This window comes from Rhodamnia argentea, chromosome 4 (genome assembly GCF_020921035.1).
Source record: "Rhodamnia argentea isolate NSW1041297 chromosome 4, ASM2092103v1, whole genome shotgun sequence".
In the NCBI taxonomy this organism is placed as follows: domain Eukaryota; kingdom Viridiplantae; phylum Streptophyta; class Magnoliopsida; order Myrtales; family Myrtaceae; genus Rhodamnia; species Rhodamnia argentea.
In genome coordinates, this window is record NC_063153.1 from 17,509,822 (window position 1) to 17,565,277 (window position 55,456).

Here is a 55,456-nt window from a genome sequence, read left to right on the forward strand (position 1 = left end):
CGACGTCATCGTCAAGACGGACCAGGTAAGTCATCCGGACCACCTAGAGCAAGCTTTTGAGAGAATGCGCAAATTTAAATTAAAAATGAATCCTTTAAAATGCGCTTTCGGGATAAAAGTTGGCAATTTCCTTGATTTTTTGGTTCATCAAAGAGGTATAGAGGTAGACATGAATAAAGCTAAGGCTATTTCAGAATTGCCATCTCCCGATAATAAAAAACAGGTGCAAATGTTAATCGGGAAATTAAATTTCTTGCGGCATTTTATAGCTAACCTCTCGGAAAAAATCGAAGTTTTCTCCCCGTTGCTCAAATTGAAGAATGAGCGAGAGTTTGTGTGGGAAGAGAAACATCGGGTGGCTTTCGACGGGTTAAAAGAGTATCTCATCAAGCCACCGGTGTTGACGCCGCCAAAGGTGGGACGGCCATTGAAGTTGTATTTATCCGCCGCCGATACAACGATCGGGAGTATGCTGGCTCAAGAAAACGACGAAGGGAAAGAGCAGGCCGTGTATTACCTAAGTAGGATGCTCAACGATGCCGAGACGAGATACACGTCCATCGAAAAACTATGTTTATCACTGTACTACTCCTGTACAAAATTACGACATTATATGTTGCCGACTACGGTACATGTAATTTGTAAAACAAACGTGATTAAGTACATGTTGTCTAGTCCAATCATTAGGGGCCGGATTGCAAAATGGGCGTTCACTCTAATAGAAATCGATCTGATTTATGTGCCGCTCAAAGCGGTGAAAGGGTAGGCAATATCCGATTTCATTACCGAATACCCTTCAAGTTTAAAAGTCGAGGATGATGAAAATTATCTGGGTATTGCGCCTTGGATATTATATTTCGATGGGTCGGTGGCATCCGGTTCAGCAGGTGCATGAATCATGGTTATATCACCTTTTCGACAGAAAACAAAACTCATATTCGGGCTCGACTTTGAATGCTCAAATAACCAAGCCGAGTATGAAGCCCCGATCGTGGGATCGAATGTTTTAATTGACATGGGGATCAGGTCAATTAAAGTGAAGGGCGATTCTCACCTGGTGATCAAACAGCTAAATGGTGAGTATCAATGTTTGAATGAAAACATTATTAGGCATCACCACCTGGCATAAGAATTGGTGTCGAAGTTCGTCGAATACGAGCTAATCCATGTCAAGAGGAGTGAAAATTCAGAAGCTAATGAGTTGGCCAAGATGGCGTCGGGATATCGTATATCGAAGGAACTAGCGGACCACATCATTACTCGGGTAAGGACCTTACCATCAATAGATGCTCGGGTAATGATGATTGAGCGATCCGAAAGCTCGGGAGAAACCAGCGGCCAACAAGATTGGAGAACCCCTTTGGTAAACTACTTGAAAAACCCGGGTTCTGGCAGTAGGGACTTCAAAAGAAAAGCCTTAAAATATCTGCCGATCGACAATGAGTTATATCGAAAGACCATCGACGGATTGCTTCTCAAATGCTTGGGGCAAGAGGAAGCAATGCTAGTCTTGACGAAAGTCCATGAAGGGATCTGTGGTGCGCATCGAGCCGGATTGAAGACAAAGTGGTTGTTAAGGCGACATGGGTATTTTTGGCCAACAATCACCCAAGATCGCATCGATTACGCGAAGGGGTGTCAATCGTGCCAAAGGCATGGACCAATCCAGCAAGTACCAGCCGCACCGATGAACCCAATTATCAAGCCGTGGCCTTTTCGGGGTTGGGCAATGGACATAATAGGGAAAATTTATCCTCCCTCGTCGAAGAAGCACGGTTTCATTTTAGTGGCCACAGATTACTTCACAAAATGGGTTGAAACGGCGTCATACAAAAGTGTGACACAAAAAACGGTTAGGGAGTTCATCGAAGAGCGAATTATTCATCGATTTGGAATTCCGGAGACTATCACTGTTGACCAAGGGACAGTCTTCACAGGCCAAGAAATACGAGATTTTGCTAAGTCGAGGGGTATCAAGATGATTCATTCGACGCCCTATTACGCTCAGGCTAATGGCCAAGCAGAAGCTTCCAACAAAAGAATCATCGGATTGATTAAAAAGCATTTGGAGGACAACCCAAGGGAATGAGACTCATTGTTGTCGACGGTGTTATGGGCTTATCGAACTTCCAAAAGATCAAGCACTGGAGTCACTCCTTACATGCTAACATATGGACAAGAGGCCGTGTTACCCCTGGAGATTACGGTGCAATCATTAAGAGTAAAACTCCAGGATGGTATGGCTAAAGAGCAATACGATGAAATGATGTACACCAATATTGATGAATTGGGAGAGAACCGAGCCACAAGACTGGAAAAATTGATGGCTCAGAAGCGAAGGGTTGCCAAGGCTTACAACAAACACGTGAAAGCTAAGCGTTTCGATGTAGGAGACTTGGTATAGAAGACTATTTTGCCTATGAACCTCGACAGCGAAAAGTTTGGCAAATGGTCGTCGAAGTGGGAAGGACCATACTTGGTAATAGACGCCCTCCCGGGGAATGCATATCGAGTAATAGAGATCGATGGAAGAGAACTACAACGCTCGATCAACGGGAAGTATTTGAAAAAATTCTATCCATCGATGTGGGAAATGCAAGGAGAATCAGAAAGCGAAGAGTAAGAAAGATCAATTCCATTCATTCAGTAAAAACTTTTTACAATCTTCCTCCCTTTCCCTCTCTTTCTCTCTTTCTCTTTCCTTCTTTCCCTTTCTCTCTCTCTTCCTCTTGCTCGCTCGCCCCAACAGGCCCTTACCGGAAGTGCTCCCTAAAACGGACCACGAAGCCTCGCATCGGCACTCCAACTTGGCATTCTCTTCTCTCGCGCGGTGATGAGCTTCAGCCAACTCTTCCAGCACCGCCTCTAGCTTGTCCTTCTCACTCTCCAGCCGCTGAAGGTGCTCCTTCCGACCCCGCAGAAGACCATTGGTAGAGTCCAACATGGCCTTGAGACCCTCCAAAGGGGCCCCAATGGAAGCCAAGGAACGGGTCTCGCAGGCCTCGGCCGGTTCATGTTCCCGCTGCTCGGTTTCCTTCCGAGGCCTTCGCAGGTGTCGTTGGCGGGCAATCGGGCGGTCGGAAACAATGTTCTGAAGTTGGAGGACGCCGGCATGAGAGGCATGGAGGGCTTCCTGGACGTTGCAGAGTTCCTTGTGCACCACTTCCCCGTTCTCAATCTCTTTGATCTTACACCAAACTTCATGTTCGGTGAGATCATCTTGAGACATGGTCGCGTGATTCCGGCGAAACTTATCCAGCCCGTAGTCGAAGAGCGTGACAAACTCTTCGTAGTTCGACCGGAACGGGTGGTCGGAAGGAAGATTTTGGGGCGCAGAGCGGCTGAGTAGGGCATGCGGTTTCTCGAGGGCCCGCGGTTTCACCACCAGCATGGTATAGGTGTAACTCGGAAGGGAGATAATCTCCCTCCGGATAGCCGAGAACTCACGGCTGAAGTATATAGGAGGAGATGAAGCCGTAGAAGAAGACGCACGCTCCATTAGGGCTTTAAGAAGTTTTTCTCTAAGGATCAAAGGCAGAAGGGTTTGGATGAAGACGCACTCCAGGCAAGTGATCCTATTTATAGATAAAGGCCAAGGAACGGTTCGTCCCACGATGCCGAGTATCCGCCCACGACCTTCCGACGATCGAGGCAGTAAAAGTTAGTGGACGGTTATCGAGGCGAGAAGGTATATCGCGATTGGTGAAACACGTAAGTAACCATAATGATGCGAGTAGCGGGTTTCCCGCTGGCTATTAACCACGACGAACCGTCATGACGATTTGAATTTAGAGGGAGAATCGGAAACGACGTCTTTCATTAAATGCCGCATGGAAAAAGGATGATCCCGAGAATATCATGTCATGTGAACTTTGGAGAATTAACACTAAGACCGGCAGTTCAATGATAGAATAAGACGATAAGGACATGTGGCATTAATGTGGAACTAGCAACAACGGACTACAATACGTGCTGTTCAAGACTCAAGACGAAACTATGAAGTTGCATTTCATCGTTGCGGTTGGCGTCAACAATTGCCTCCTTTCGATGACCGGCTTGCATCATATCAAGGTGCAGTGATTCGCAAATTGCCTCTTGCTGTTTGATTGCCTTCAATTGTGCAGATAGTACTTGCAGGGTGGTACAACCGTCACTTTCCAGGGTATCAAGAACACTATGTTGATAAGCCGGCTCATTGTCGGCAAGAAGGGAATCTGTTTCCAACTTGTCGATAATCGCTAGTTCACGCCGCCTTGTCCTGAAGGACCTTAGAGTCGAGCCAAATGTGAGGAAGAGTTCATTAACGGCGAATCCAAGGGCACGACATTGGACCGGATAGGGCAAATGGGCCAGAAAAGCAAGGAGAGCTTTGATCTCGTCCTCAACAGATGCTTGGTTACATATGTAGGCATATCCTCCTCCTAGTAAGTCATGCAAGTGTGACCACTTGCCGCGAAGGTATAGATAGTCGCAGCGAAGAGTATTCGATGGGCCAACCGAGGCACTCGCCATGTTCATATGAACAACCCACGATTTGTCGGGTAAGTCGTCCGTGCGGCCATCAGAAGCCAGTGAATCATCCGGGAAGAAAGTCAGATCAATAATTACATCAAGCAAGAATGCGGGGAAGTACCCACTTTCATTATCAGATTGTTTATATCAACAAAGAGTTTACCTTCATTGACTGGTTGCTCAAGTATAATGCTCGGAATAACGAAAGAAGCGGGTCTTCTTAGAGGATGCAATAAGCCCAATGAGTGTCGACGGACTTTCGAGAGAACGTCTATTGCACCGGTTGAGAACAAAGAGGAGCGATAGGAGAGCCACCACTTGTCGAAAAATGAGGTGCTACAAGGATGGTCAGAGAAGCCGACAAATACAAAGCGCCCGAGAACGGCATGAACAACTTCGATATGGCCCATCATGTCGGTTACCTCTTTCTTGCGACCAGAGAAAGGGAAATTCATGGAATACACCACCGGCATTGGAATCCCCCGAGTAAGCCCGAATTGGCGAGCACAATAATGAGGATTATAAATCTCAAATCCCGATGAGAATTTGCCGCCACCGGACAAATTCATGGCTAAGTCATTTGGGGCTAACACGCTCATCCGTAAAAGACAAGAATCGGGATCTGCACCGGAGGAGCTATAGATATCATTATCGACGGGCAGCCTTGAGAAATCAAAGCTGGTGAGAGACAACAGTTCAATAAGGAAGTCGTCGAAAGCGGTAAGATTGTCAGGGGCACAGCGAAGGGTCCGATTGAACACCATGGGTACATCATCCCTTTTAATTTTCGATGATTCGGTTGTCGAAGTGAGCGCTTGATCAAAAAACATATGAGGAAAGTACACTCGGACCCAATAGTGCAGAATCCATAAAGGACCCGAAAAGGGGGCGGGATGATTGTCCATCGGCGAAGATTGAGCATCCGATAATCCCCGATATAATGCAGCCAGGAACATCCGGCCTAGGCCAATATCAACACCACATGCCAGTTCATATGCCATATCAAGGAATTCTCAAGAAATTCGACATGTGGGGAGACAAAAGACATATTTGTAAAGCCAACATAAAAGGAAGGCTGTATGTTCCCCGAGAAGGATGGGTCCTGAAGATTTAGCATGGCGATCCATGAATTCACCATATGGCGGGTCAAGGCGGTAAGACATATCAAGGAAAACCGGGTCGTCTGGAGGCCGAGAGTCACCGTCGATAAATGGAGAAAGACCGGTCAGAAACCAAATATCAAGAAGGGTAGGGGTCACTGGACCAATAGGCAAAAAGAAACAGTTCGATGACGGTGACCAAAAGCAACACAAACTACCGACGAGGCCATACTCCGAGGAGTCAATAGATGTACCACAAAAGGACAGTAGGACATCTATCCCGGCTTGTGCCCATATGGTAGCTGTTTTTCCTTCTAGTCGTTTGTACCGGTTGTAAAACTGGTGGTCGAAGGATGGGTATGAAGAAAATCTATAGTTACTCGACGACCAAGCAGAGGTACAAATAATAGATTGCTAAAAGGGTAAGACTTCTTCAGAGCAGCGGGGAAAGCAAGTAATCAGTGAAGAAGGGGGTGGCAAACTTGTGAGATGTGGACCCAAAATTGTGTGACCATTGCTGGGTTGGTGATCCATGAAGGATAAGGAAAGTTTCCTTTTGGCATCGTTGTGAGAAAAAGCGTCGAAGCGCGACAAGCAGGGAGTTGCGCGAGTACTCATGTGAACTCGATAGCAAAGTTCGTATGAAATTGGCGTTTGGAGGCAATCATTATTTATAAAGGATTTTGAAGTAACCGACTCGGAATTGAGATGGCAGTTACTCGGACGTGGGCAATTACATGGATCGTGGCAGAATGCAATACGGAAAATAAGGAGAAAGAAATGGAGATTTTATTGACGAAAATCGGGATACTGAGCCGTCTTGATCCCCTCAAGCGGTTCACAGAGTAAACGTTCAAACTTCTTATTTTTATCTATGTACATATTCCTAGTATGACGTCGGTCTACTTCTGCCCGCATAACCCGAGTGCAATCGGCTCGTTTCCTCTCTTCTAAGGAAGTCGCGAGCGTTTTCGGTTGATCTTCTATAGAGGATCGACGAGAAAGTACTGTCGATCGCCGACTTCGAGTCTCCTCTAGTTCTCTCTCTATCGCCAGCCTTTATTGCTCCGGGGTAGCCTCCTTCTTATCTAAAGCAGCAAGCTCGTCGACAGCGGATTGAAGGGACTGTTCTCCTTGAGTTACAAGTTGCCTCGCCTTTTGGGTCTCGGAGCTAGGAGAAAAGAGCTTACCGGGAAAATTCGACAGAGCAAGCACCTTGTCCCGACACCGTCGAAAATGCATAAAGGGAGTAGGAAAGTGCTCCAAGAATGCTTTCAGGCGGCGGACTAAGCCTTCAGGAAGCTTCGCTCCGATTTCCTCTTTGACCGACCATTCCATCACGGATTGGATGTTTCGAATAGTCGATGGGTTGTCAACAAAAGAGGCTACCCCCGAATGAACAAGGTCGAGGGAGCAAGATAGCATGATTCCCGGCTTGCTGAAAATCTCTGAGTCGGGTGAGCTGTTTGATTCGTGCATACTCGGGTGATCCGAAGAGCGAGAAGATCCAGCGGGATGAGCTTGAACGTCTTCGATGGACGACGTAAGAAGAGAAGCAGCAGGAAGATCCCGGATAATATCCGCAGATGAAGGGTCTTCGGGTGTTGAGAGACCTTTAGCTATTAAAGGAGCTTCGACCATCGGGGTCGGGACAATGGCAAGGGTCATCGAAGAAGGTTCCCCTTGAGGTTCAGTAGGCGAAGGAGCCGCGGGTTCGGACGGATCCTCAGCAATGGCAATATTGCTAGACCCTCCAATGGGTGGATCAAGATCTACCAAAGAATCTTCAGGACAAACGGTTGGAGACGCTTCGACAAGCCGAGGGACTATTGGAGATTCCACCGGAGATTTGCTCTTCTTCGCTATCATCTTTCGCCGTTTAAGAGAAGTGAGCGTCTCCTCATCGGCTCCGTCGTCAGAATCATCACCTAACAGCGAACATAAAGCAAAAATCACCTCGGGCTGGTAATACTGCGAAAATCGGGAAGAAAGAGACCCACCTAAAACGGTCGTCGGACGTTTGCAACCACCAATCGAGAGGGCTCCGGTGGCACCCTTTTTCCCAGTTTTCTTCAAAGCGGGACCAAAGGGTCAGATCCGGCTACTCTGGAGGATGGAGGAGATGGCATCTTCGAAAGGGCTTTCAAAGGCAAAGGACGTCCACCAGGTCGTAAACTCGGAAGTCACGCCTGGGCTAGAATGAAGTATTGTTGGGATATCTCCCGAAAATCGCTGGTACATCATGGTGGTAATCTCGGCACAAGAGGTGAACGGTTCGTCAATCTTGATATTATACATCTTCTTGTCCATCGATGGGAAATCCATGAGATAAGGGATAGGCATAGGCACCGCCCGTCGAAGACCGAATTGCCTGGCGCAAGAATGAGGAGAATATGGTTCGAAGCCTGGATAGAACCTACCCTTAAGACATAGCCGGATTGGAAGGTCTCTAGGGAATAGGACAAAGGTCCAAAAATCACGGTGGTTGAACCGTTTCAAGGTTCGAGAGTTGAAACAAGAATTGAACTCGCCTGAGCGGTAAGGAAAGAAATCTATTCGATCAGCCTCGTGAGATAGAAGCTGTCGAAGGAAGAACCGAAAAGGCTGAACATCACCGGGGACCTTTGAGGGGACGGTTTGGAGTAGTCGTATACCAAGCTTCAAAGGAACCATGTTGGGATTGAAGGAAGGGACGCTCTCAAACATGAAAAAGAAGTACAATGCAATCTAAGATTGAAGAATCCAGAGCGGCCCCGACAGTACACCATCCTCTTCGGAATTTGACATTAGCCGAGCGGCATAAGAAACACTCCCGTACGCAGACGCAAGAGCAAGAGGGCCAAGGGCAACAAGATTCCCTTTTGCTAGAAGTAGGGCGAGATCGTAATAGTCCTTGGACACTTTGAGTGTTGGGCTAAAGAATAGATATTTCGACAGCCAAAAAAGAAGGAAGGCTGTTCGTTCCTCGAGGGAAACATCCCCGGACGTTTTACTATGGGCATCGATGAACTTCCCATAAGCAAGAGAATCGTCAGAAATGGGGCAATCCTTAGTTTTTCCTAGATTTTTGACCGAGGCCCCATAAGGAGAGAGACCAGCTATGGCGAAAGTATCTAGAAGGGTTACAGACATGGGACCCCACGGGAAGAAAAAGCAATTAGTGGAGGAGGACCAAAAGCTTGTAAATGACCCCAGCAGACCTCTATTCAAATCATGGGACAACATGCCGACCTCAAGTGCTGTCCCGATTTGCGCTGTTTCCCAGAGGCCAACCGTTGGAGTATCCTCTTGAAGCCTTTGGAACCAAGTATAAGCCCTGTCGTTAAATGACGGAAAACTCCTAAATCGCTGAGCCGGCATGGACCAAATGTCCTTTAGCGAAGAAGCTTGAATGGGAAGCTGCTCATCGGCCCGCATTGGAAAGCAAGACCGAAGAGATGATGGAATGTGGTGGTGATCATGGAGACTAGGCCCGAGAATGAGACCGGCGTGCTCTCGTCGAGAGTTCAACAACTTGAGGAAACAGTGATCAGCGTCATCACTATTGATGATCCCATCGAAGCGGGCGATGAATTGGTGAAGAAGGAACTCGGGAGTTTCGGTCGCCATGAAAGCTTGGAATGCTTAGAGAAAAGGGTTTAGGGTTTAAGGGAAAACCGCTGATGAAGAAAGACGACAATTTGGAGCTTTTTTAAGATCCTTAAAAAGCAAGATGAAAAAAGGCCGGTGCACGGTACGAAGTCGAAAAGGTTGCGCTTTGGAAAAAGAGATCAAAGGGAAAACGTAATCATCATTTGTACAGCTGGAGATCACCAAACCAGAGGAAGATATTTTAAAAGAGGTAAATCTTCGATTTACATCTTTTAAGGGGGCATATGTTGACACTTAAAATAATCCAAGAGAGACTCGTGACAAGCACGTGAGGAAGCGATAATCAGCTACGAAAAGGGACACTGAAGCAAGGAACGTATCAATCGGAAAGATGCCACGTGTCGGGATAAATTCTGGCGCCATTTCCTTCTAGAGCAAGAAAAGCGCGCGGAGGGAGGCCACGATCGAAGCGGTTGGCGGTAATCCCCACGAGGTAAAAAGAAAAGGCGCGAAGACTGGGAAACCGTCATCCACGTGGCTTATGAAAAAGAGCAAAGCGTGGGGCCAAAGGAAGAAACCGCTCGGCGGTTACTAAAGAGCTTGCCTATAAATACCTCGCAATAGCAAGATACAAACACACAACAACAAATCCAAAACACTTGCATTTTCAAACTAGCTCTTAGCTCTTAATCTTTAGCCTTTAGCCTAGCCTAGCTGTAGTTTTCGGATCCCCGTTGTCGATTCAATTCCGGCGAGTATCATATCCAGAGTTAGGTGTCGTCGATTAGATTCCGGTGTCTACTCGTTAGGTTCAGCATCGTCGATTAAATTCCGGTGTTGCACCCTTCACCCATCTTGTCCAAGACCGTCGATTCAATTCCGGTATTGTGTCCTATAATTCCCCGTCCAGTCTTGTCGATTGAATTCTAGCATTGTGTCCTACGTTATCTCCCGATCCCGTCGATTCAATTCCAGGGTCACGTCGAAGTCTGTCACATACTGTTACTATTGCACATTGGGCCGTCGAAGTTGTCGAAAACCCGTTTGTAATGTGCCCTTTTGTGTAGATCTATTGCATTTGACACTCTCTGTCCAAAACCGACCCAAAACCCCTTTTCGGAAAACGAACGGATTAAGTTCGATAAAAGATTCTCGCGTAAGCAACCTTCTTTGGGCTATAGTTAATCCGGGCTTAGAACCCATAACCAGCAAAGCCTTGTCGAGGGATTTTAACGCGCAACACAGTCTAAGGGGTATTTTGGTCTTTTCGAGTCTAGCATTGCTTGGGTGATTTTCGTGAAAAATGATCTTCTTGGTTCTAGCCAGCCCGGCCTCGGCCGGGGACCTATCGAGCCATGCCCGAAAACCGGCCTTGTTGGCGGGCCCACGACCGGGTCATGTTTACGCAATGACAAGGGCATGATGAGGCCATAGCCCCTCCATGACGAGGGCCTATCCCTACCACGTCTTGGCTATGGCCAGATTTGGGCGTAACCATGATATGATGAGCAATGACGATGAACATTGCCTTTATGAAATCAGCTGCAATGTTTACGAGGATTTTTTTGTCGAAAGAGATGATGTCGGCCTTTTAAAAAAATGCAAGAGCTATGGAGTAGAATGATGATGATGCTAGAGGCCTGTTGGACGAAGTTGGATGCCAACAGAGCACATGAGTATGTGGCGGACGAATGGGGTTGGGTGGAGGAGGAGATCTCCCTACATGCCCTCCCCCGTGTTTTCCTTGGTGTTAATCTCCTCCTCCTTCGTATAGACGTAGTATGATCTTCTTGTAACTTTCATTTTCGCCAAACGACGCTTAATAATGGTCATTTTAGTTTCATGGTCATCGTTGTACTCTTCTTCCGTTAGTTCTTTGCTAGAAGTCTTTCGTGTATAGGACATGCACAACACGAGCACGACGCATGCACGGCGTTACCGGAAGAATTGCACCACCGGTAGCCCCAAATCTGCCCAAAAAAGATGCCTCGACAAGAAGCTCTCCAAGGCGTGATCACCTTATACACCGATAAGTGTGTCATCGATAACACAACTCACCAAGTATTTCATAGCAATGCTGATTGCGTAACCTTGGGCATGCAAACTCAGCGGGTAGAATGCCATGTAGGAAAACACAAAGGCCATCGCCTACATGAGCTTCGTGTGGATGTGGTAGGAGGATAGCGAGAAGATCATCTCGTCAACGCTCCTCAACAGGAATGGCTGTCGTCCCACCCCGTTAAGGAGGAAGGCGGCGACGAGGATGAACACGGTATTTAAATTCGTGTGACGAGTTCTTCTCTTCGCCACATGCTCATTTGCGCCGTTGAGATGCACTTCGTCTAATAGGCCTCTAGAGTCGGCATCATACTACTCTATAGTCCTCACATTTTCGAGAAGGCTAGCATAATCTCCTCCAATAAAAAGCTCCTCGCGAGCATCGCGGTCAACTTCATAAAGACAGTTTTCATCCTCGTTGTCGCCTTCCTCCTTGATCGGGTCAAACGGCGGCCATTGCTATTAAGTAGCATCGACGGGATGATCTTCCCATTTGTCTCCCTTAGACTATATCTCAACATCATATGCCATAGTCACACGAAGCTCATGTGGGCAATGGGCTCTATGTTTTCCTACGTGGTCTCCAGGATGGGGCCGAATGCATCGGTGTGCAGTTTAGGGGTGTCAATAGTTCGGTTCGGTTTAGTTTTTCCAAAAACTAAACCGAACTGAACCATTAAGGTGAAAAGTTTGAACCGAATCGAACTCGCCCCGAACTGAATATGAACCGAACCAAATATCCAATTCGGTTCGGTTCGGTTCAAGACGGTTTTCGGTTTTTCTTTTTTGATTTTTGGTTTTAATTTTCCCCTTTTTTTTTGCACAATTGATTCGCTGGCCCATCACCACCGCCCCCAAAATTCAGAGCCCCCACAGCCTCGGGCTTGGTTCAGAGCAAAGAAAACCACTCCACCAGTTCTACCCCGACGCGCCTCCCCACGGTGTTCGCAGCCTCACCGGACGCGAGCAGCGACCGGCACTGCGGGCAGTTGAAGTTCAAGTGCTGGAGCCACCCGTTGAGGCACTCGAGCTCTCGCAACTGCTCACCCTCCTCCCTCGGCGTAGAGAGGCACACCACGCAGTCGGGCACCTCGAAGCCCCTCGCGGACGAAGGCGAAGGCGTCGCAAGCCCTCGCGGCCCCGACCCACCCTTGCGGAAGCGGGACTCGAGGTTAGAGGGCAAGAGGGAGTCGTCGGCGGCGAAGGAGGAGCAGTTGATGGCAGCGATCTGCTCGAGCACGCACAGCTCCTTCTCGCTGGGAAATGAGGTCTTCCACGGCGGAGTCGTCGGTGTCGGACAAGTACGAGAAATCGGCCATGCCTTCCTCCTCCTCCTCCTCCTCCTCCTCCTCCGTCTTCTTTTTCTGGGTATGTGATGTTTCCTCGTGATTTCTGAATTTGCCACTCTGGTTGTGATGATTTTGTTTGGGTTTCTTTGCACAGTTTCTACTCACCACCGACCCTGTTTTTGCTCTGTTTAGACGGAGCGTGCTCTTCTCTACCCAACGGCTACTTCTATGTCAACAGGCGACGGCGGCGGCGGCGTCGTGGTGGAGGCGGCGAGGAAACGCGGGCGATGGGTAGGATGGGGGCGGGGACGATGGCAGTGGTGGCATTGGTCGTGGTGGCACGGGTGGCCGTGGGTAGGAGTGTGAGGAGCAGGAGGAGGTGGAGGTTTTTGGCGTGTTGAGGGAGCTCGAGGCTTGCGAAGCGCCGGTGGGGAGGCTGAATTAAAAGAAAAAAAAAAGATTTTCGGTTCAGTTCGGTTAACCGAACCAAACCAAAATAAACCGAACCAAAAGAAATAAATGGTTATATTTCAATTAATCGAACCAAAACTGAACCGAACCAAAAATGCACAAATTTTTGGTTCGGTTTAGTTCGGTTAATAGATCGAGTCAGTTTTTTGGTTAGTTTTGATACCCCTAGTGCAGTTCAATGATCTTCTCACAAAGGCTGCAAGCGCAAGGGTATGCAATCCACGTCGTCATGAAATAGGTGGTAAGTATGATGCTATCGATGACATACTTATCGATATGCAAGACGATCGTTCTTTGAGTGGATTTTCAAACACTCTGCATGCAAAAGCTCAGTACACGTGTTGTGCATGTTCCATACACATTTTCTAGAAAAAACTTATGGTAAAGGACTAAGAGAAGAAAAGTACAAGGACGATCATGAAACCTAGGGGTGTCAAAATCGAACCGAAAAATCAAATCAAACCGCTAACCGAACTGAATCAAACCGAAAATTTCGCACATTTCGGTTTGGTTCGATTTTCGGTTCGGATAATGAAAAATAACCATTCTTTCTTTTCAGTTTGGATTATTTAGGTTTGGTTCGGTTAACCGAACCGCGAACCGAAATATCTTCTTTCTTGTTAAAAGTTAACATTAGCGATTCGAAAGAAATAACCATTTTTTTTTTAATTTTTCCTTTATTTTTCCATCTTTTGGTGCAAAGGGCCAGGTTCCGCCGGCCACACTGGCTGAAATTTCAAATTTCGTGATTTTTGTGATATCATTGAGATGTCAGTATTTAATGCCCATCTGATTCCAATTTCGTGCTCATGCAAATGCTAGTAGTATCCTCAATTTTGTGCATCTCGGAACTGACCGCGCATTTCCCGTCAACCTTTCCATCATGTATCCAATGTAAGGACCAATAACGAATGAAATTAAGCAGGGGCTTGATTAAATGAAAAAAGTTCAAAGATGATACTAAATAACAATAAGAAAAGCTCAGAGATTTTTGAAATAAGAAGGAAAGTGATTTGCAGAGAGACCAGGTCTCCGCCGAGCAGTAGAACTTGGAAAGCGCAGCGCTCATATCGGAGCTCGCGGTTCCGTCGTCCGTCGACCTCAAATGGGGACAACGATGGAGGCGCAGAGTACGAGTGGAACGGGGCGATCCCGTGGCAAATCCATCTCCACGAATCCGAAGTCAACACAAAAAAAAAAAAATCATTTTTGTGCCCATTTTCGAAAATCAAGATCTTGCTTTGGGATGTGTGAAGATGAATTGGACTTGGGGGCAACGAAGGGCTTTTCGAAGGATTTAGCATATGCAACTCGGACCTCCACAGGCGACGACGCCGGATCTGAAACGGAAAAGGAAAAAAAAAAATAGAAAGGAAAACCGAAAAATCGAACCGGACAGAACTGAATTTTCAGTTCGGTTTGTATTCGGTTTGGTTTGGGATTCGGTTCGATTTTGCTGCTCATCCTAATGGTTCGGTTCAGATTTTCTGAAAAATCCAACCAAACCGAACCGAACCGTTGACGCCCCTAATGAAACCAAAATGACGATTGTCAAGTGTCGTTTGGCAAAAATGAAAGTTTTTGCTGTGTCTATACAAAGAAGGGGGAGAAGAACACTAAGTAGAGCGCTTTTGTTTCTTATCCTCTTCTCCTTTCTTGGCTCAAGAGACACCGTGTTTGCTCATACTATCTATACTTTTTAGACCCAAAAAAAAAAAAAAATCAGTCCTTTTTCGATACACATTCAATCCCTTTCGTTTATATCTTGGTGAGGGAGTCACACAGGAATACATAAAAAAAAAATTGAGTTTTTATCTGTTAGGACGAGTTACACAAAAGCTTTTGGAGGTTTGTCTTAACCAAGAACACAATGTCGTAAAACCAATTTGTTTTTCTTAAGAAGATTTACGAAGGATTATGACAATATGTTGTGTCTAAGAATAAAAACGTCAATACTATTTTTTTTTTTGTAACACTTTGCAAAGATTTGAGACGGTACGTTGTTGCTATGAGTAAATCGGCATAACATTAATGTTCTATCTCTTGTGGCAATTTATGAATGTTTATGTTAGTCCCTCATAAATTTGAACAAAATCTCTTAAAATCGAATTCTTTTTTCTACCTTATGATAAATTACTATAAAAGTTTTCGATGGTTCGTCGTACCAAGGACAACATAATATGGTAATGGAAACTTTTTTCTTATAACGGTTTACAATGGTATGGTTTTTCGTACTCATAAACAAAAAGAAAAGGAATGAACTCATGAACTTGTTATGGTTTAACAAGGAAAAAGTGTCCAAAAAGTTCTAAATTTATTGCATTAGTTCTAATTTTGTCCTAAATTTTTTTGTGCTAATTCAGTTCTAAACTTTTTACATTGATGCCAATTCAATCCTAAATTTTTTATTGGTTCTAATTGAGTCATAAACCTTTAGGATTGGTGCCAATTTAGTCCTACGACTTTTTATATTTGTACAAATTGAGTCAATCAGGTCAATTTTGACCCAAAATCGCTAACATGGACGTCAATTATCCTACATGGCACGGTCGGCGCCGACGTGGATATTTTTTAATTTATTTTTACTAATTTAAAATAATTTTTAATTAAAAAATTATATAAGATATTTTAAAATATTAAAAAAATATCCATGTTAGCGCCGGCCGTTTCACGTAAGACTACCGGCCTCCACGTCAGCGATTTTCGATCAAAATTGACCGAATTGACTCAATTTGTACAAATGCAAAAAGTCTTAGGACTGAATTGACATCATTCCGAAAGGTTGAAAACTTAATTGATACCAATAAAAAGTTTAGAACTGAATTGACACCGATGTAAAAAGTTTAAGATTAAATTGACACTAAAGCAATAGGTTTAGGACTTTTTTGATACTTTTCCCCGTTTAACAATATTTGCGACAATACTTACTTAAAATATTGTCACAAATAGAAAGAAGTGAAAACAAATAAAGCTAGTATAAATTAAATAGGCCGATTTATGATAGTTTGTTAATAAGGCCGACATGACACATGTGATAGAAATGGGTTAGACAACATCCATTTCGGGTTACATAATATGAAATTTGAGACTACGGTCCATGTATTAATCATGTCGAACGTATTGGAGACGTTTATTACACCAACCTCTCAATATAAACCATAATCACAAAAATCGTCCCGTCTCATTTTACACATGTTTACCTGCGGCGTGCTATTTAATTCGCTCTATAAATATACGATGGTCGATTTGATTTGGATTTTTCATAGCAAATCGCGGCACAAAAGATATGACAAAAGCTAATGACATTCCGTCGTAATTACGAAGCTGCCCCCACTAGTTATTATGACGCCGCTTTCTTCTCTCTTTTATAAGGTAACAAAAAGGAAAAAAACAAAGGCGGTTTCGAGTCGCCGCGCGAGGCGGACAAACCTACTGCAGACGTTTTACACGTGGCTCTGGATAAAGAGGCGTCCACAACACAACCACAGTCTCCGGCGGCGGAATCTCGCCGGCAAGCACCGCCGGTGGAGAATGCGAGGTGGGGCGAATACGTGATCCATCAACTTCTCTGCTTTATTCTCCACTCAGAACTGAATTAACAATGTCTCGTTTGCGCAATAAAGGTCACGCGCACTAATCCAGCTTCTTACTCCTGCTTTGATTCTGCCTCTACTTTTCTTTCCCTTTTCAATCTGCGAGCAACAAGAACAATTCCTCCTCTTTAATTTGCGTTTTGATTAGGTCTGATGGTGGTTCAAGGCTTGGTGGTGATTAATCAATTTTATCTGGGGATGAAGAGAACCCGTTCTCATCTCAATTCCTCTCCAAAAAAGATATACATTTCCCGATTAGCCAAGACATAAAAAAAAAGAGTGGGGGAAAAAGGAAGAAACTTCAAAGCCAAAATCGAAACAAAACTTCGTTTTTCTCGCTCTCCTCGGAAGCAATCAGAGACTGCTCGCTAATTCTGTTGCTGGGTTTGATCTTCTGCGGCTGCTCTGTTTTCTTCAGCAGCTGCTGAATGAAGACCAGGAACAACGTGACCTCCAACGTCATCATCGTTAACGTTATTAGGCTCCTTGGTCTTGTCGAAATTCTCATCCTTCTCCTCCTTCTTCGCATCGAAGCTCTCGCCATCGTCGCCATTGCTTTTGCCTAGGGAATCGCCAAAAGAAGGGCCTCTGCTGCCCACAGGCGTGGCGAGGAAAGTCGGCTGCTCGTCCCCGGCCATTATCACCACTATCTTCTCTTCGTACACCGTCACGGCCTTGTTGCACCCTTCTCCGTCGACCGTCTTTGCTTCGCCCCCGTTCTCTTCGTCTCCACGGGGGTTGCTCGAGCTGCCGGAGAGCTTCCAGTAGGAACAGGCCAGGATCAAGAGAGCGAACCCTATGAGCCCCAGCATAGCCGCCAGGCCTCCGAACAGGTACGGCACAGGAGAGTGCCACGGCGACCGCTGAGACGCCGTCGGCCCTGCAGGCGGGGTCGAGACCGTCGCCGCCGATGGGGGTGTGACGGCGTATGTTGTGTCCACGAGGATTCTCATATCTCTCGCGTTTTTTGTCCTTTTTTCAGGTTGAAAGTTTAGGTTTTGCAGTGGGTGTGTGAGGTAGGAGAAGAAGAGGTAAAGAACGTGAAGTTGGAGGAATGCAGAGCGCCGACAGTGCGCCCCTTGTATAAATAGCAGGGGAAGAGAGAGAGAGAGAGAGAGAAGTGGAGAGGTTGTGACACGATGACGACATCAGCACTGAGAGCTTTGATCCTTTGCACTGCATGCCCTGGTGGGCTATGCACTGCGGACATGTATCCTCAAGGTTTAGGAATTTATCCTGAAATTCTCAAAATCATAGCGTTGACAATTAGGAGCTCCAAATCTTTGTCCTTCTCATAACGATGGAGGCATCTAATTGTATTTCCAATAGATGTGATAGTCCAATCCCCTATCTCGTGCAAATTACGTCAAAACTAGAGGACTCAAGTGGGCAGTTCTTTGAGTGGTTTGAGAAAATTCACCAACGAGGTGATTCAAAACGAGGTTTTCAATGACATACACGAATGTGCCTAGATAGTTTTGCGGTATTTCTGACGAGTTTTTACATTTGAGATCATGATTGAACATGTCAACGGATTCAAAATGAGCAAAGCTTAGGCTAACCCTAATGAAATTTTAGGCAAAAACGATTTGGGAATGCACGAGCTTTAAGAGGCCATTAGTAGCTTGTCTATCCCATAAAGAACCTAGAGAATTCACAAGTGAAAGTATCGCAATCTAATAGATTGAGCAGATCATTTTGTCCTAGCTCGTTTGTCGAAACACCAACCAACTAGGGATGGCCAATTAGACGAGCTTGGGTCGAGCTCAGATTATAGTCTACCTAACTTTGCTACCAAAATAACAGCTAGGGATAAAATCCTAAACACGCCAGGTACAAGCAAAGCAATGACGAGTCAAGTTTTTCTATGCAACATACTTATCCAAACCCCACCAATTTTTTCCTTGACGAGTCAAGGCATACCACCAAGTTTTTCTATTACCATTGAATTCAAGTCCATACAAAATCTCCAGCAGGTCGGCGAGGGCCGTCGGATCATTGCGCCCCTAAACATCTCCCTTCGCAAATAGGTGAGTGATGGAGATGCAATTTACAAAAGACCACTTCATGGCCACGAGGCAGGGGGACATATTAACAAACTAATCGACAACATCCTAATGTAAACAAAATATAGCTGCAATCTCGGACCTCATTCAGATTTGATTGTGGTTTAGGTTGTTGGTTAAGATATTTGTGAGAGATATTCTCCTCTCCTAGTAGAATAAGCTTGAGATGATATGGAGCTATGGAGGCGATGCCTAATTAGGGGGAGCAAACTAGACCGGACCAACCCGGACCGGCCTAGGACCGGACCGGACCGGGCGGGTTGGTCCGGTCCTTGAGGGGGGTGGTCCGGTTCTCAGGTCCAGGTGGATGGAACCAGCCCGGATCGCTCGAACGGAACTACTCATAATATATATAATTAAAAAAATGAAGCTTTCATTTGTTTTCAATGTTCATTTCTCGAGCCATTTCTATTGTTAAACTGTACATTCTTGAAACCGGGACAGCCCCTCAATGTTTTAAATGCGGTATATCCTATTTATTACGGTTTTTTCCAGCGCATTGTGTGGTGAGTGTACGCTGGCATGTTTTTTCCGAAAAGAAATGATTTAATCGGTTCATTTAATATAGTGGTAGCAATTTCTTATTGTTCATGCGTTTCGGTTGGTCATTTGAATGAATAATCCTGTATTTTGTTTTTGTACATTACTTGGATGTGGAATCCGTTTAGTAAACAACATCATTATTAGTATGTTTTCACCAGCTAAGTTTTTTTGATTCCGTCATTTATATATCTCTATCTTGTCGGCGGTTAGACCAATATCATTGTTAAAACTACCATTATGTGAAGACATGCATTCATTATGAATGTGAGCAAATTGGACCAGCATGTTTTTTTATTCAACCGGGGATGTAGATTGCAAATTAACATGCAATCGAAGCATATTATATTTCAATGGTTAGATTTTAGCGGTCTCATTGGGTTGAGACCGGGATCGGACCGCCGGTCCCGGTCCGGTCCTTAATCTCAAAAATTTGGGGACCGAGACTACTAATCCGGTCCCCAGTTCTATACCGGGACCGGACCGGCCCGAACCATGCACACCCCTATGCCTAACCCCAGCTGAGATGCACACACACAAATGGTAGGGGATCAAATCACTCCAAAGGAGGATTTGGTGCTTTGTGAACCAAAGCTTTTCCCTATTAAGTGTATCCATCTAAGCATGGAATTCCAACATCTGCGACGGTTCTCTCCCTTTCACCCATCGAAACTCTATCCAGAATAGCAAAAATGCAATAGTGAAGCAGCACTTGGCGAATCAGCTATGGCGCACTGGCACCCCGCATCGCAAGTAGAATGACACCATCGCCAACATCGCCAATTCCCAAATGAAGCGTGAAAACGATAAGGAATAGCAACCATTTCAGGTAAAGTGGGAACAACGCGTTCCATCTTTCATTGCAACTTCTTCATCATTTCTCCTCTTTTGCGTCATCCCAAATGGACAGGAATCGGATCTTGACTTTGGTCGAGCTTCTTAAGAAAGACTCTTTGTATTCGTTGTTCTAGATGATTCCCATTGTCCTCTCCCTTCTGTTCTGACGAACTTTCCAAGTCAATTCTTTAACCACTAACAAGCACAAACTTGACAGTCATATATATTTCCGTTTAGAAAACTCTCGCCATCTTTCATTGTGGGAATGTTTTGGAAGTCAAATCACCATCCTAATGTGCTATCTTAATCTATGAGTCTTTCACATGTGTGAACAAATGTAGCAATCAGATTTCGACAATAGCTTGGGTTGCCTCAAGTGAGGGAATCGGGTTCTACATCGTCAGTTCGCCTCCACCTTTTTGCCGAACCAACCTTTTTGCCACCGTATTTTGCCCTATTGCATGCGGCGATTCAGGTGGAAACTCACGTCACTGAAAATGAAACCGCGCACCAAAACATGACTACGAATCCTTCCATACGTGATATAGTGAATAGAACTATCGATCTCGATGCATGAGAAATTGCTTTGTTAAACGCCTTCCAATATAGCAAGTCCTGTAGATTTGTTCTTAAAACCTGATGGAATGAGTCATCACAATATTTAATCGGTGGCAATCACCAATGGCAACCTCTATGAGACTCATATCTTAACTCGATCGCACCCAATTATTGATGTTATATATTTTTGATACGTAATGATCCAAGAAGTGCCCTTTGCATCCAAACAATATAATATTTCTCCCTTCATAGAGAGAGTCCGTCCACAAAACGAGTCCCAAAACATTTCATCACCCTCCATCCAGACATCTTACCTCCACATGAGAGAGAGAGAGATATCTTTTTTTGAACAAGCAGTCATGGGTCGTGACTAAGAAAGCCACTTACGTTAATGCGCTATATCCTTCACATGTTGCGCCAACGTCATTATTCGATGCTCTTATATTAACATCGGTCTGTCACGCCACATATGTCCCTTGAGCTGAGACCATTTGCGCTTGCCGCTCCTTCCGTTTCTTTTTCTTGTTATATTACTCCTCCTCAACGAATTGATTCGTCCCTACAGGCGTTAAATTTGTATTCTTTCAACATATTGGTATTAGTGTCTCTGCACGGTGATGGTGATGGTGATGTCGAACCTACATGCGCACCAAAAGCTTGCAAATGAAGTGGGAGATCTCGACGTGTGCTTGTCACTATTAGTGATTGGCCGCCGAGGTTTTACATAAAGGGTTGAGAGTGTGCTTTTAGTTTTAGATTGTGCTCTGTTATTTGCTTTCTAGATTTTGTTTTGTTTAATAGTTGATTAAAATATGCTAGACTTGAAAGATGTAATTCTCAAACTATTATTATGATATGAATGACATCTTTCTTTCGTAAAAAAAATCGTGCTTTTTGGTTCTATTCACGAGCCGATACGCGCCAAATTCGATCCTTTTTTATTTATTATAAAATCCTGATATAAAAACCATTGATTTTCTTAGTTTTCTTTGAAGGGCGTGATGCTATTGCTTGTTGCTTTACAGATGCGAGCACCCAGAGTTTCTTCAATCATGAAGAGAACTGTGCCGGACCTTGTTTCGGTTCTCGTGACGTCCGTTTTAAGATTTTAGATGCCAATTGAATCTTCTTGCTTTATTTCGTGTGTTTTATTAGTGTCCACACGGTTCTGCTCCGCTTTGCGTAGGCCCTGAGAGCCACTTGGAGCTGAAATTCTCCCTCATCTTTTTGATTCTACATAGGTCCCATCAATCTTCTTTCAATTAGACGTCTGATCATGTTGGTTTGGCCCCCCATACATCCAATCCAATCTGAGGGAATCGTTTGCCGGCTGATGTCCCCCTCGTCATTGTCAGGTCATCATGAGACTTTAGAATGTTCATTTTCGAAAAATTATGCAAACGAACCTCACCTAAGTTGAGTTTTTCGGTTTTGTATCCAGGGAAAAAAAAAAACAAAACAAAACAAAGAACCAGATGCGCGATCGACGGGTTGCTCCTCACGATTCGTGACTTCGTCCTGCGGATTTTTAACATCGCAAGATCGGATTAAAGCCAAAGCCACTTTTGTTCATGGGAAATAAAAGAAGAAGAAGAAGGAGGAGGAGGGAATAATATCTTAATTGCGTCATTATGGGGATTGTTTGATGTGATGGCAACAGCACGCATTTCAATCATAGAGAAGTTAGATTACGGAAGAGACATAAGAAAGTGTTAATCGTGGATATAGCACTCAGCCCAGGCCAAATCCATGTCCTGATAAAACAATCAGATGGGTGCTGGAATCTTGTGTCACCTTGCGTGATAGAAAGAGAGAGCCTCTGTTCCCTCGCCCTTTCTCCTGTTCTTGTCTACGCTTTTCCATTATTGTAGCACTTGAGGTACGCACAGTCGCAATTAAGTAATCGAGCTGGGCGTGCCTTGTATTCAATTTCTCGATCGATAGAGGGTCGTACAAAAGCCAAATAACCTGCATCCTAGAAAAGAGATCTCTTTTCTAGAGTAGCCATAGATTTATCAGTTGGGGCATTCACAGATAAGGATAAGCGATTTCAGGTTTCGTACAGGTTTTATCAGAAACCTGAATGCTTCTATGTCACGGATTCTGGAGTCGGTTTGAGGATCTACCAAGTTCCATATATATTCTTAATTTAACGATTGTAGTGAACCGTAGCTTTTAATGACCATCACTTGCTGCTACAATCCACTGACCACAACTTATATTTAGACACGTGAACAAATATAAAGTATTAACAAAATAAAAATCTTAATCATAAATATAGCCGGAATGAAAGTTCAGTCTAGTGGTTCCAAATTGGGCACTCATTATTGGATACTATGGAGTACCACATGATTGCACAAAGATATATATCAAGAAAAACACAAAAACTTGTTCTAAGTTCTAGGAACATACCCGTCGGAATAGTTTTTCTAATTTTTGGAATCTAAAACCTACCACGCATACTGTAAAATCTGGAATCGGACCCGTTCCCAACCGGCTTGATTTCAGGTTCCAGGTTCTACCATGCTCACCCCTGCCCGCAGACCCAACTATCGGCTGCAATTGAGAGATCAAAATGATCGGTTCCTTTCATTGGTGATAGGATTTGTTAAAGATAGGAGAATCTGGGAAATCTCTGAAAGTGTTGTTCTCTGAAGAAGGTTTGAGATTTAGAAGCATTAAGATGTTACAGATGCACCGGTAGCTTTTCACAAGAAGTTATTGGGGAGGGTAGAGATCCAAATGCTCGGGGACGTGAACTAGCCCAGCTGAGACGGATTACCAAAGTCACGAGTTATCGAAGCTCGACAAAGAGAAGTCGTGAAACTTTTCTCACTGCAAAAGAAGTTAGGAGAAACGTTCCAGGCGCAATGGAGACAACACAAGCCTCCTCGTCCTGATGGCTAGAGAGCTAAGTTCGAGCCTGAAGATGACGATTAATTTACCAAACGAATTGCGAAGACAAAGAAGGTTCATGGTGGTGGTCATGTCAACAGAAGAAAAATAAAGAAAGAAGGGTTCATGGTGGTGGCTTTGAGTGCTAATATGTTTGATAATGAAGAGAGAGACTGCAATTCCACGTAGTGTAAAAGTCAATTTTATTGATCAAGTTCACACTCTCCACTGCACTCCAATTTTCAGGAACCCATTAACACTTCCCTTTTGGAAGTTTTTGGTTTTTAATCTTTGGATGTTGATCACCTCCGGATCTGAGTAGGTAATCCCAGGTCTTTCGTTTACAACATGGTGAATAAATTCATTTTCCTCCTCTAAACTTGCAGAAAAAGACTGGTTGTCATTGCTACTCAGAAGCTTGTTGCAGATGTTGCCACTGATGCAAATGTAACCACAACGATCTCTTTATCACTTGATTATCTGGACAATGCGTTCATCTTAGGGGTTATTCATGTAAGTAGTAACTCTTTTCATATGCAAAAGAAAATGTCCTTATACGTCTAGTATTTGACGTTTTACGTCATTGTCGAGAAATTGAGATGAATGCATAAGCTGTAGAAGGCCTTTCGTGCAGTTGTCGGGTTTCTTGCATTTCACTAGCCTTTGTTGCAGTTCATAGATCCTTTTGGCCTAAGAAGCTTTGAAGGGACAAGACTTCATGAACGTGGAGAAGATCTGTGTTTATACATTGTATAGAAATTGATAGTGCACCTAGTCTGACTAATCAGACTTCCTGAAATCCTTTTATGGGTCCAATCGTAAAACAGGCTGCAAAAGGCGACTAAGGCTGCAGTTGTTAAAGATGAATGGGTTAAGAAGCAGCAGGGTCTAACGTTCCTGGTCCCAATTTGATTATAATCTCGTCTTACTTTAGGATAAACAGCTAATTGTGATGATGGAGGATTTGTCAAAAGTTGTGCATGAAGATTTGGCTAAAAAACCTAACAATCTTTCACTTCAAGTGTCTGGAAATGCCTGTGCTACTCACTAATACGGATATTGACAAGAGCTTAACATGCACCACCCTTATGATTTTTCCAGCATCACTTCTCTTCTTTTGTCTTTTTCACACCTTCCAAGCAACGAGGAACGGAGGAGGACTGGATACCAGTAGGGTTGAGCTGTATGGTTGCAACGTGGAGCACTAGGAATGCTTCACTGGATAGGACACTGCCTGGAGACATGAATGACGGACAATGATGTCGGATAAAAAACTCTTGATCAAGAGAAGGAAAGAAATTTTACTTCGAAGGCCTTCCCGGAGTGTGTAGCCTTGTAGAGTATTGCAGAGATGGCTAGTGTTTCTTGTAGCAACTGCCGCTTGAATAGCTGTTTTCCCAATATTGTTAATGAGAAGAGACCATCTTTGTCTCATCATATTCTTAAAATCTCGTCTTATGTGGAAATTTCGATATTCTCTTTCTTTAGCGCTAATATCCCCGAATCAATTCCAGTAACTTGAAGGGGTAAACAGATATGTTTCTTCCTCAAACATTTGCCTGTTTTGGTTTTGACATTTATGGTGGGAACATCCTCTAGAGTGCTACATAGTGCAGATGCAATTGTATGAACCAGCGGATGCAGGCTTATCTGTTCTTAAAGGAAGATGGATACAAAACCCTGTTCTAGGAAAGTTTCTCGACGCTGCGACCAGAGATTATATTGGTTCACCATGATCAATAAAGATTTTCGCGCTCTCTCTCTCTCTCTTCTCTTTCTCTCGGGTGTATTGTGAAATGATTATGCTCTGGCTTCATTATGGATTAGTATGGGACTTCTGGTTCTATGTGTTGCCCTGTTCAATCTTTCTTGGAATGGGAAAAGAAGAGGAAAGGAATGATTCTACTCTACAATTGGCCGAGGAATACTTTACATTGATTGCAAAACTTTCCTATATGTAAGTCACACATTCAGAGGGATAATATACAGGGGAATTACATCAAGTACTGCTCCAGACACTGTTTTAGTTTCTGAAAAGTGACAGGTTTCGACACGAATGAGTCCATACCATTTGCAAAACATTCGTCTGCGCTCTCTGCCAATGCATTCGCTGTCATCTGCCAATGTGAAAAAAGTTTCATAATCAGCAAAGCAAGCAAAATCAACCCAAATTGCACAACATCTTCGATATACTGTTATATGGTACTGAACTGGTTAGGCTCTTGTAACTCATACAATCTGTTGCTTTAGGCCATCCATTACAGGCATGCAGTTAAATCAAGTCGGTGCCTCTAACAGAAACCGTTATAAGGGTATTAACTAGCATCATATGAAGGGAAAGCAAGAGAACATTAATAAAATGCGCGAGTGCAACTCTGATGCAAGTGCTAACCGCAATAATGGGAACTCGTTCTTTCGATTCTGTAGGACTGTGACTGTTGCATGATAAGTCTGAAGAGACTTGCTCTATCCCAGCCCTTACTGCAGCATCCCAGTTTCCCGTTTCCTCAAAGGATCGGATTATTCTGGTTGCTTGAAGGCCATCCATTACAGGCATGCAGACATCCTGAAAAAGATGTATGAATCATCATCAAAATCACGAAACAAGTACCACGTGACATGTTATGGACTCATTTTATGAATAAGCTGGAAAAGTTGAGATGCAATAGAAAGCTAATGTAGACCGCATGTAGACAGAATACAGAATGCCGAGTGATCAGCCGAATACGTTCTTGTCTTAGCACAGAAATTAACATGAGTAGAAGTTATAAATACCAGTAGAAGCTGACGTTACAAAAGAAAAGGTAGGTACAAGTATTTGTTATTACCATCAGAATGAGATCATAAGTATGTCGCTGAACAGCACGGACAGCTTCAACTCCATCGTTCACGACATCCATATTATGCCCTAGCTGCTTCATCATGGATTGGGTCACCATGACATTGATCTTATTATCTTCCACAAGAAGGATCTTAGGCTTTGGTTGGGGTTTTGGTCCTTCCACAATGCCACTGGACGTGCTTTCTGAACTTGCACAAGATTTCTCCAACCCTTGACATGACCCTGGGGGTTCACTTATGGTAAGCTTATCAACTTGTCCTTTTTCCTCTTCAAGGCGAGAAATATTTGAGCTTGAACTTTGTGATCTGCATTCTGTACCCTGTGGGTTCACTTTGCCGTTCTCCACGTCAACCTCGCACTCATAATGTAAACTGGGACTCACTGAGCATTCTGTTTCTGCCGAGGTCTCAGCAGCATCAGCTGTAGAACAGGCATCCTCAGGTGAAGCTAACTCTTTAACTCTGAGGTTGTTAGTTGGAAATGCATAAGAATCCTCCGCAACCCTGTTGAGCTTGTTTATACTAGTGTACACAACATTAGGTGATAATAGTTTCTGTGTCCTGCTGGAACCATTAGAAGAGAAGAGAGAACCCCGAGTGTGTGGCTGGAATTGGAAAAAGCCATCGGTGATGTCATCAACAGCGGAATCATGATTAGCCATAATCGCAAGATCGTCGGAGTCATCGGAGTTGTCACATATTGGTGAGACCTTGTAAGGTAGCACAAATGTGAATGTAGATCCAATATGCTCGCGACTAGACACGGTGAGACGGCCTCCCATTAACTCAACCTATGTCAATGCAAAGAAACCTGTGAGAGAGGTCTTATAGAGCAAGCTGTAACAATAGATGTATTACTCAGCAAGTGGTTGCAATTCTCTGACCAAAAATAGAAAATGTGGTTGCAATTCATGAAAAAAAAAAAAAGTGATTGAAATATCTTTAGTGGTTCTCCATCAGACAGAAAGGTGAACGTTTTAGACTTTCTAATAGCAGAAACCAGGGATAGCGGTTTTTCTTTTTGTTCCATAGCAAGTTGTGGATCTTCACAAAAGTTGTCGGGAAAAAAAAATGCCCATAGCTCAGAGATTCACCAGTTGTTTGCATATGGCTAGGCCAAGTCCCGTCCCACCGTACTTTCGAGCATGATCAGCACTGACTTGCATGTACTTTTTAAATAAAGTAGGCAAAGCGTTCTCTGTTAGATGATAATAGAGGCTATGATCAGCATTACTTGTTAAAGGAATGAAATTGAACATCAATGATGTTCCTGATGCCTGGAGTAATAACAGAAGCTAGAAAAAACAAATCAGCTTAATAGGAACCTGGGATTCCAATTCCTGTGTCATACACATCGCAGCAGATCCATACTGTTGTCTCCCGCGTGTCTTCTTCCTCATTATCTCTATCTGCAGATGCTTCGCTCTCACACATGTTTCGAGTTTTATCATGCAGAGCATGATTTTGGCAGAAATGGCCATTCTGACTCTTCACTTGAACTGGCTGTTGGTCAGAACTTGCTTGAGACACTGAAGAACTTTTCTCTCCCTTCATTTTGCTCTCCAGTGAGGTTGACTGATCTACTTTTGACTTTTCAGGAGATTCTTCTATTTTCTCCAGAGATGGTTCTGGAACCACATACAGATTTATGCCAACCTTCCCTTCATGTGTAAATTTGATGGCATTGCTGCAGCAGATAATGGAAAGCGTAAGGCCGCTATAGATTACATAATCTAAATTTATTCTAACCATATATCCAGCACATATTAAAATTCAAGTCTTTGACATCATCTCCAAGTTTACTGGGATCTTCCCATTTATCATGATGCAGCTGCATCTCCCTTCTAACTTCGTCTTGTCATTTCTTTGAATGCATGCTAACTGAAATCTTCTACAGATACAATATACAGGATTGAGCTGTAAATATTTTATGAATCATATCAATGTGTGCTGCTTGGCATGTGACTCTCTGGAACTTGTCTTCCGATCATTAAATCTATCATGAACCCTGAAATACAACAGAGATACAACATATCGAGCACAAAAATTATGCCTAAAGAGCTCACTGCTGATGACAAGTTTCTTTAGATATGCAGTCAGGGGAGATGGAACTCTAGCAAAATGCTTAACAAGAGAGAATGCCTTGACAGTGTGCTAGAATGATTATTAATCGGCCTCTCTAACCTACATTTCCTCTAGGCCTTCACACTGTTTAGATATTGACATGTTCGAGTAGATCCAATGGCCATTATGCATCACAAATTACTTTAGAAAACATAGAGGAAATGGTCAACTAGGAATTGCATTTTACCAGAAAAATAGAGCTACCTATCTAGAATAACAACATAAACACAGTACAACTGGTACCTTATCAAGTTGGTGAGAATTTGTCTAATTCTCAGAACATCTCCAATGACCTGAAAAGGTTGCGACAAATACTTGGATTAATCAATTGGACAGCCAATATGAATTAGTGATGACCCCATGCTTCAGCAACATTAGTTTAAGAAACAAAACGCAACTCTTTCCATCAACTGAATATCAAGACTTTGTCCAACAGCTCATCTAGAATCCAGAACTGATAACCCACTTTGATACGCTATTAAAAGAATCAAACGACAGATTTCACCTATCGAACAAGTTAAATAGGACCGAAGAACTTAGATTATGGTCAAGCAGAAATAAACAAATTATGTAAAGTATAGGGAGAGATGTAGCATCCTGCCATAAGCGAGAGAGAAACTGTATGGAGGAAGACAATATATCATGATTTTAACAGACTGACCTCAATAGGAACATCATCTGCTACATGTCCTTCCAATGTTAATATCTTCCGCAATGATGCCGCGGCAGTCTGTAGCACGTGCTTTACTACCTCCCTAGGCCGGAATTTTGTAGCTTCCAACTTCATTACCCCTATACAAGAATGAACGGAATGTGTTTGTATGGCTTCTTTCAGTTATGAGGAGGAAAGTCTGACAATGGTAGGAATGATACAACACTATTTCTTTACGTATATAAGATTGATGCCATACCTGACTCGACCTTCGAAAGGTCAAGAATGTCATTTATTAGTTGAAGGACCAAATCTCCCGAAGAAAGCATGACCTCTAACAATTGCCGCTGCTCCCGATCAAGTCTAGTTTGTGCTAGAATCTCAGCCATGCTAACAACCCCAGCGAGGGGGGACCTTATCTCATGGGACATTGTTGCCAGCATTTGTTTTGCTCGCATTGTCTCCTCTGCAAGATTAGAGGGCTCATAAGTATTGGAACATGGATAATGCTGAAGCTATAAAAAACCATCTGAAACAATCGGAAGTGAACAAAGTAAGTTAACCTGTTATATACATAGTTTTGTTCATCTCGGTTTCCTTGGCATTCCGTACCGCCATCTCCTCTCGAAGTCTTGCCATTTTCTCTCTTATTCTTACCTGACAAGAGATCAGAAGCACTATCACCATTTCCTGTTGATTGTAGAAAGACCTACTATGAACCAATGAGAAAACCCTACCTAACTCACCTGATCAGTAACATCCATTCCCATGTAGTTAATTCCAATTGTTTCCCCATCCTTGCTAAAGACAGGTGCAACGTGTATCAGAAACGTTTTTGCACCAAATAATTCTGTATCGAATGTAATTTCTCTCTTTGCAGGTAAACCTTTCTCCAGGACTTCCCTCTTAAATTCTTGAGACTCCTTCACGCCAGCACCAGTGAAGATATCGATATCTGTTTTTCCTATAACATCCTGAAATAAATCTGACGACTTGAGACTTCTTCTTTGCTCTTTGGAAATCGAGGATATGATAAGAAGTAAAGAAAAAATATTGCCGGTGCTAAATGCTTGACTAGTCCGTCATAGAGATTAAACAATACCAGATACTTGCAAAAACAGAAATTTGCTGCAATTTTATGAAATGAGTAACTTCGTTGACATGATCTCACCTCCTCATGCAAAGTAGGATAAGGGTTGTAGATGAACCGATATTTCAGATCTTTATCCTGGAAAAAAGAGAGAGAGGCTAAGTTTCCTGGAACATCCTTCCTAAGTAACCAACTGATTTGGAGCATCAAATGTTCCATAACTTCCATTGAAGTTAATAGAAAATAAGATGGAAGTAAAACAAGCAGAATACAATAAAACTTCTTTACAAATTAACCCATCCATAAAAGATAAGATAGTTCAGGCTTTTCTAGAATGTTAGATCTTGATATTATTTCTGCTTGCAAATATGTGCCTGTAAAACATCTCTAGCCTGAGGATGTAGCACAATTCCAGCGTGAAGGCATCTTTGTGAGTCAAGAAGCAGAAACAATTCTTTTCTTACCTGGTGTCCAATCACAACAGGTGCATTCTGAAGTATAAAATGCAAAAAGTTGTCAGCTCTTTTTAGGATCTGAGACAGCTCTTCCACAGGAGAGGACTGCTTTTCCATATTGTTTATGCTTTCCTGCAACTTTTCCATGAGCGCCTGCTCTCTGTGGATACTCGCCTCCAACAGTTTCTCCAGGTGCATCGCGCGCTGCTTCCAGTAAATGACAGTATCGTACTCAGCATCAATCTCAACCCTCTTATTTTGGATGACTACATCGCTTTTCCTTCGAGGAACATCTTGCCATATATCGTAGGCATCATCAAGTATAGATATCGGGCGCTTGTCACCACCATATCGTTCTTCCTCGAAACGATGCTCCTCGAGTATCTCCAATTTCTTAAGCTCAACTTCCTGCCTCTGTCTGCTCAGTATGTCAAGTTCCTCTTTCAGAAGGCGTACTGCATTGGCCTGCCTGTACTCCCAGTGCTTTACCAGGTATGCCAACTGAGAAGCGCCCTGGTCTGTGTAGTTGGTTAGCTCTAAAAGCCGCTTAAAATCGAGTATCTTGTGCTCCCCTGGAATCGTGACATCTTTCAACATATCTTCATCCCCTCCAGGCTTTTCGATGTTGAACTGCTTTCCAGCATCATCTCTGATATCTTCAGGCCACATCGAAGGCAGAACTTCGATGTCCATATCCTCGATAGGATCTTTTTCCATCTCACACACCATGTTGGCTCTTCACGCGTGGGTTCAAAATGTCTCCAAATATGAGTTCGAATACCTTGCTTCAGTCTATGCAACCAGTTCAATGCAGCTCCTACATTTAACTCAGTCAACGATGAGCAATATTGGTGAATAAATCTAAAACCAGGCTAAGGGGCCAAGAAGGGTCAATTTGACCTGCAAGACAACCATAAGTTGAAAAATGTAAGGTATGAATTTGGCTCTAGAATAGCCAAAAACTAAAGGAAACTTGGCGATGTTATATTCTGATAGGAATATCCAGAAAGAGAACATTATGCAGGATTGATCTTATTTCAAAACTGGTATCTCCTATTTGACAATAGCTCTCCCGGTTCTAATATCCCCCTTGATATATCTACTCCAAGGTCAAAGTAAAATTCATGCGTGACAAGGTGGTGAACGCTATGAAAGCTTCTGTTTCCTCGTGGGATAAAAAGCATGTCATGTTACTTTACTTAGAAAAGCTTGGAGCCGTACATAGTCTCTCTTGTCTAAACATTCTCAATGAGAACCCCTGGATTGATAGGTAGGACTATCCAATACTGAAGCTCCTGATACACAGTCAAATTTTACTTGAGAAGAGCAGTGCCGTATGACTGCTTCACATGATGCACAGTAGGAATCTGTAAAATCAAATTGGACCCAATCCAGAATTTTTCTGAAGGCAACCCTGTTCCCAATTTTCTTCTGTTCTCTTCATGGAAGCTTATCAGACAAGGAACATATATTGCTCAAAAGTTTCCCGGAGCCACAGTGTTGAAGGATACTGGCACCGATATTAGATGTTGTGTATATTATACTTGTGAAATGACAGAGCTACGGATGTTTTTTTTATATTAATAATGAGACGAACAGATTCACAATTATGGCCTGTTCAAGCAAAATCAGACTCGTGCCAGAGAAAATAAACGAGGAAGCATGTTATGTAATTTTTACACCAACAGAAAAGTAATCTTTGGTTATACAGAGCTCGAAAAGGAACTCATCTTTTGATCCCATCCCTTATGCTGACTAAAGGAAGATACTGACAGTAGCAATACGATGAGCAACTCATTGACAAGTAGAGAAATTAAACCAGATAACACAGATTGATGAACAGAGGGTAAAATTAAGCTGACATTCATCCGCCAAACGATTGAAAAGATGGTCAAAAGTCAAATGGGTCATCACTACTCACCAACCAGGCTCCATCAGTGCTTGATTCAACGTCATGACTTGCTTCCCAAAATTCAGAGAAGAGAAGCTGACAGAATGCAGCAGGAAGAGCCTATCGAGAGAAGCGGACCTTTCCACAATGGAGTTTGAGCCTTCCGCCAAAGAAACGGCCTCCCAAGTGAGAATTGAGGTTGGAATCAGCAAGAAGCCTCGCACTTTAGATCTGAAACGTGCCCAGTCGAAGAATAATCAAATGCATTGAAAAGGAATAACTAAAAGTATTAGTGGAGCAATGAGCTTTCAGAGAGATGGAAGGAGGAGAGCATGTGAGGGGGGAAATAAGAAAACCAGAAGAGAGGAGGAAAAAAACAATGAAAGCAGAGAAGAGAAGAAGCCCAAGAAGCCATGTGCGCTTGGAGGTCAAAAATATTAGAGAATTCTTGGACGGTTCTTGTTACCAAGTTCACTTATAAAAACAGAGTCCAGCTTATTAAAATCCGGATTCCTTGCTACATCTCTCGGTGCCTTCGTTCGTTTCGTCTCAGCTTTCCTCTGTTACCAACAAGAAAGAGAACAAAAGAAAAGAAGAAGACTTTCAATCTCCACCTACACAAATCGACGTAGCTCGCCATGTTCCACCATTCGCAAACACTCTGTTTCTTGATTTCATCCCTTAACGGGAGCAGGATTCAACCCACCAGCCGTTTTTGCCAACTTTTTTCTTGGGGCAGAGACAGAGACAGAGACAGAGAGCGACAGAGACGCAGAAAGAGAGTTATTGAGGAGCGTTACTTAAAGGGAAGTCCCCGCCATTACCAAGAAGGTGACGTGGTCGGACGGCGCGTGCGGGGGACGCGCGGAGCAAGAAGAGTTAGCTTGAACACTGCTATGTGCTGACTCGCCGCACCTCGTTCGTCAGGAGTTTCGTGGGGGGAGTGGAATCCTATATTTGAGGAAAGCAGCGGAAAGGTGGTGAAGTAAATCTTATTTATAAGCAACGAGCCGTGAACAAGAATTAAAATTTTAGTTTAACGGAACGAGATTAACTGATGGTTGAGCTCGAGTTAATCATGGACCATGGTTAAGCAAGATTTAACTGTGCAGAATGGTAGATGACAGCGGCATGACGTCACTTAAACTGCCGGGCCAACCATTCAGATTTACATGATGCGCGATTGAAAATATATTCTAAAATCCAGCATCCTCGATCGGTAGCCCTGATGGTTCGAAACACGTTATCCTATTTGAAGCCGCGCCAAACTTGTCCATAGGTGAAACAATTGAGATTCAGGTGATGTGAGATCAAATGCATATTGAAATTTAGTGGAATCGATCATTTGTAGCCTATTATATGCTTTTTTTTTCAATTATCTGGTTAGAAATATCTCTTGGGAACAGAATGGTTATCATTCGTGCCCTTAGAACACGTGGCTTTCGATAAAATTAGCTAAGTTGTATGTTTGTTACGAGAAAAATACGAACTCCCATAAATAAGGTTTAACAAGTATTTTAAGGACACTTTCTCAATATATTCTATTTTTGAATATGAAACCAATGTTGGGGCGTGATTCATACTCCCCAACGACGGGAAAGTACATGGGTCTTGCTCTGGTGGGGTCTCATGGGAGCAGCGCCTTTGGACACCATAGGATTTGCACTATTTAAATCCATAATATTTCATCGGTACTTTGGACTTGGGCTCATGAATAGCTACTACTATATATACTCTTTTTCGCCTTATAATTGAGTGACGTAATGAGAGGTGCAATGTGCTAATTACGGTGGAATCATTTGCTAGACGTAACCCTAATTTAAGGGTGAACCACAATAAAATCTCGTGTCTCGATTTTTTTTTCTCGCTTCACATTTTACTTCGATTTGATTGTGTGCCGAATTCTAACAACTAACAAACTCACAAAGACAGATTTCATTAGTGAAGGTTAAGAGGAAAATGAACCAATTGAGAAATTAAGAGCATCGAAATAACATAAAGTAGATGCAATTTCGATGGATGTATAAAATCGAGAGAATTGTATGTCTCGTAATACTTTGGTAAATAAGATGATGTGGGCTATTTCCCTTCAGTCGTGGGAGTTCGTACATTTCATTAGGTGTTGCTACCTTAATCATTCCAACTAATCATTGAGAACTTATCTTTGTTTGATTAGTACTAGTACTGTAGTTTAATAACAATTCGAACCCAACTTGACAGGGGACAACTTAGCAATAATCAATAATTGACTTAAGTTCCATTCGATACTATACTTGAATACATTTGTACATGCATGTACGTTTATGTGCAGCACATGATCTAGGGACTCGCGGTGATATCGCAAAAAAAAACAAATTGTGGTTCCACAATTAACTGTTCTAAGCATATAATCTGTTGGATTAAGGTGTTTTTTTTATTATGTGAACATTTTAACACTTCCCCTCACATGTAGGTTGCACTCCGACCTCGGACTAGCGCATACAAAAAATTTACAAGGACGGAAATAAGGAGAAAAAAGATTAGAACTCGACATCTCTTGCTCCGATAATATGTTTAACTTTGTGAAACCGCGGTTAATTGTCCTGGAATTTAAACTATTAGGTGAACTGATGATTTAACATCCTGCCTACCTTAAGTTCCAAACTTTTCTTTGGTATTAACTAATTTTTCCTAAACAAACTGATATGCTTGAAAGAATCATGTAACATAGTTGAAAGTATTGTCTCCCCCTTCAAATTTTTTAGTTCTCCATCTACCATATGGAGTTTGTACAAACATTTACTCAAATCGAACTAAAGAGGATTATTTGAATCTACTTTGCAAATGCTAAATCAAGATCTAACTTGGCATTAAATCGACATTCAACTTGAAGTTGACTCGTACACAAGTTAAGCTCGCTTAGCGGGCAAGTAGCTTGAAAGCTAGAGCCGTGAACTTAGTATATATCATGAATGTGCATAGACTTGTGATTAATTTATAGGGTACATCCTGGAAAAAGAATAATAAGCCACAAAGAGATTCCATAAGTTATTAATCAAAAATAAAATCAAATTAAAAATAATAATGTCAACTTAATGATATGAGATGGAACCAATTACATTAAGGAAAATTTTCAAATAAGAATCTAAAAAGGGGCCATTTTCTTAAAAGATGGTCTAAGTGACATATATTTCAAATAAATACATGAAGCGGTCAAATTAGTCTCAAATAAAAGCCTGTGTCGCTTCACATGGGATCCACCCGATCCGATGGTGCCCGTGAATTGAGCTCACACGTAGGTATGACTTTCACGAAAGCCTTGCTTGTACGATAGGGATTCGCTAAACGTTCAAAAGCTAATGTGGCAAAGCAACATAAGTTTTATCAGTTTCGAAGGTATTCTCCTATCAGTCAAATCTCAATGAAATTATACTTTTTTAATAAGACATATATGTTCCCAAAAAAAAAAAAAAAAACCTCAAGAAAAAACATCAATCATCAAAGAAGTAATAGGTCGAACTTCTATATCTATCATGCTTCTGATTATCCTCGTAAACGTATTCATCGTGCATAAATAAGATTAAAAAAATATGGAAAATAATTGGATGTAGGTTTGGCTCAAACGATGTTATTTTTCTGATGCTTCAACAATCAACATGATTGGGGTCAACTCTAAGGAAAGAGAATAAATTGATAAATAAACACAATCGAGGATGAGTTATATCGTAATTATATATAGTTTAATGAAGAGGTGGGACTGTTTGTCCATCGATGCTAATGCTGTATATAAAATCTGCTAAACGAAGGATCAAAGCCACGACCGGACGATGTCGTCTCACGTTAGCAAGGCTGTCCTTTCGTTGCTGGAAGCGAGTTGCACGAGAGGTCGGATGCGACGGCTTGCGTCAACGAGGCCTTGGTCTAAGAACCAAGCCCGGCGCTCTTTCGGTGCTACAACTAATCAAGATTATTTTTTTGTTAATTTTTTTGATTTTTTTCACTTTTGTTTTTGTTTTTCTTTTTTTTCCCTTCTTCCTCTACCTGTTCACGGGCATCGACAATGGTCGGTGATTGGAAATAGACTAGGGTTGGCTATCCGATGAGTCGAGATTGCCCTGGTCAGTTGTATTGAGGGTAGCTGCCCTTCCTTTGATCAAGGAGTCCTCGAACCAACCTGCCCTTATCAGCGAAGGAAGAAGGAAATAGAAAAAGAAGAAAAAATATATTAAAAAAAAACGTTCACATCAACGTTGGCAGTGCTAAGTTGGACGGCTAGCGTTCAAATTAGCGATTTCCAATCAAATTGGGCTGGAATGACTATATTGGCAAATCGTCAAAAAATTGAAAAGCTTAGGACTAAATTAGTATACGTACAAAATGTTTATGACTTTTTCAGTAATTTTTCTCCTTGAAATTCAGATAGTTTATTAGGTGGACATATGGTGTGACTAGTACGTAGGTATTACAGAGCTGAGAAGAGTTATCTTAAGGATAATCTACTTCTGGCTTAAGACAATAGTTTATCGTGCAGAAAGAGGCAATTCTTTAAAAGATAACACTTTCGTTGGGTCTGTCCGTGGGATTCCTCATAACCAGAAAGCTACTTACTTTAATCAATCTCATTAATCTTGATTATCCCCCACGTTGCGCATCCAACACAAGGTGGATGAATCAACCCCCAAGTAACCACAAAGCCACACCTTAAAGTAAAGCCTTTCCCTTCTTACCTATTAAACAATGACTTGGGTCAAAGAGACAGAAAGATGGGCTTGATATAAAATCGTATTTGGTAACTTTAACTAGTGGTAGTGATGGCGAGGGACGGATCTGATTGGGCAGACAACTTCCCTAATACACGGTTTTGTAGGGCTTTAAGTATCATCGGCGAATGTGATGGGGTCCCCCTTTTTTACTAGGTTTTCGATGGGGACAGCTTCAATGAACTCTGCTACGTAATCTAGAAATTGATTACGTCATAAGAAATTGTCCCAAATTGGCCTTTACAGTGTGTCAAATGTGGATCGGGATCAACTCTACTTCCATTGGATTAGGACACGAAAGTTAGTGGGAGGAATCTATCATACGTCTCCAAACCCTCTTGCCTATCATTCTATAATTACACATGTACTCCATATAATTGCCCAAACCTGTATAATATAACATCATATCATATAATATATTATATGTTTGTAAGTGTGGGTGAGTGCAATTAAGTCTCTTTTTTAATGGGTATCCGGTTCATTGTAAATTGAGCGATCCAATTTCTTATTTTTGATGTGTTTTCTCCTACTTGACACCGGATGATTGGTTGAGACGACGTGATGCATTACTGGATTTATGAGTTAAATTTGAAGAGTTAGACTCATGTGTGCAAGTTTTACCTAAATAGCCAATGTAAACGACGATGTATGAATCTTCACACGCAGTTTTGATGAAGAACCGTGATTTAAGTAAAGCTAAACATGCTAAAATCTAACCAATTTCGCTAATGATATTGTATTTTCCATTATATTGATGTAAGAAGTTGGGTTGGGTAGTGTCCTAAGGCGCTTGCTATGCGACACGAATAAGAAAGAGATTTCTAGGTCGGTGGGGGCAAAAAGTGATGGTGGGGCCCCGATTGCGCCACCATCACTCGGCACCGTTCCCAGTACACAGCTCATTCCAATCATCATCCCTCAATCATCAAAGCCCAACTCATGCATAGGAATGTCGTAATTACTTCCTGTTTTCCCTTGCCCTTTTCCAGAAAGAAAATGATTTAGTGCTATCATGCGTGAGTTTCTGCCAAAGATATCGATTTTTTAACCGGTTCGATTATCTAAAACTTGTTTGAGAACCTTAATTAGCATTCACTTAATATAATCAATTAATAGAATACAAAAATCTAATAATGTGGTAAGTGCAAGAGGAATTACTCATAGCGAAAGAGAAAAATGATGGCGACTAAGAATATGCCAAATTCAGTGCTTAAACCTATTGGCAATCGTAATTGTAATATCTTTGGTAGGAAATCAATAAAATTTAAGGGAAATGATTAAGTGACAATCGTAATCGTAATTATAATATTTGCTGTGAGAATAACATTCTGTTTTGGACCACAAAAAAAAAAAATAACGAATAATTATAAATTGTTGTGAGGTTCGCTCGTTTAAGAATTCATGGCTCATAATATGCTATTTTTCTCACGGTGGCCCACTTACTGTTATGCTAGCGAAACTTCGATATTACTCAATTATCATCAAACAATTTGTTTCCTCTATTTTCAACTATTGAAATTCAATGCTTAATTTTTCAACGATTAATATTCTCTATTTATCAAATAAGCCCTTACTTGATACTGTATAAGTTATAACAAGAAAAACTATCCATTAAAAAAAAATTTAAAAGGGAATCATATATATGTATATGCACACATTGTTATATGAAGGTCAACGAAACGAATTTGTGCACGTGTAACGAGGTATTATTCATCATATTTCATGTGGTGAACTAAAGAGCTACGTCTGCCCCACCCCCCACCCCCCAAAAAAAAAAAATAGAAAACTAAAGGGCTACATGCTTTCGTGACGAGACATTGGCAAAGCGTGACCAGGTCCAGAATTATTGATTGATCTCTTCGTTGGCTCTCTTTTGCTTCTTCTCCCTGAGTTTCAGGGCTTATTGAAACTCTTCGTCTAGTCACCTCCCCCTGTGGCAATTTACGAGAAGGAAGTGGATTGCACAACGCATAATTTATTCCTGTTTTTATTTTCTTGATGGTAAACTCACCGTAGCGTACATGGGAATTCCAATTCTCTAGTGTTCAAAAACCAGTTTGATGCATTCATAAGCTAATTTTATATAATATGGTATGGTGAACACTAGCTCTTTGCTCTAATAAGTTCATTTTTGGGAGGTACTATATTGAAGTGAGACCAAATGTACGTTCCATTTATATTTTCCCATAATCCATAAGTTTTTTTTTTTTTTTTTGTGGGGGGGTGTCTAAGTCTAATTGATTGTTGGAGGATCAAGATCTCCATCTAGCATGTAGACCCCAATCCATGTTTAGAAAGAATAGATATGTTAAGTGCAATTTTCATCAATGGCGTTCATGTTCTTTAGAGCTTTTCTTTAACTTAGGTTGTGAATGTATAGCCACCATATACCAAGTGTTGATTAAGTGAAAAAAAATTTAGGAAATACTTCGTTTTTTTTTTTTTTTTGGTCAGAAGGAAATACTTCGTTTGAGGTACTACTATAGTTGGATAATACTGTTGGCAAAGTGGAACCAAGGAAAGGGCTAGTCTCATGGATTCAACCCACAAAGGTTAAAAGACCCAACATCACTACCAGAAACACCGGAAGCACCAAAGGGACAGCTTGGTGACAAAAATGTGTATGGACCCAACATCGCCCCCACTCGAGTCCTCTCCATCTCTCTTCTCAACCTAGTTTTCAACTAGTACCTTCTGCAACTTTTTACATGCCAATCTATGTAATCTCCCTTCTTTGCCTACTTCAATCATCGGGTTTCGACATGTTCATGAAAATTTTCATGACGAGGCGCAAATATAGACCACGTGACGGGAGGACTAGTGTTTCAAACTCAAGCGTTCGATACCATATGTTTCGAATTCTATGGCCAAAGATGGGTTCACTGATTATTTCTCTTTGACACTCCCTTATGTTGAAGATGGTTTGACAAGATTTCCGTTCGTCGCCAAAACCAGTCCACGGATTTGCTTCTCTTGCTTGAGGTGTGCATCCCATCAGCGGTCGATCGTTGAGCAGTTCTTGGTTTTCTGAAAGAGACTGAGAAAGAAAAGATAAACAAAGAGGGAAGTGGGTAGCATCACTCCGTGTTTTCTTGCTCGTTACCATCTACCTCGGCCTCCTCTATTTTGGAAACACATTAGTACTTAATATAATATAATGGTACGCTAATTATCGATCCAGACAAATAAGATAAAAGTCACTTTCATCACTTCACGGGTCGCTTTCGATCCCCAGTAACATGTAAAGGACAGTAATTCGACTGTCCCTAGGTATAACAGAAAAGAAACTTCAGCTCATTCCCAAAGAGAATGGCTTGATTCATCATCTCTATTATTGGCACACATTTTTATTATGGTTTGAAAAAAATTCCTGTGACTCTTCTTTTCAATTATAAACGATAGAATCGCTTATTCCAATACGTAAAAAATAACCAATTTGAAAATGCCGTCCATCTTGATTATTAACAATCAATCATGATTGATGGCGGCCTTTTCTCCCTTCTCGAAAAGGAAAACTGGTAGTGCCTTCTACATTCAGGTTGTCAACTACATAGCTAAAGGAACAGAACTCATCGAGGGCAACTAGTTGTCTGATTCGGGCAGGACAGAGAAGCATAGAGCAAAGGGACATACATTTTGGTTGTTTAGAAAGCAAAATATGTGGTCTTCATGGAGTGTATCTGTAGAGGATAATTGTCCAAAATGTTCCAAACCTGTTGTTGGCCAATTCAATCCTAAACTTTTCGATTGTACTAATTTAGCCATAATATTTTGATAATTCACCAATTTAATTCTAAACCTTTCAAATATGTTGGTTTAGTCATAAATCTCTAAAGGTTTGTCACTTTAGTCATAACCCTATTTTTTGGATAATTGTCTGGAATGATTACATTGAAAAAACTGTTTTGGACTAAATTGGTAAATAATAAAAAAATTTAGGATTAAATTGGCACAATTAAAAGATTTTTAGGACTAAATTGGCAGTCATTTAAAAGGTGTAGGAATTCTTGGACAATTTTTCCGAATATGTAGCCCGAGAGAGAGAGAGAGAGAGAGAGAGAGAGAGAGAGAGAGAATGTGCCAATTGATTGATAGATTCTTCCTTACCCTGGGACAAATAATGATCCTTAAAAGGTGAAGCAACGATGTTTGCCGATGAACTATCAACAACCCCATTAAGAAGTCTTCTGAATCCACTTGAACAAAAACTAATCGCTTCGCAATTTGCTTTACAGATGGACACGGCAGTTAAGCTTCGTGTATTAGCTGTTTTTAATGAGCACTCCAAGCGTGATGTCTGAACTTATAGTATAAGAGCTTGGCATGTGAAGAAAGAAGGGAGAGTGGGAATGGGCTTTTGCCTTTCCAAGTGCTTTGAACATAGAAAAGATTAGTAGGACTCAAAATAAAGATGTTGCATTTTCCTCCAAAAGAAAGAATTAGGTGAAGATTACCGAATAATAATGAACTTCAAAAAAGCATCTTTTTTCCCTCAATAAGACACATGTGAGTTAAGAATAGTACCGGATGATCATGGCAATGAGAAAAGGTTGTATTAAAAACTTATTTCAAAGGTATTCTTTACATTGTGCATGAAATTTAATAATATCTAGGCATTGCTAATGAATGTGTCTCACTTATTCAAATTAATAGTGTATTGACGAGTTTATAGCACATCCCTCTGTAAATAAAGAAATCGCTCAAGCAATGGACATAGGCTGTGTTTGGGAAGGGCATTCCCAAGGGATTTTGGGTGTCCAAAGCCCCTTGGGCCAAAATTTTGGTGTTTGGGAAGTTTTTTGAAAACATCTTTAAGCCAATGATAGCATTCAAAAGCCGCCGCTTTTTGGCATGCTGCCGAGAACGTAACAATTTTTATTTTGCGTTTTGTTATATTTTTTGATTCCAGTTTGCCTTCATAGAACCTGATCTTTTTTTTACTAGATAGCTGTCGTGTTCTTTTTGTGCCTGCCCTCTCATTGTCGTTCGTTAATCCTTCCGATCCTTCGTTCGCCTTTTTGGTGGTTTGTTTGCGCTTACTTCTTTTGTTCGTTTTTTTGATTTTTGGGTGTCTGGTGTTGGTTTTTTCCCTGCTTTCGCGCTTGGGCGAGACTGGAAGACTGTCGTGTCCAACCCCACCCCCCCCCAGCCCTTCCCACTTCCCCCCCACACTTCCTGCTCTATTGAATCCGATCGTGTCCCACAATCTACAAGCGGCTTCGTTCTTCTCCTTTCTTAATTTAAACTTTCATTGGAAGTATCTATTAGTGGATTTGAATTTTTTAGTAGGTTTTTTTTTGTTTTTCGTTCCTGTTAGTGTTGTTTGATGTTTTTTGTTTCGACGAATTGGGATTTCTTTTTAACTAATCGTGCATTGTTGTATTAGTATTGGTTGTGGATGTTGGTTTTTTTTTAGGTGTTTGCCTGCAATTTTTTTTTTGCGATTTTTTTGTTTAAGTTTAGTTTCGTTTTTGATATGGGAAAGAAGGAAGAAGTCTGTTCCTCACTGTTCCCTAAAAAAATAAATGGGAAAATAGGTAATTACTATATATCTTGAAGATTAGACGATATCCTGCAAGATTTTGGGAATTGAACAATAATGATGGTACTGCTTCCTCGTTTTGGTGTTGTTGATTGCGAGGGCCGGCATGTGTTTCTATTTCTGCATTAGTAAACAAATGCCTTGTGTGACTAATGATCGCTCCCCACAGTTCTCTTCCTCTGTTCATATTGAGCATGTCCCCGAGCCGCAGTAGATGTGTGACTGTTTAGAGATATCCGAGTTGGTTGTGATCTTAAGTTACTCTTTGAGGTAACAATTGTTATCAATTTGTGGAAATCCTTTTGAATACAAAAGGGAACACTGGTCGGAGGTTTGGTTCTTGACCAATGCGGCAAATATTGTTGGACTGATTTGGGGAGAATTTTTTTTATAATATTAAGTTTTTGATTATTGCCCTTGGGGGTTTTGAGTATTTTTTTAAATATAAAGAAAAAAAATTTTTTTTAAGGTATATTTTTGGTTTTTATAGGTGATTGTTTTTTTTCAGGTAACAAGTTTGGAGTTCAACTTAGGTTCTTTTTGTTGTTTGATTGTTTTTTTATTATTTTACTTAAGCTGTTGGTTTGCTTGTGTTTGTTTTTATTTTTTAATCTCGGCCAGCCTAGGGCTTGGAGGATGTCGCGTGAGTATCCCACTCATGATACACATTTTGAGAGCTATTTGGATCTTGATTTGGATATTTAGTTAACCTTAATGATGTAATGAGGGTGGTGCTAATGGTAATTTATCTTCGGATGGAAGATTACGTGATCGAATAGCCATGAGTTTAGTATATTTTAGAATGTTGTATTTTTATAACGTAAATTGTGATATGTGACTATGTTTATTATAATGAAGTCTTTTTTAAAAAACATTGATTTTTTTTTTTTTTTTATTTCATGCATGATGTGCAATTTTTTTTTTTTTTTTTTTTTTTAAAAATAAAAAAAAAAAAATTTAAAGGTTATTAATATTCAATATTATTTTCCAAGCCTTCTAGTTTTTAATTTGTTTGTTTTTGTTTGGCTTTTACCATAGTAAGGCGAATTCGTAAATTTTTCTTTCTTTGCCTTGGTAAACGGCTTGTTTTGCCTAGACTCGATCTACCATTTATCGAGTGACATGGACCAAGTATTGGGAAGGACTTTACTACATTCAAAATTTCCAAGGCCGGTCTCACGGCATCCGAGTTGAGGGAAGTCCCGGCCATTCACAGAACGTGAGAAGGAAGTGGGCGCACCAGACAACTCTCTTGAAGGAACTCAGCAAAATAGCGGTGGTCACGTAGGCCCATGATGTCCATAGAAATAAGCAGCTTCCAGATTCTAACATCTTGGCTTGGCCTAACAGAAAGAGCTTCCCTTGGGCGTGTCCTGTCGGTCCACAAAGGTCACATGTCGTACTAACACACACACACACACACTAGTTTTTTCTTCTTCTCGGATTTTTGTGCGGACAAAGATCCAAGGAAATAGATCATGGGCCTAGCCCAGTTAAGATATAGCACTAATGGGTAGGCTTGGTTGAGCTCCATACTATACTTCTGAGTTTTGATTCCACTTTTCTTTGAAATCGGAAGCGGCTTCATATGTAAATGGCAAAAGACATAGCCAAAAAGGGGAAGGATTGGAGGTCCGGCTAACCTACATGATCCCTGTTTAGTGAATGATCTGATAAATCAGGAGACTCATCAATGGGACTTTCGGCTAGTTTCAAACACCTTGGGGGCTATAACAGGCTTTGCGCTCACGCTACACAACAGACTACAACATACGCCTCCGTCTCACGCCTCCCCTGCAGAAGCCTATGGACTAAAAAATGGCAGATGGACTCCTACCCAAAGATCAAATTCTTTCTATGGAGTGCCTGCAACAACGCCTTAGCCACCATGGAAAACCTTCACCGGAGAAAGCTAGCCCCAGATCCCCCCCATGTCCTCTATGCCGCCAAGCAGCAGAAACAATTGAACACGTGCTTCTCCTTTGTACCTGGACAAAACAAATATGGGCTGATCAGTGCTTGATTATTGACATCAACCCCACCAAAATTACAAGACTCGACACCTGGCCACTTGGAAACCCCACCAGCAAACGTCCTCTGGTTCATCTGGAAAGCCAGGAACGAGGTGGTGGTCTTCCAAAGACGAGATCCAAGCCCCTCGAGCATCATAGAAGCAGCAGCATACACGTTAAAAACCTACGCAAGATGGAATCAGGAAAAAAAAAACCACAACAGAAAAACAACCTCTTACCGGGCCACTGGATCCCCTCAGCTGTGAACTGTTCCAAACTGAATGTCGATGCCTCGTGGTGCTGCGAAACCATGGAAACTGCAGCAGCTGGTATTCACCGAGACCACAAAGGATCTGTCTTCACCGGCTTCGCTTCGAGCTTCAAGGCACCCTCAGCACAGATCGCCGAAACCCTTGCAGTAACAGAAGGTCTACTGTGCTTGAAGAAGACTCGACTCGACTACTGCTGGATCAGCGAAGTACAAAGGGAAAGCAGATTCCGCAATCTATCTTCAGGCTGACTGTTTGTCCGTTTGCAACTGGATAATGGGCCGCGGAGAAGCTCCTTGGTCTGCGCAAGGCGTGGCGGAGGAGTGCAAATCCCTGCTGGCCCAACTTAGAAGAGTTTCTTTAGCCTTTTGCCCGAGGATCGCAGCAAACTCAGTTGCGGATTGGTGTAGCGCGTGCCCAACGCACGAACTCTCTCCGCCCGCATTGGCTTTCTAAGCCTCCTGCTCAGTTATCTATTTTGCTAAGCTTAGACTTTGATTTCCCTTGTAACTCGGTTTCGTTCTATTAATATTATACCCTCTAATTTTGATCCCAAAAAAAAAAAAAAAAACTTTGGTATTCCGGTTCATTTGGTTTGTGACAAGGAGACCAACCCAAAACGCACAAAGAGAAAAATCTTATTGACTCCAACCATTAGAGACGAAGAAATCGGTTTGTTATGATTGAAATCAATAATATGATCTCCTAAAAATTAGTCCTAAAGTATTTGTTAGGGAAATGTACATTGTGAGCCCTAAAATTTATCGCGAAAGTGCAAAAAGTCCTAAAACTTGCAAAAAGTGCAATTAAGTATTAAAACTTGTCAACTTGATATAATTAAGTCATTCCGTTAATTTCATTCATTTTCGCTGACAAGAAAAGGCTGACTTGGCTTTTTTTTTTACAAAAAAATATTTCTATCGTATGTAGCAATGATGTAGCTAAAATGACGTTACTTTGGTCCAAATTTAAATTTTTGCAAAATTTTATTCTAATTAAATTAAAAACGAGCTTTTATTTTTTTTTATAAAAAAAAGAGTTAATAAACACTCAGCGAGGGTTGCCCTCTCTGCCCACCATCGGTGGGCCCTTCCCAACTACAATGGGGCGGCAATGGCAACCCTCGCTACCTAGTTTTTATTTTTATTTTTTAATTTAGCTTTATTTATATTTTTATTTAAATATAATTTGTATAAAAATTTAAATTTGGATTAAAACGACGTCGTTTTAGCCTTATATTTCATATTTTACCCACATCATCACCGCGTAGAGGGAGAAAATATTTAAAACGTTCACATTAGCATTTTTCGTTAGCTAAATTGGACAAACGAAAAGACTTGATTATAATAATTTAATAAATTTTAGGATTTAATTGTTAATTTTTTTTTGTAAGTTTTAAGACTCAATTACACTGTCGTGATAAATTTTATAGCTTTCAATGAACTTATTTTTATTTTTTTAATACATTTCATATTAAGGTAATATTACGTAAAAAGCCCTTGTGTAATTCTTCCGTTCCTTCCATCGGTAAAAAACCTACACGTCGAGTGAATAGATCGCCCGATCAATGCACGACTCGTGATAGAAAGGAGAAAGGAAGCCGCAGTTTCTAGAGGCACAAGTTCAGAAGCAAATGATATGCCATCGTTACTCCACCTACCCCACCAGACCACCACCACCACTTTCCGCGACTCGCTCACCTTAAAATTTCTGTCCGATTCTTTCTCCAGTCACGCGGTTCCGGACATGCTCCTCGGCAACGCGAAACTCTCACGATTCCCCGAGGCAATCATGAGTTCGACATAAATGAAATGAACAGATTTGATTGGTTTCGTGTCTAAAACCTCTTTCCTGGTCGTAATAATAACATCAAAAGAAGTTGCATGTCATCATAATCGCGATAGTTCAACGAAGCATCGTCCCACTCTTTCTGGAAAAACCCACCAATGATTTGACCTTTTTTTTTTTTTTAACTCGGCAAGTCCATCTTTTCACTGTTGGTCATTGTACTTACCCTTCGGTTAAAGTCACTCGTGATTTCATGCATGGTTAAACTTTCTATATTGTGATGTTAAATTTCTACAGTATATTGTGTCAATTTGCTTACTTATTGCTTTTTGACCCAGTAACATTTACAAATGTCTATGCAAAACCTCACATCGAGAAGAAAAAAAAAAAAAACAATTTCCTCTCCCTTGCGGCTCGTTCTAACATGTTGCTAACTTTCATTTGATATTTGATTGTGTCGGGCGAGCTAGGAGAATTTGGGATCGTTGGGACGGGCACTATTTTTTTTTTAAAGAGGAAATGATATTTTCATAAATTGAGATATGATGAAAATCGATGTGAAATAATGTGAACGTGCACAATTTCCTCCGAAGGTGAAAACTTACATAATAGTCACTTATCTTCGTATGTAAGCGATCGTTGAGCGGAAAGCAAGGCTATTTTTAGTACTCTTCTTGTTTCTACCGTGCCTGTAATGGGATTGATTCCACTATTGTAAAATATTTCCACTAGTTACAATATAAGAAACATATTACGATATTGGCCATGGAATCATAAAAAAAGAAAAGAAAAATCCGATTATTACCAAAGGTAAAGAAAAAAGTTTCCAAAAGGAGGTAAAATGAGAAACAACACCCGCACGACAGTGTTGCCTTCTAAAGAAGCCGCAAAAGGCCTTCTTACGCTACCCCCTCCTACTTTTCATCGAAAATTCCCGCTCCCAAAAAAAAAGAAAAAGAAAAATGGAAACACACACAACCCCCACGCATAACACAACAGGAAGGGAAAGTGCAGAGCAATTGAAATTCCCCAAGTTGTTGCTCAATTAAAAAAAAAAAAAAACTTTTCTTCCCCAATTCAAATCATCGCCGATTAACCCTAATCCCCTCTTTCTCTGCATTGATCTCCATCTCCGTCTCCAAGGTCTAGCTCGATTCCGTTCGAGGAGCCACTGTCCGAAGCAGCCTGATTCCCCAGCTTGCGTCGCTATCCATTTCGATTCCATCGCCCCGTGGGAATTGGCTGTCGATACGCTCCCCCGTGATCGATGAAAAACCCTAAGACCGGGGCGAGAGTTGCATAGCATGCATGTTTTGGGATTCACGCTGGATCTGTATTGGTTCCTCCAGTTCATCTTCACCGCATTCTTGATCTCCTTCGGCCTGATCCAGCTCTTGAAGAGCACCGCCTCCAAGTACTTCGAAGTCGACGCCAGTTTCGAGGGCGGACCCAGTTTCCACACCGACCGCGGGAGGATCATGCCCCGCGCTCCCGTCGAGCCCGCTGTCTGCGTCGTTTGTGGCAATGATGGCCCCAAGAAGTGCTCCCGCTGCAAGGCCGTTCGCTATTGGTGAGTTCTTCGCGGTCGATTTGGTTTTGATTACGCTGTGCTTCTTGTAATTTGCGTTAAAGATAGGGCCGTCTTGCTCGTTTCCAAATACTGTCCACCTTATTCAGCGGTTGCAATTCCAATCAAAGGTTGCTAAGTTGGGATTTTTGTCCGTAAAGATTATATTGCTATATCTTTTGCGAGATTGCAATGAGCATATGAAGCGTGTCGTACATGTTGCTAGGTAATTGATGGATTTGTGGAGTTGATTGGCAATACTAATAGCAAAGTGCTTGTTTTCTTTTTCTTCTTTTATTTTTTATTTTATTTTTTGTTGCTGCAGTCCTTATACTTATGTGTTCAGATGGAAGGAATTATGAGTAGAATGACAGTACGATTGCTAGTTGGTGTATTATTTGTGGGATATTTGTTCCCACAAATTCTGAGACGTAGTAGCTTTTAGTCTTGCCAGGGAGCTTGTGTGATGATACGTGCTGTTGGTTTAGGAGGTATATATGACAAGTCAGAGCAGTCAGTCGGAATCTAGTCATGTAGTGAGGATAGTTTCCTCGCTTCTTCGTTAAGATTCCATTGGAGTTGGTATTTTGATGCTGGGGACTCATTGTTAATCGAGATGCTAGCCTTGTTCACTCCAACTTGTCATGCTAGTTTTAGGTACTGTTGACTATATCGAGCTTTATCAATTTTGCTATCATAAAGAGATTAATAGGTGGGAGGTCCAAATTCATTAAATTGGTTTATGGTGAAGCTGACGATTGAATGCCCATATCTGGTGTGCCCAAAGCTTTTGTTGCATATTATCATGGTGGGCCTTTGTGTATGTAGGTGTGATGGATGCTAGTTCTGATGTCTATTCCTTGTATTCCATTATTGCCAAATTTGTTAGTTCTGGGTTTGTTGGATGGGCTTTGATACTAATGGCATTGAGATGATCCAAACAGTTTTGCTGTCATTCTTCATGCAGCTCCCAAAAATGCCAAGCAGCTCATTGGAAAGAGCATAAGCCAAAGTGCGAAGTTTACCAGTCATCATCTGATGTAGTTTCTTCAGAAGCTTCCCTGATCACCCAGAATGGAACTCCCAAGCCAATTAAACAGCTAAAAAAGGTGAATTTTTGGTAAAGTCCTTTTAATTCATGCCTCGGCAATAAAGGTTATTCCTTTTTAGCTGAATATTTTTTATTGGCTCTTTAATTACAGATACTCTTCCCATATGAGGAATTTGTGGATCTTTACAACTTGGAAAAATCGGGATTTCCTCCATGTGGACTGATAAATTGTGGAAACAGGTTCACATATGGCATGTGATTTCATTTTGTTAGAGCTTTAAATCCAAGATATTAATTTCACCAACCAGCATTCGTAAAGCAAAAAATTAATCTGTGTCCGTGTCATACTAATTATCCTCAAACTTTCCTTGGACAGTTGCTTTGCTAATGTGGTTCTACAATGTCTTGCATCCACACGGCCACTTGTTGCCTACCTTTTGAATAAGGGCCACAGGAAAGAATGTAGGTTTCTGAATTTTATTGGTGATATATTCTCTGTTTACAGTATTTTAGCCGAGGTCAATTGTTGATGTCACGATTGCTGGTACTTGTCAGGCCGACGTAATGATTGGTGCTTCCTATGCGAATTGCAGAACCATCTTGAAAGAGCCAGCCAGTCTATTCATCCTTTTTCGCCAATCAATATTTTGTCACGGTTGCCGAATATTGGTGGTAATCTTGGTTATGGAAGGCAGGAGGATGCTCATGAATTTATGAGGTTTCCTGCTATGTTACTTCTAGTTAATTTTATTTTATGGTTTGAACCAATGAGAACATGAGAGATACATTGCCTCTCAGCATCATTGGTACATCTGATTCTTAGCTAAGGTAAAAGTATGCCCTCTTTATGCAGGTTTGCCATTGATACAATGCAGTCAGTCTGCCTAGATGACTTTGGTGGTGAAAGAGCTGTCCATCCAAGTGCTCAAGAAACAACCATTATCCAGCATATATTTGGCGGTCACTTGCAATCTCAGGTAATGCATTTAAATCCAAGGCAGGCTGTTTTGTTTCTTATTGCTTGATACTGTAAGTATATTTTAATTTGGTCCAGTTCATACTAAGATTTGTGAAATTTAGAAAAAAAAAAAAAAAAAAAAAAAAAAAAAAAAAAAAAAAAAAAAAAAAAAAAAAAAAAAAAAAAAAAAAAAAAAAAAAAACCCTATAATTACCAAAGACGTATATCTTAATGGCATCCACTTCCCAAGCATGCTGATGCTTTTATTCCTGCTATCAGTCTTACACAGAATTAAGCCTTTTGTATTTCTTGAAATGAGACTGATGTATTACTTCTGAAATTGTTTCTTCAGAAAGTTTGGATGAGTTCTGTGCATGCTTTTTTATAGGTCATAGGTGATGATATCTAGTAATAATCAAAAGAAACCATTTTTATTCTGGTTAGTTTTCTGGAAATGGCTCACTGTAAATCTCACCTACATATGTTGTGAGACTTTTCTTTTGGATGAGTAAAGGGACATTTACTGTGTACCTGGCATACTCTTTTCTCGTGACGATGCTTTCATGAAATCTAACTTGGCCTTTGTTATGGTTTGTATTTTCATTTTCTTTTGATTGTTTTGACTTTGTGTTGTCATTGTTTATTTCCAGGTTATCTGCGCCAACTGCAATAAAGTCTCGAACCAGTATGAGAATATGATGGATTTGACCGTTGAAATTCACGGTGATGCTGGGTCTTTGGAAGAATGCCTAGAGCAATTTACTGTCAAAGAATGGCTCCATGGGGATAATATGTATAAATGTGACGGGTATGGTTGTTTTCTGTCTTCTCGGATACTTTTTGTCCTGCCAATTATCTCCATTTAAGTTTGCGTCCCAAATGAACTAATAGGTGGAGATTAATGGCTTTTACTGGCTATTCTCTCTCTATGGTAACCTGTTGAGGCTTTTCCTTGCTTGGTTATGCCTCTCCATTTTTGCAGATGTAATGACTATGTGAAGGCATGGAAGCGTCTAACTGTACGACATGCTCCAAACATTCTAACAATTGCCTTAAAAAGATTTCAGGTCTGTATTGTTGCTTCTTGTTCAACTATGCAGATCTGATTATGTAATGTTCAGTGTGGACATCTTGGCTGAATTTTTAACCTGTTTAGATGATTTCCTTGGCCATGACACATTCAGGTTATAATGAATGTGTTGCATAGGTTATGGAAGGTTGCTAACTTTGATTTCCATCTCGAATATATTTTTGAATTTTGACAAATATTGATCAGAAGATATGGGGAGCAGGGGATGCTAGTTTTAAGCTTTATTTTCTTCCAGACAAAATTTTGAGTGGTTCTCATAGTTTTTCTCCCCAGATTTTAAGTTGACCATTGTTTTGGTCCTCATAATTCACACCCAAAGATTTCTTTTCTAGCTAGCTGAAGAGAGAGATTACATTTCTGCATGTCATGATGCACTAAATGCAAAATTTAAAGAGTCAATACGTACATACAGCATTCAAAGAGTCTCTCAGAAATGTGCTGTCTGGGGTCTCACAAACACATTCCTAGTTTCAAATAGTTTGCATGTAATGCTATGGTTCTTGGCTCAGTTTATCTGTTGAAAGTCAAGCATTTAAACTCTTGTTGCTTAACCCTGCTTCATGGAGGCTCTTGACTATATTTGTTTCCCATAATGCTAAACAAAGTTTTTAAATTCTTGTATAAATCGATTTGCTCTAATGTTAGAGATGGATTGTATGAATTCTCAAATGAGCAATGTCCTTTTTGCCTGCTTGTATGAGAATGCATATGTTCTGTTATTGTGAAATTGTAGGTATCAGTAAAACTGAACGAATAATTACAGTTATAGATGGGCAATACTTTTAATCAACCAAAATTCTACTTTAAGCTATGAGGTTTGAAATCCAAATAAAAAAGGAGTTTAAAGAATCTAATTGCAACCAAGTACAAGATTAAAATATGCAATGGCATTCAATAGGTAATGATATGTTGGGAAATTTGAAAATCTTATATTTTCGATAATTTGAACTTTTAATAATTCTGTGGAGGGGCATTTATATATTGTAATTACCAGGAGTGAACGATTTTTTATTGATATCAAAATGCACAATTTCAAGGCAAGTGACTTCATTTTAGCCATTGACAAAATTTAACTAAATACCTAAGTGAAACACATATTGCACTTAATGGCCACTGTCTCCATTATATTTTCTGAAAAGTAGAGAAATTTCATGGATTTATGTGGTTGAAAAAGTTTTGTCGGAGAACTTTAAAGGTTGCACTTGCTCTTTTCACAATTACACGGGCTTGGGTTTATTTATTTACTGGAAAAATACCTGACTATGCAGCTGGACAAAAATAACCAAAGTACTGCATCAATTAATGGAAAAGAACAATTTTACATGTTTGTCATCTATCCTCAAATAATAAAATGACTGCTTGAAGATAGACAAATGACATTTCATCTCTCCTCATAGTTTTGACTTTTCCAATGGTTTTAACAGTTTTGTACATAGTAAGCAAGGTCGGCTAAATCATAATTTATTTCAGCCAACAAAATAAGAAAATAACGTATGCAATGCAATTTTAAGATGATTGATAATGACAAAATTAATGTTATAAGCATTGAAGTAGTGAAGAATTTTTTGGGTCTAAGTTATAATTATCCTTGAGTTTGATTTTTGAAAAATATAACAAAAGTACAATCCTAGCGCAAAAGATAATTTGGGATAAGAAAAAAAGGAAAGATAAATTTGTCTTTCAATAGATTGTAAATATAATAAACAAAGAGGAGAACAAAAATAATGAAAGAAGGAAATAGTGGATGACCATATTGCTTTTTGGTCACGTTATCTGATGTTTGTTGAGAAAAAAAGAATTGAGCAATATTGAAAAAGAAAATGAAAAGGCAAAAAAAGAACGAAATAAAGGGTTGGGGGCACCTCTAGCAATATTAATTTTTCAAAAAAAGAAGAAAGAAAAATGACATTGAGGAGGCCAAAAAGATTCAAACCTGCGGCCTCCATATTATAAACATGGCCTAGCTTCTTCCCTTTCCTTTTATTATTGCAATCTTATAAACATGGACCGCATAGGACCAAACGGACCAATCACAAAATGACGTAATGAATTCTGGTGCACACCTGGGATTTCTCTCTTGGAGCTCCACTTTAGTGTTTTTAAAGATTTTACATGGACTAGATATTAGATGTTTCTGGATATTTATCTTTAGGAGTTTTATCAAGAAGATTGTTGAGAACTTATGCGACTTAAATATGCTTATTCTTTTCGGTTCTTCAGTTAGATTAGCAAGCTTTACCTGTGATATTAAAGTTGTTGGTGAACTTATGCAGAGTGGTAGGTTTGGGAAACTCAATAAGAAAGTAAATTTCCCTGAGACTCTAGATCTTAGCCCTTACATGAGTGAAGGAGGAGATGGCGCTGATGTCTACAAGCTTTATGCGGTTGTTGTCCACGTGGATATGCTGAATGCATCCTTCTTTGGTCACTATATTTGCTACACAAAGGATTTTTCTGGAAATTGGTATAGAATAGATGACTGTAAGGTGGGACATCTCTTCTCTCTCTCTCTCTCTCTCTCAGTTATGCTAAGGAATTTTACTGGAAGATTTTTGAGTCACTGCTCAATCATCCAAAGCCAACAAGTTTTTCTGGACAAAGATTTGATACTAGTTCCAAATTTCGCTGATTTCTTGTGTTCTAGTAAATGGCTAAAGGCTTGATAACATGATGGATTTAAAATTGTTGTCCTACTACACATTTACTTGGTGAAATACTGGTCAATCAATTGGGCTTTCTTGATATAATTGTGTAGAGGACATGTTATAGTGGTCATCTACGTGTTCTGGGCCAATGTACCTATTGCAAGTTCCCCTACCTGATAATATATTCAAATTTATTTTAGTTTTAACTCTGCAACTTTGGCAGGTTACGAGTGTTGGATTCGATGAGGTGCTTTCACAGGGTGCATATATGCTCTTATACAGTCGGTAGGCCTCTCTTTAGCAAAATCATATCTACGAATCATTTTTCAGTCATTAGAGTGATGCCTGCCATCCGGTGGGGTTGATTATCCTAGATTGAGCGGTTACCCTAATTGAGCAGCTTATTCTGCAGTGATAAGGTCAGATCTTAGAATGGAAGAGTAATATCCAGATGCCCTGCTTATTTAGCCGATAATTTGTTCCCAATTGGTTATTTTCATCCTTTAGATGTTCTTGATAGCATTATTTGACTTGAGTCTAACAATCTCATGTCGATTACTTGCTGGCTTGATTCTTTCATTTCTGTAGTTTCCAGAAGCTAGTCACATGTCCACTTTCAAGCTCTTTTATGTGCAGCGCTAGACAAACCTTATCTTTTACATACAGTAATTAAGTGATCCACGTGGAAACAAACTACTTGGTTAGCCTTCATAACTGATTTTGTGTTTGAACCAGTTCATACATGCAAGTGGAGGCACAATATCTTCCAGGGCTTAAGTATATGACTCTAAATTGGGTTGCATGTCTTGTCTGCGTTGCAGGGTTTCTCCCAGACCCTCATGTCTGATGACTGCTGAAATCTCAGCAGAGGAGAATCATCAAAAGGCAGGTGGGGAAATAGCATGTTGCTCTCAAGGTCAATTTGAAGGTTTGACATCTGTTGAAGGCAATTCAGTTTCCAGACATTCTAGTTGTGAAGCCGTATCCATTGAAAAGGGTTCTCAAGATGATGGAGCAGAGCTGATGGATATTGATGTTGAGATGAGTTCTGTTTCACAGAAAATTCCTAACGGTGAGATAGAGTCATTGGTTGGCCAGAGGGTGAGAGCCGTGACACACGGGGATGTTGAGGATCCAGATGACATCAGCCTTAAGATACCTTTATGCAGCCCAAAGATCTCCTGTTCTGAAAACGGGCAATCTACTGCAAACAATTCTAATGTTGCAGTAGA

General features: G+C 41.2%; 3 protein-coding genes across 3 annotated transcripts in view; 1 reads left to right on the top strand and 2 right to left on the bottom strand.

Annotated features, from left to right (window-relative positions):
• Positions 1-16,807: 16,807 nt before the first annotated feature.
• LOC115731159 (protein GLUTAMINE DUMPER 5-like) lies at positions 16,808-17,780 on the bottom strand. The gene has a single exon (XM_030661796.2). The coding sequence runs from the start codon at positions 17,565-17,567 to the stop codon at positions 16,983-16,985; it is 585 nt and encodes a 194-aa protein (XP_030517656.2). The 5' UTR covers positions 17,568-17,780; the 3' UTR covers positions 16,808-16,982.
• Positions 17,781-25,423: 7,643 nt separating this feature from the next.
• LOC115731160 (histidine kinase 5) lies at positions 25,424-33,022 on the bottom strand. Its single transcript, XM_048277852.1, has 13 exons — positions 32,594-33,022; positions 30,682-31,572; positions 30,299-30,355; positions 29,874-30,101; positions 29,691-29,784; positions 29,387-29,593; positions 29,137-29,267; positions 28,719-28,768; positions 27,677-28,038; positions 27,446-27,549; positions 26,339-27,142; positions 25,903-26,076; positions 25,424-25,627 (listed from the first exon to the last, which is right to left on the bottom strand). The coding sequence occupies exons 2-13, from the start codon at positions 31,399-31,401 to the stop codon at positions 25,505-25,507; spliced, it is 3,054 nt and encodes a 1,017-aa protein (XP_048133809.1). The 5' UTR covers positions 31,402-31,572; positions 32,594-33,022; the 3' UTR covers positions 25,424-25,504.
• A 14,873-nt stretch (positions 33,023-47,895) lies between these two features.
• LOC115729181 (ubiquitin carboxyl-terminal hydrolase 18-like) overlaps positions 47,896-55,456 on the top strand; it is an 8,051-nt gene continuing 490 nt past the window's right edge. Inside the window, exons 1-11 of the mRNA XM_030659652.2 lie at positions 47,896-48,483; positions 49,448-49,589; positions 49,683-49,771; positions 49,908-49,993; positions 50,087-50,249; positions 50,385-50,508; positions 51,140-51,297; positions 51,472-51,556; positions 53,853-54,065; positions 54,448-54,509; positions 55,046-55,456. The exon at positions 55,046-55,456 is cut by the window's right edge and continues 490 nt beyond it. Coding sequence (XP_030515512.1) covers positions 48,218-48,483; positions 49,448-49,589; positions 49,683-49,771; positions 49,908-49,993; positions 50,087-50,249; positions 50,385-50,508; positions 51,140-51,297; positions 51,472-51,556; positions 53,853-54,065; positions 54,448-54,509; positions 55,046-55,456 — 1,799 coding nt within the window. The 5' untranslated portion in view covers positions 47,896-48,217. The remainder of the gene's footprint in view (positions 48,484-49,447; positions 49,590-49,682; positions 49,772-49,907; positions 49,994-50,086; positions 50,250-50,384; positions 50,509-51,139; positions 51,298-51,471; positions 51,557-53,852; positions 54,066-54,447; positions 54,510-55,045) is intronic.

What these genes read in the sequence shown, in the direction of transcription:
- LOC115731160 (XM_048277852.1), bottom strand. Translation starts at nt 31,401, where the DNA reads ATGGTGTGTGAGATGGAAAAAGATCCTATCGAGGATATGGACATCGAA. An exon ending in CAGATGATGTTCCTATTGAG is followed by an intron (nt 28,769 to 29,136) that starts GTCAGTCTGTTA and finishes CAACCTTTTCAG; the next exon opens with GTCATTGGAGATGTTCTGAG. An exon ending in TAGCCATATGCAAACAACTG is followed by an intron (nt 27,143 to 27,445) that starts GTGAATCTCTGA and finishes GCATTGACATAG; the next exon opens with GTTGAGTTAATGGGAGGCCG.
- LOC115731159 (XM_030661796.2), bottom strand. Translation starts at nt 17,567, where the DNA reads ATGAGAATCCTCGTGGACACAACATACGCCGTCACACCCCCATCGGCG.